Source organism: Gymnoscopelus braueri (assembly GCF_963280865.1).
Source record: "Gymnoscopelus braueri genome assembly, chromosome: 6".
NCBI classification, from domain to species: Eukaryota; Metazoa; Chordata; class Actinopteri; order Myctophiformes; family Myctophidae; genus Gymnoscopelus; species Gymnoscopelus braueri.
In genome coordinates, this window is record NC_137607.1 from 13083662 (window position 1) to 13145276 (window position 61615).

Below are 61615 nucleotides of genomic sequence, written 5' to 3' on the forward strand. Positions count from 1 at the left end.
ATTTGCATCTGCGATGTAGTGGAGTAGAAGTAAAAGTATAGACAATTGGAAATACTCCAGTAAAGTAAAAGTACCAAAACTTGACTTAAGTACAGTACTTGAGTAAATGTACTTAGTTACTTTACAACATTGGTTTCACTCAATGTCCTGCACATGTGCAATTTCCAAACTATTGATAGCCTGCTCTATTCCGTCCAACACGGCTTGTCAACCCTGACCCTTGACGTGTGAGGCAATCGGCTGCTAAGTACAGGCACTCGCTCGCCTACAGTAGCTCCATTCTTTATTAGTAGTAGACATTTCAGTCTCTCCTATGTACCTCATAGTATTGTCCGTTGGTGTGTTTACATCCACACTCAGTGGTCCTCACACACTTTCCAGCGCTGAGGATGTAGCCGGGGTCACACACACACGACTCCACACAGGGACCACCGCAGCCCGTGGGGGGCTGCGGTGGGGGGCGGCCTAAAAATTCTGGCACGTCGTATTCTGACACAATACTACGTGGTCCACGTAGTATTCTGACACGTATTCCAGTGCACGTATTCTGACAGGGGTCTGCACACGGCTCATAGTGGCTGTTAGCAGGACAGTCCAGAGCTGCAGGAAGGAGAGAGAGGAACAGGTATAAACACACACACCCATGAAACTGGAACAGGTACTTAATGTCAACTTCCCTGTATCTTTAGTTAAATTCTTTCTAATTCTGCTTAGATTATTAGTACTATCGTTCATCTAACATCCATCCATCTTCCCATCTTTTCTGGCATCCACTGGCAGATAAGATCATTAATGGCCATCATTGCATTCCTCTCTCTGTTCCCTGTAACTGATCTATCGTTCCCTCCATCTGTCACTCCATCCGTCCATTCCTCACTCTCTCCATTCATCCCCTCATCCATCCATATTTCCATCCCTCCATCCTCCACTGGTCAGTTGACTCACGGCAGAATGCTTGGTTCCTCCAGGGGGGGATGTTGACTCCACGGTCCTGGCACTCATTGACGTAGGCTTCAATGGCCTCACACAGGATGGGCTTGGCCCCGTCCAGCTCACACAGGTCAAACAGACAGTCCTTGAAGTAGTCCTGGAGAATGAACAAACACATACAGTATTGAGAAAGGAGTTGAACAGTGTATGTGTTTGAGTGCATTATGTATTTGTGTCTGTGCGTGTGATATTTGTGTGTGTAAAAACACTCACATTGGGGTTGACCTTGCGGTGACAGACAGCAAAGGGTCCCCTCTTGTCCAACAGGATGCCACAGTATCCAGAGCTCTCATACAGATCCTGTTCCTCATCCGTACATTCCGGGACCGTGACGTTGGGCTTCTTATTACAGCTATGGAGACGTGTTTGTGGATGAATGTTTGTATTTTAGTTTTTGTCACGTTACTTAGCCACACATTTGATGACCGGCCGAGTCTCCGGTAGAAGACTCAATGATTCATTGAGAAAATAAATAATGATAAGTGCTTTATATGAAACATTAAGAAAAAACATATAAAGACAGAGCAAAATAAGCACAGATGATGTTGTTACTCACTTAGGGTCGGTCACCCAGCTGTGTCCGAACACATAGGGGTCATTGGTCACGATGCCGTCTGGCTTTCGCATGTCATCCTTGGCATTGTCATTGTAGTCTCCACACAGACCACACAATGTGTCCTTGTAACTGCAGGTCACCAGGTGGAGGCAAAGGAAAGGGTGGAGAGGAATTCATTCACAGGCAGTGTTGCATTTGTCATTGCACGCAGTAACACGCCGTCCCACCAGTCTTTTGAGCAGGGGCACGCGCACACACTTGCATCGATTAAAAACAACCACCTCAACACCTCAACAAAGTTTACAAAGGTTGCCGACTGCCGGGTGTGACACCAGGGGAATTAACATAGGAATGAGCCTAGATGCATATCAATTGTCCATTGTGTGACCTGTAGTGAAGGTGTTATATTAAGCGACGTGCGTGTGACGTCCCACCAGAGATAGATTCACCAATGCAACAATGTGCACGGGACTACTGCTCTGGTACTGTACGTATCTTTAAATTAGATCAGTCAAAAGATTAAAATAACAGACTGTGATGGGTGTCACTCACTCTTTGATCACTTTGATGTCCATGAAGTGGTTTCCATCGTAGCGGACGGTCACACCAAAGTCCATGGCTACAGTGTAGTGTTTCCCAGACTTGAACATAAAGACACGGCTGGCTGGAGTGAGTGGCACGTTGACTGGCAGGTTGACATTGGCCCCATTCAGCTACGGAAGAGCAACACGAGAGAGACAAACATGATGACAAACATGATGGACAAACATGATGGATTCCTACGATGTCACCATATACAGTTTTGGAATTATAATAATCAGTTTGGCACTTGCACTAGTCTCGCGTAGCCAGACAACTATTCCACAATCTCTGAATGCTATATAGAGTCTGGAACTACAACTCCCGAAATCCGAGAGAGGAAACTGGCACTTCCGTTCACGAAAATATATTTTAAAAATATCTTTACATTTTACTTGGTACTCAACAAGGAAACGTGTGCTTGTTTGTGTCAGAGAGACATCAAAATGCTTGCTTCTCTTTCTCTGTCTCTCTCTGTTTGTGAGGGCCCTGAAGCCCTTGATAAAAAGCCAATCTTATAAGAACTCTGATCATATTTGGACTCACTAATTCCACCCATCTCACCTGTACTGTGCCTCCCTTCAGGATGGAAATCTTCAGCATGCGCAGCACGTACACGTGCACAGCCTTCACATAGGAAACGGTAGGTTTGTTGTAGCGGTTTTCGTTGTCGACATGGACCTCGAAGTTGGGCATGGAGGTGTGGTTGCAGGGTTTAGACATCACATAGCTGCAGTTGCCCATGAAGTTGTACTTGCGACGGTCAAAGGTGGTGTAGTGTGGGTCTCCAGAGGCTATGCAGGTGGAGGTAGCTGTATGACAGATGGTGGAGGAAGGTATGTGTTACTGTGTGCTCGGGTTACAAATAATGTTTCATCATCAATCATCACAAAGCCAATCACATTGTCAAAGTGATAGGATAGCAACTGTTTCCTCTATGGAAACGTCAAGAATATTATCAACCACCCTTTAAACTAGGCTTTGTCCATGTGAAATTAATCAAGATTAAGAAACTGCATGAACTATTGCTCTCTTAAAATGTAATCAGAAACCGTATATGCAAAATAGAGATTGCTCCCAGACAAGGTGCGTTTGTCATTATAAACGTCCTCAATCCCATAGCCTGGAGGGATGATTCCACTGCGATTGGCTAGTTTGTTGCATGGCCAACCGACAGACTACACCCCATAGCCCGGAAGGATGTTTTGTCTAACAATGAACTAGCCAATCGGCTGACAATTGGAGCAATCAGCTGGCCAAAGTTGTAACTTCATCCCTTTGTGTTAAAAGTATGACATGTTTTCCTTGACATTATCACCTTTGGGATAGCATCCTGCTACTCCGCTGACCTCACGACACTCCTCTGTGGGGTCACAGGAATTATCCACACACTGCAAGGTGTAGTTCCCTGCACAGCGACACAGCTTGGAGCAGCCGTCACCAAAGATGATCTCTCCAGGCTGACAAACATAAGACATGGCATGAAGTCAGTCTTAAGGCTGCACATTGTAACTTTCCTGTTCTACTTGGGATTTGAACTCACATCAGGTAGATCATTTACATATGGCGTCTAACCTCGTAGTAGTTGTTGTGTTCATCCAGACAGCCACAGGTCTCCGGTTTGACACAACGGCGTCCGTTTAAGACGTAGCCCGGCTTACAGAAGCAGCCACTAATGCAGGGGCCTGTACAGTTGGTGGAGGGTTCCTTACAGCTGGGACTACAAGCTGGACCACACTCATTGTACTCAGCATTAGGAGGACATGTTGCTGTGGGTCACAAGACAACGCAGAGATGAGAACATTAAATAAATGGTTCATAAATGAGGTATGAAGGACACTTGATGTGCTTGTCGTGCTTGGTTTGGGTTTAGTTGGTCCTGGTGTTGGAGGTTTGGGTGTTGTTGGAGCTGGAGTTGAAGGTCATATATTTTAGTACTTTTTTCACAAGTTTCTATTTGTAATTTTGGAACCAACCTTTCCTGATAGCTTTTGTCTCTGCATAAAAACATGTTATTTGACTGTATCTACATGCATTGAGTGTGAGGTCTCTTTTATTTACACCTGTAAATCTATGATGTCAGCACACATCTCTCAAGTGAAGTGAACTTACTGTTGGGGTAGCAGCCCAGATCTCCTCCTTGTAGTTTACACTCATGCAGTGGAGGGCAGTCTGCTGCCGAACAGTTGACGAAGGGAGCATTACACCTACACTTCAACAAACAGTTCTCCACATAAAACTCCTCTCCAGGCTGAGAGAGAGAGAGACACAGAGAGAGAGAGAGAGAGAGAGAGAGAGAGAGAGAGAGAGAGAGAGAGAGAGAGAGATGAATTCATAAGTCAAAATAAATATGTTAAAGGTGCTGTAAGTGAAAACAAAAATATGTTTGTTAAAAAGTTAAAGCTCTATATACTCTGATCACAAAATGCATTTTCAGGTAGGACACCAATTTTATCCGATCAGGATATTAAACCCATGTAGGCCTATCAGCTTCAATGTCATAGTGTTCCAGTTCCAATTCGGTCTACATTTCCCTGGAAATGTACAAATTTCCCAACAGCCTGGTAAATTACTATATTTCCAGGGAAATGTAGACAATCCCTGCAGACTGGGATAATTGTTTGTGTTACAAAAATGTTACAAAAATGTTTGAAAATAGCAGATCTACAAGCTCACAACGTGCCGCGATGCGGCGCATTGTGAGCTTGTAGATCGGCTATTTTCAAATAGCCTAGGTATAAAATAGGGCTAAAGTGGTTAATGTATGTATTATAATGTAATAATTGATATCTGCAAAGTAACTAGTAACTAAAGTTTTCAAATAATTGTAGTGGAGTAAAAGTACAATATTTGCATCTGCGATGTAGTGGAGTAGAAGTAAAAGTATAGACAATTGGAAATACTCCAGTAAAGTAAAAGTACCAAAACTTGACTTAAGTACAGTACTTGAGTAAATGTACTTAGTTACTTTACAACATTGGTTTCACTCAATGTCCTGCACATGTGCAATTTCCAAACTATTGATAGCCTGCTCTATTCCGTCCAACACGGCTTGTCAACCCTGACCCTTGACGTGTGAGGCAATCGGCTGCTAAGTACAGGCACTCGCTCGCCTACAGTAGCTCCATTCTTTATTAGTAGAAGACATTTCAGTCTCTCCTATGTACCTCATAGTATTGTCCGTTGGTGTGTTTGCATCCACACTCAGTGGTCCTCACACACTTTCCAGCGCTGAGGATGTAGCCGGGGTCACACACACACAACTCCACACAGGGACCACCGCAGCCCGTGGGGGGCTTCCCAGCGCACGTATTCTGACAGGGGTCTGCACACGGCTCATAGTGGCTGTTAGCAGGACAGTCCAGAGCTGCAGGAAGGAGAGAGAGGTACATGTATAAATAATACACACACCCATGAAACTGGAACTTAATGTCAACTTCCCTGTATCTTTAGTTAAATTCTTTCTAATTCTGCTTAGATTATTAGTACTATCGTTCATCTAACATCCATCCATCTTCCCATCTTTTCTGGCATCCACTGGCAGATAAGATCATTAATGGCCATCATTGCATTCCTCTCTCTGTTCCCTGTAACTGATCTATCGTTCCCTCCATCTGTCACTCCATCCGTCCATTCCTCACTCTCTCCATTCATCCCCTCATCCATCCATCTTTCCATCCCTCCATCCTCCACTGGTCAGTTGACTCACGGCAGAATGCTTGGTTCCTCCAGGGGGGGATGTTGACTCCACGGTCCTGGCACTCATTGACGTAGGCTTCAATGGCCTCACACAGGATGGGCTTGGCCCCGTCCAGCTCACACAGGTCAAACAGACAGTCCTTGAAGTAGTCCTGAATGCACAAATGAATTCATTTTAAGAAAAGAGTTGACAAAGTGTTTGAGTGTATATGCACGTGCAATGTGTTTACATGATATTTGTGTGTGTATTAGCACTCACATTGGGGTTGACCTTGCGGTGACAGACAGCAAAGGGTCCCCTCTTGTCCAACAGGATGCCACAGTATCCAGAGCTCTCATACAGATCCTGTTCCTGTTCGCATGTCATCGTTGTCATTGTCATTGTAGTCTCCACACAGACCACACAATGTGTCCTTGTAACTGCAGGTCACCAGGTGGAGGCAAAGGAACGAGTGGAGAGGAATTAATTCATGGGACACCTGTTCAGTTACTGTCTGTATCTTTAAATTAGATCAGTGAAATGATTAAAATAACAGACTGTGATGGGTGTCACTCACTCTTTGATCACTTTGATGTCCATGAAGTGGTTTCCATCGTAGCGGACGGTCACACCAAAGTCCATGGCTACAGTGAATAGTTGCCCAGTAAATGTACTTAGTTACTTTACAACATTGGTTTCACTCAATGTCCTGCACATGTGCAATTTCCAAACTATTGATAGCCTGCTCTATTCCGTCCAACACGGCTTGTCAACCCTGACCCTTGACGTGTGAGGCAATCGGCTGCTAAGTACAGGCACTCGCTCGCCTACAGTAGCTCCATTCTTTATTAGTAGAAGACATTTCAGTCTCTCCTATGTACCTCATAGTATTGTCCGTTGGTGTGTTTGCATCCACACTCAGTGGTCCTCACACACTTTCCAGCGCTGAGGATGTAGCCGGGGTCACACACACACAACTCCACACAGGGACCACCGCAGCCCGTGGGGGGCTTCCCAGCGCACGTATTCTGACAGGGGTCTGCACACGGCTCATAGTGGCTGTTAGCAGGACAGTCCAGAGCTGCAGGAAGGAGAGAGAGGTACATGTATAAATAATACACACACCCATGAAACTGGAACTTAATGTCAACTTCCCTGTATCTTTAGTTAAATTCTTTCTAATTCTGCTTAGATTATTAGTACTATCGTTCATCTAACATCCATCCATCTTCCCATCTTTTCTGGCATCCACTGGCAGATAAGATCATTAATGGCCATCATTGCATTCCTCTCTCTGTTCCCTGTAACTGATCTATCGTTCCCTCCATCTGTCACTCCATCCGTCCATTCCTCACTCTCTCCATTCATCCCCTCATCCATCCATCTTTCCATCCCTCCATCCTCCACTGGTCAGTTGACTCACGGCAGAATGCTTGGTTCCTCCAGGGGGGGATGTTGACTCCACGGTCCTGGCACTCATTGACGTAGGCTTCAATGGCCTCACACAGGATGGGCTTGGCCCCGTCCAGCTCACACAGGTCAAACAGACAGTCCTTGAAGTAGTCCTGAATGCACAAATGAATTCATTTTAAGAAAAGAGTTGACAAAGTGTTTGAGTGTATATGCACGTGCAATGTGTTTACATGATATTTGTGTGTGTATTAGCACTCACATTGGGGTTGACCTTGCGGTGACAGACAGCAAAGGGTCCCCTCTTGTCCAACAGGATGCCACAGTATCCAGAGCTCTCATACAGATCCTGTTCCTCACCCATACATCCTCCTGGGACCGTGACGTTGGGCTTCTTATTACAGCTATGGAGACACATGTTTGTGGATGAATGTATCTGTATCAATGTGTGTGTTTGTGCGTGTTCATAATATAGTAGGCGGCGTTCATGTTAACGTTACTCACTTGGGGTCAGTCACCCAGCTGTGTCCGAACACATTGGGGTCATTGGTCACGATGCCGTCTGGCTTTCGCATGTCATCGTTGTCATTGTCATTGTAGTCTCCACACAGACCACACAATGTGTCCTTGTAACTGCAGGTCACCAGGTGGAGGCAAAGGAACGAGTGGAGAGGAATTAATTCATGGGACACCTGTTCAGTTACTGTCTGTATCTTTAAATTAGATCAGTGAAATGATTAAAATAACAGACTGTGATGGGTGTCACTCACTCTTTGATCACTTTGATGTCCATGAAGTGGTTTCCATCGTAGCGGACGGTCACACCAAAGTCCATGGCTACAGTGAATAGTTGCCCAGACTTGAACACAGAGACACCGCTGGCTGGAGTGACTAGGTTGACATTGGCCCCATTCAGCTACGCAAGAGCAACACAAGAGCATTTTATCAGCACTCCAACATTTCCCTTTCCGTTAAGCATCACTAGGAAGAAATATGAAATTGCAGGTATGACAGCAGACCAGGGTGCTGCAAGTGCATCGCTGCTCAGCAGCAGTGTTATAGCATTGTTTAACACTTCAAATGGCCATACTGCGGTGACCATTGCTCTTATCAGCGCAACATAGGACTAGGTTTGAAGGCCGCGTGACGGCCTGAAAATCTAGTTTTATAAATGATTGTTTATTGTTGTTGTTATGGTTGATTAGTTACTGACTGCAGGGTGAAGTGGGATTTTTTAAACGCCTAGAAGATGAGCTCCCTGTCGCTCTTGCTTAACAGCCAAGCTGTTAAGCTCTTCATCAAATATGCCACTGTCAACATCTGCAGGCACTAATTGATCACTAATGTGGGTATTACACCCATCTTACCTGTACTGTGCCTCCCCTCAGGATGGAAATCTTCATGCTGCGCACGTACACGTGCACAGCCTTCACATAGGAAACGGTAGGGTTGTTGTAGCGGTTTTCGTTGTCGACATGGACCTCAAAGTACTGCATGGAGGTGTGGTTGCAGGGTTTAGACATCACATAGCTGCAGTTGCCCATGAAGTCGTACTTGCGACGGTCAAAGGTGGTGTAGTGTGGGTCTCCAGAGGCTCTGCAGGTGGATGTAGCTGTATGACAGATGGTGGAGGAAGGTATGTGTTACTGTGTGCTCGGGTTACAAATAATGTTTCATCATCAATCATCACAAAGCCAATCACATTGTCAAAGTGACAGGATAGCAACTGTTTCCTCTATGGAAACGTCAAGAATATTATTAACCACCTTTTAAACTAGGCTTTGTCCATGTGAAATTAATCAAGATTAAGCAACTGCATGAACTATTGCTCTCTTAAAATGTAATCAGAAACCGTATATGCAAAATAAAGATTACTCCCAGACAAGGTGCGTTTGTCATTATAAACGTCATCAATCCCATAGCCTGGAGTGATGATTCCACTGCGATTGGCTAGTTTGTTGCATGGCCAACCGACAGACTACACCCCATAGCCCGGAAGGATGTTTGGTCTAACAATGAACTAGCCAATCGGCTGGACAATTGGAGCAATCAGCTGGCCAAAGTTGTAACTTCATCCCTTTGTGTTAAAAGTATGACATGTTTTCCTTGACATTATCACCTTTGGGATAGCATCCTGCTACTCCGCTGACCTCACGACACTCCTCTGTGGGGTCACAGGAATTATCCACACACTGCAAGGTGTAGTTCCCTGCACAGCGACACAGCTTGGAGCAGCCGTCACCAAAGATGATCTCTCCAGGCTGACAAACATAAGACAGGGCATGAAGTCAGTCTTAAGGCTGCACATTGTAACTTTCCTGTTCTACTTGGGATTTGAACTCACATCAGGTAGATCATTTACATATGGCGTCTAACCTCGTAGTAGTTGTTGTGTTCATCCAGACAGCCACAGGTCTCCGGTTTGACACAACGGCGTCCGTTTAAGACGTAGCCCGGCTTACAGAAGCAGCCACTAATGCAGGGGCCTGTACAGTTGGTGGAGGGTTCCTTACAGCTGGGACTACAAGCTGGACCACACTCATTGTACTCAGCATTAGGAGGACATGTTACTGTGGGTCACAAGACAACGCAGAGATGAGAACATTAAATAAATGGTTCATATATGAGGTATGAAGGACACTTGGTGTGCTTGTCGTGGTTGGTTTGGGTTTATTTGGTCCTGGTGTTGGAGGTTTGGGTGTTGTTGGAGCTGGAGTTGAAGGTCATATATTTTAGTACTTTTTTCACAAGTTTCTATTTGTAATTTTGGAACCAACCTTTCCTGATAGCTTTTGTCTCTGCATAAAACATGTTATTTTACTGTACTATCTACATGCATTGAGTGTGAGGTCTCTTTTATTTACACCTGTAAATCTATGATGTCAGCACACATCTCTCAAGTGAAGTGAACTTACTGTTGGGGTAGCAGCCCAGATCTCCTCCTTGTAGTTTACACTCATGCAGTGGAGGGCAGTCTGCTGCCGAACAGTTGACGAAGGGAGCATTACACCTACACTTCAACAAACAGTTCTCCACATAAAACTCCTCTCCAGGCTGAGAGAGAGAGAGAGAGAGAGAGAGAGAGAGAGAGAGAGAGAGAGAGAGAGAGAGAGAGAGAGAGAGAGAATTCATAAGTCAAAATAAATATGTTAAAGGTGCTGTCAGTGAAAACAAGAATAAGTTTGTTAAAAAGTTAAAGCTCTATAATACTCTGATCACAAAATGCATTTTCAGGTAGGACACCAATTTTATCCGATCAGGATATTAAACCCATGTAGGCCTATCAGCTTCAATGTCATAGTGTTCCAGTTCCAATTCGGTCTACATTTCCCTGGAAATGTACACATTTTCCAACAGCCTGGTAAATTACTATATTTCCAGGGAAATGTAGACATTCCCAGCAGACTGGGATAATTGGATAAAAAGCAATTAAGCACACAGACACACACTGACACCCTCCACAGAGCAGTCTGTCAGAATGCTCTTAAGTGGTTAGTGCTATAGATAGGATGAGATGGAGGGAGAGGAACCAAAAGTAAAAGTATTAAAATGTTTGAAAATAGCAGATCTACAGGCTGACAACGTGCCGCGATGCGACGCATTGTGAGCTTGTAGATCGGCTATTTTCAAATAGCCTAGGTATAAAATAGGGCTAAAGTGGTTAATGTATGTTTTATAATGTAATAATTGATATCTGCAAAGTAACTAGTAACTAAAGTTTTCAAATAATTGTAGTGGAGTAAAAGTACAATATTTGCATCTGCGATGTAGTGGAGTAGAAGTAAAAGTATAGACAATTGGAAATACTCCAGTAAAGTAAAAGTACCAAAACTTGACTTAAGTACAGTACTTGAGTAAATGTACTTAGTTACTTTACAACATTGGTTTCACTCAATGTCCTGCACATGTGCAATTTCCAAACTATTGATAGCCTGCTCTATTCCGTCCAACACGGCTTGTCAACCCTGACCCTTGACGTGTGAGGCAATCGGCTGCTAAGTACAGGCACTCGCTCGCCTACAGTAGCTCCATTCTTTATTAGTAGTAGACATTTCAGTCTCTCCTATGTACCTCATAGTATTGTCCGTTGGTGTGTTTACATCCACACTCAGTGGTCCTCACACACTTTCCAGCGCTGAGGATGTAGCCGGGGTCACACACACACGACTCCACACAGGGACCACCGCAGCCCGTGGGGGGCTGCGGTGGGGGGCGGCCTAAAAATTCTGGCACGTCGTATTCTGACACAATACTACGTGGTCCACGTAGTATTCTGACACGTATTCCAGTGCACGTATTCTGACAGGGGTCTGCACACGGCTCATAGTGGCTGTTAGCAGGACAGTCCAGAGCTGCAGGAAGGAGAGAGAGGAACAGGTATAAACACACACACCCATGAAACTGGAACAGGTACTTAATGTCAACTTCCCTGTATCTTTAGTTAAATTCTTTCTAATTCTGCTTAGATTATTAGTACTATCGTTCATCTAACATCCATCCATCTTCCCATCTTTTCTGGCATCCACTGGCAGATAAGATCATTAATGGCCATCATTGCATTCCTCTCTCTGTTCCCTGTAACTGATCTATCGTTCCCTCCATCTGTCACTCCATCCGTCCATTCCTCACTCTCTCCATTCATCCCCTCATCCATCCATATTTCCATCCCTCCATCCTCCACTGGTCAGTTGACTCACGGCAGAATGCTTGGTTCCTCCAGGGGGGGATGTTGACTCCACGGTCCTGGCACTCATTGACGTAGGCTTCAATGGCCTCACACAGGATGGGCTTGGCCCCGTCCAGCTCACACAGGTCAAACAGACAGTCCTTGAAGTAGTCCTGGAGAATGAACAAACACATACAGTATTGAGAAAGGAGTTGAACAGTGTATGTGTTTGAGTGCATTATGTATTTGTGTCTGTGCGTGTGATATTTGTGTGTGTAAAAACACTCACATTGGGGTTGACCTTGCGGTGACAGACAGCAAAGGGTCCCCTCTTGTCCAACAGGATGCCACAGTATCCAGAGCTCTCATACAGATCCTGTTCCTCATCCGTACATTCCGGGACCGTGACGTTGGGCTTCTTATTACAGCTATGGAGACGTGTTTGTGGATGAATGTTTGTATTTTAGTTTTTGTCACGTTACTTAGCCACACATTTGATGACCGGCCGAGTCTCCGGTAGAAGACTCAATGATTCATTGAGAAAATAAATAATGATAAGTGCTTTATATGAAACATTAAGAAAAAACATATAAAGACAGAGCAAAATAAGCACAGATGATGTTGTTACTCACTTAGGGTCGGTCACCCAGCTGTGTCCGAACACATTGGGGTCATTGGTCACGATGCCGTCTGGCTTTCGCATGTCATCGTTGTCATTGTCATTGTAGTCTCCACACAGACCACACAATGTGTCCTTGTAACTGCAGGTCACCAGGTGGAGGCAAAGGAAAGGGTGGAGAGGAATTCATTCACAGGCAGTGTTGCATTTGTCATTGCACGCAGTAACACGCCGTCCCACCAGTCTTTTGAGCAGGGGCACGCGCACACACTTGCATCGATTAAAAACAACCACCTCAACACCTCAACAAAGTTTACAAAGGTTGCCGACTGCCGGGTGTGACACCAGGGGAATTAACATAGGAATGAGCCTAGATGCATATCAATTGTCCATTGTGTGACCTGTAGTGTAGGTGTTATATTAAGCGACGTGCGTGTGACGTCCCACCAGAGATAGAATCACCAATGCAACAATGTGCACGGGACTACTGCTCTGGTACTGTACGTATCTTTAAATTAGATCAGTCAAAAGATTAAAATAACAGACTGTGATGGGTGTCACTCACTCTTTGATCACTTTGATGTCCATGAAGTGGTTTCCATCGTAGCGGACGGTCACACCAAAGTCCATGGCTACAGTGTAGTGTTTCCCAGACTTGAACATAAAGACACGGCTGGCTGGAGTGAGTGGCACGTTGACTGGCAGGTTGACATTGGCCCCATTCAGCTACGGAAGAGCAACACGAGAGAGACAAACATGATGACAAACATGATGGACAAACATGATGGATTCCCAAGATGTCACCATATACAGTTTTGGAATTATAATAATCAGTTTGGCACTTGCACTAGTCTCGCGTAGCCAGACAACTATTCCACAATCTCTGAATGCTATATAGAGTCTGGAACTACAACTCCCGAAATCCGAGAGAGGAAACTGGCACTTCCGTTCACGAAAATATATTTTAAAAATATCTTTACATTTTACTTGGTACTCAACAAGGAAACGTGTGCTTGTTTGTGTCAGAGAGACATCAAAATGCTTGCTTCTCTTTCTCTGTCTCTCTCTGTTTGTGAGGGCCCTGAAGCCCTTGATAAACAGCCAATCTTATAAGAACTCTCATCATATTTGGACTCACTAATTCCACCCATCTCACCTGTACTGTGCCTCCCTTCAGGATGGAAATCTTCAGCATGCGCAGCACGTACACGTGCACAGCCTTCACATAGGAAACGGTAGGGTTGTTGTAGCGGTTTTCGTTGTCGACATGGACCTCGAAGTTGGGCATGGAGGTGTGGTTGCAGGGTTTAGACATCACATAGCTGCAGTTGCCCATGAAGTTGTACTTGCGACGGTCAAAGGTGGTGTAGTGTGGGTCTCCAGAGGCTATGCAGGTGGATGTAGCTGTATGACAGATGGTGGAGGAAGGTATGTGTTACTGTGTGCTCGGGTTACAAATAATGTTTCATCATCAATCATCACAAAGCCAATCACATTGTCAAAGTGATAGGATAGCAACTGTTTCCTCTATGGAAACGTCAAGAATATTATCAACCACCCTTTAAACTAGGCTTTGTCCATGTGAAATTAATCAAGATTAAGCAACTGCATGAACTATTGCTCTCTTAAAATGTAATCAGAAACCGTATATGCAAAATAGAGATTGCTCCCAGACAAGGTGCGTTTGTCATTATAAACGTCCTCAATCCCATAGCCTGGAGGGATGATTCCACTGCGATTGGCTAGTTTGTTGCATGGCCAACCGACAGACTACACCCCATAGCCCGGAAGGATGTTTGGTCTAACAATGAACTAGCCAATCGGCTGGACAATTGGAGCAATCAGCTGGCCAAAGTTGTAACTTCATCCCTTTGTGTTAAAAGTATGACATGTTTTCCTTGACATTATCACCTTTGGGATAGCATCCTGCTACTCCGCTGACCTCACGACACTCCTCTGTGGGGTCACAGGAATTATCCACACACTGCAAGGTGTTGTTCCCTGCACAGCGACACAGCTTGGAGCAGCCGTCACCAAAGATGATCTCTCCAGGCTGACAAACATAAGACAGGGCATGAAGTCAGTCTTAAGGCTGCACATTGTAACTTTCCTGTTCTACTTGGGATTTGAACTCACATCAGGTAGATCATTTTCATATGGCGTCTAACCTCGTAGTAGTTGTTGTGTTCATCCAGACAGCCACAGGTCTCCGGTTTGACACAACGGCGTCCGTTTAAGACGTAGCCCGGCTTACAGAAGCAGCCACTAATGCAGGGGCCTGTACAGTTGGTGGAGGGTTCCTTACAGCTGGGACTACAAGCTGGACCACACTCATTGTACTCAGCATTAGGAGGACATGTTACTGTGGGTCACAAGACAACGCAGAGATGAGAACATTAAATAAATGGTTCATATATGAGGTATGAAGGACACTTGGTGTGCTTGTCGTGGTTGGTTTGGGTTTATTTGGTCCTGGTGTTGGAGGTTTGGGTGTTGTTGGAGCTGGAGTTGAAGGTCATATATTTTAGTACTTTTTTCACAAGTTTCTATTTGTAATTTTGGAACCAACCTTTCCTGATAGCTTTTGTCTCTGCATAAAACATGTTATTTTACTGTACTATCTACATGCATTGAGTGTGAGGTCTCTTTTATTTACACCTGTAAATCTATGATGTCAGCACACATCTCTCAAGTGAAGTGAACTTACTGTTGGGGTAGCAGCCCAGATCTCCTCCTTGTAGTTTACACTCATGCAGTGGAGGGCAGTCTGCTGCCGAACAGTTGACGAAGGGAGCATTACACCTACACTTCAACAAACAGTTCTCCACATAAAACTCCTCTCCAGGCTGAGAGAGAGAGAGAGAGAGAGAGAGAGAGAGAGAGAGAGAGAGAGAGAGAGAGAGAGAGAGAGAGAGAGAGAGAGAGAGAGAGAGAGAGAGAATTCATAAGTCAAAATAAATATGTTAAAGGTGCTGTCAGTGAAAACAAGAATAAGTTTGTTAAAAAGTTAAAGCTCTATAATACTCTGATCACAAAATGCATTTTCAGGTAGGACACCAATTTTATCCGATCAGGATATTAAACCCATGTAGGCCTATCAGCTTCAATGTCATAGTGTTCCAGTTCCAATTCGGTCTACATTTCCCTGGAAATGTACACATTTTCCAACAGCCTGGTAAATTACTATATTTCCAGGGAAATGTAGACATTCCCAGCAGACTGGGATAATTGGATAAAAAGCAATTAAGCACACAGACACACACTGACACCCTCCACAGAGCAGTCTGTCAGAATGCTCTTAAGTGGTTAGTGCTATAGATAGGATGAGATGGAGGGAGAGGAACCAAAAGTAAAAGTATTAAAATGTTTGAAAATAGCAGATCTACAGGCTGACAACGTGCCGCGATGCGACGCATTGTGAGCTTGTAGATCGGCTATTTTCAAATAGCCTAGGTATAAAATAGGGCTAAAGTGGTTAATGTATGTTTTATAATGTAATAATTGATATCTGCAAAGTAACTAGTAACTAAAGTTTTCAAATAATTGTAGTGGAGTAAAAGTACAATATTTGCATCTGCGATGTAGTGGAGTAGAAGTAAAAGTATAGACAATTGGAAATACTCCAGTAAAGTAAAAGTACCAAAACTTGACTTAAGTACAGTACTTGAGTAAATGTACTTAGTTACTTTACAACATTGGTTTCACTCAATGTCCTGCACATGTGCAATTTCCAAACTATTGATAGCCTGCTCTATTCCGTCCAACACGGCTTGTCAACCCTGACCCTTGACGTGTGAGGCAATCGGCTGCTAAGTACAGGCACTCGCTCGCCTACAGTAGCTCCATTCTTTATTAGTAGTAGACATTTCAGTCTCTCCTATGTACCTCATAGTATTGTCCGTTGGTGTGTTTACATCCACACTCAGTGGTCCTCACACACTTTCCAGCGCTGAGGATGTAGCCGGGGTCACACACACACGACTCCACACAGGGACCACCGCAGCCCGTGGGGGGCTGCGGTGGGGGGCGGCCTAAAAATTCTGGCACGTCGTATTCTGACACAATACTACGTGGTCCACGTAGTATTCTGACACGTATTCCAGTGCACGTATTCTGACAGGGGTCTGCACACGGCTCATAGTGGCTGTTAGCAGGACAGTCCAGAGCTGCAGGAAGGAGAGAGAGGAACAGGTATAAACACACACACCCATGAAACTGGAACAGGTACTTAATGTCAACTTCCCTGTATCTTTAGTTAAATTCTTTCTAATTCTGCTTAGATTATTAGTACTATCGTTCATCTAACATCCATCCATCTTCCCATCTTTTCTGGCATCCACTGGCAGATAAGATCATTAATGGCCATCATTGCATTCCTCTCTCTGTTCCCTGTAACTGATCTATCGTTCCCTCCATCTGTCACTCCATCCGTCCATTCCTCACTCTCTCCATTCATCCCCTCATCCATCCATATTTCCATCCCTCCATCCTCCACTGGTCAGTTGACTCACGGCAGAATGCTTGGTTCCTCCAGGGGGGGATGTTGACTCCACGGTCCTGGCACTCATTGACGTAGGCTTCAATGGCCTCACACAGGATGGGCTTGGCCCCGTCCAGCTCACACAGGTCAAACAGACAGTCCTTGAAGTAGTCCTGGAGAATGAACAAACACATACAGTATTGAGAAAGGAGTTGAACAGTGTATGTGTTTGAGTGCATTATGTATTTGTGTCTGTGCGTGTGATATTTGTGTGTGTAAAAACACTCACATTGGGGTTGACCTTGCGGTGACAGACAGCAAAGGGTCCCCTCTTGTCCAACAGGATGCCACAGTATCCAGAGCTCTCATACAGATCCTGTTCCTCATCCGTACATTCCGGGACCGTGACGTTGGGCTTCTTATTACAGCTATGGAGACGTGTTTGTGGATGAATGTTTGTATTTTAGTTTTTGTCACGTTACTTAGCCACACATTTGATGACCGGCCGAGTCTCCGGTAGAAGACTCAATGATTCATTGAGAAAATAAATAATGATAAGTGCTTTATATGAAACATTAAGAAAAAACATATAAAGACAGAGCAAAATAAGCACAGATGATGTTGTTACTCACTTAGGGTCGGTCACCCAGCTGTGTCCGAACACATAGGGGTCATTGGTCACGATGCCGTCTGGCTTTCGCATGTCATCCTTGGCATTGTCATTGTAGTCTCCACACAGACCACACAATGTGTCCTTGTAACTGCAGGTCACCAGGTGGAGGCAAAGGAAAGGGTGGAGAGGAATTCATTCACAGGCAGTGTTGCATTTGTCATTGCACGCAGTAACACGCCGTCCCACCAGTCTTTTGAGCAGGGGCACGCGCACACACTTGCATCGATTAAAAACAACCACCTCAACACCTCAACAAAGTTTACAAAGGTTGCCGACTGCCGGGTGTGACACCAGGGGAATTAACATAGGAATGAGCCTAGATGCATATCAATTGTCCATTGTGTGACCTGTAGTGAAGGTGTTATATTAAGCGACGTGCGTGTGACGTCCCACCAGAGATAGATTCACCAATGCAACAATGTGCACGGGACTACTGCTCTGGTACTGTACGTATCTTTAAATTAGATCAGTCAAAAGATTAAAATAACAGACTGTGATGGGTGTCACTCACTCTTTGATCACTTTGATGTCCATGAAGTGGTTTCCATCGTAGCGGACGGTCACACCAAAGTCCATGGCTACAGTGTAGTGTTTCCCAGACTTGAACATAAAGACACGGCTGGCTGGAGTGAGTGGCACGTTGACTGGCAGGTTGACATTGGCCCCATTCAGCTACGGAAGAGCAACACGAGAGAGACAAACATGATGACAAACATGATGGACAAACATGATGGACAAACATGATGGATTCCTACGATGTCACCATATACAGTTTTGGAATTATAATAATCAGTTTGGCACTTGCACTAGTCTCGCGTAGCCAGACAACTATTCCACAATCTCTGAATGCTATATAGAGTCTGGAACTACAACTCCCGAAATCCGAGAGAGGAAACTGGCACTTCCGTTCACGAAAATATATTTTAAAAATATCTTTACATTTTACTTGGTACTCAACAAGGAAACGTGTGCTTGTTTGTGTCAGAGAGACATCAAAATGCTTGCTTCTCTTTCTCTGTCTCTCTCTGTTTGTGAGGGCCCTGAAGCCCTTGATAAACAGCCAATCTTATAAGAACTCTCATCATATTTGGACTCACTAATTCCACCCATCTCACCTGTACTGTGCCTCCCTTCAGGATGGAAATCTTCAGCATGCGCAGCACGTACACGTGCACAGCCTTCACATAGGAAACGGTAGGGTTGTTGTAGCGGTTTTCGTTGTCGACATGGACCTCGAAGTTGGGCATGGAGGTGTGGTTGCAGGGTTTAGACATCACATAGCTGCAGTTGCCCATGAAGTTGTACTTGCGACGGTCAAAGGTGGTGTAGTGTGGGTCTCCAGAGGCTATGCAGGTGGATGTAGCTGTATGACAGATGGTGGAGGAAGGTATGTGTTACTGTGTGCTCGGGTTACAAATAATGTTTCATCATCAATCATCACAAAGCCAATCACATTGTCAAAGTGATAGGATAGCAACTGTTTCCTCTATGGAAACGTCAAGAATATTATCAACCACCCTTTAAACTAGGCTTTGTCCATGTGAAATTAATCAAGATTAAGCAACTGCATGAACTATTGCTCTCTTAAAATGTAATCAGAAACCGTATATGCAAAATAGAGATTGCTCCCAGACAAGGTGCGTTTGTCATTATAAACGTCCTCAATCCCATAGCCTGGAGGGATGATTCCACTGCGATTGGCTAGTTTGTTGCATGGCCAACCGACAGACTACACCCCATAGCCCGGAAGGATGTTTGGTCTAACAATGAACTAGCCAATCGGCTGGACAATTGGAGCAATCAGCTGGCCAAAGTTGTAACTTCATCCCTTTGTGTTAAAAGTATGACATGTTTTCCTTGACATTATCACCTTTGGGATAGCATCCTGCTACTCCGCTGACCTCACGACACTCCTCTGTGGGGTCACAGGAATTATCCACACACTGCAAGGTGTTGTTCCCTGCACAGCGACACAGCTTGGAGCAGCCGTCACCAAAGATGATCTCTCCAGGCTGACAAACATAAGACAGGGCATGAAGTCAGTCTTAAGGCTGCACATTGTAACTTTCCTGTTCTACTTGGGATTTGAACTCACATCAGGTAGATCATTTACATATGGCGTCTAACCTCGTAGTAGTTGTTGTGTTCATCCAGACAGCCACAGGTCTCCGGTTTGACACAACGGCGTCCGTTTAAGACGTAGCCCGGCTTACAGAAGCAGCCACTAATGCAGGGGCCTGTACAGTTGGTGGAGGGTTCCTTACAGCTGGGACTACAAGCTGGACCACACTCATTGTACTCAGCATTAGGAGGACATGTTACTGTGGGTCACAAGACAACGCAGAGATGAGAACATTAAATAAATGGTTCATATATGAGGTATGAAGGACACTTGGTGTGCTTGTCGTGGTTGGTTTGGGTTTATTTGGTCCTGGTGTTGGAGGTTTGGGTGTTGTTGGAGCTGGAGTTGAAGGTCATATATTTTAGTACTTTTTTCACAAGTTTCTATTTGTAATTTTGGAACCAACCTTTCCTGATAGCTTTTGTCTCTGCATAAAACATGTTATTTTACTGTACTATCTACATGCATTGAGTGTGAGGTCTCTTTTATTTACACCTGTAAATCTATGATGTCAGCACACATCTCTCAAGTGAAGTGAACTTACTGTTGGGGTAGCAGCCCAGATCTCCTCCTTGTAGTTTACACTCATGCAGTGGAGGGCAGTCTGCTGCCGAACAGTTGACGAAGGGAGCATTACACCTACACTTCAACAAACAGTTCTCCACATAAAACTCCTCTCCAGGCTGAGAGAGAGAGAGAGAGAGAGAGAGAGAGAGAGAGAGAGAGAGAGAGAATTCATAAGTCAAAATAAATATGTTAAAGGTGCTGTCAGTGAAAACAAGAATAAGTTTGTTAAAAAGTTAAAGCTCTATAATACTCTGATCACAAAATGCATTTTCAGGTAGGACACCAATTTTATCCGATCAGGATATTAAACCCATGTAGGCCTATCAGCTTCAATGTCATAGTGTTCCAGTTCCAATTCGGTCTACATTTCCCTGGAAATGTACACATTTTCCAACAGCCTGGTAAATTACTATATTTCCAGGGAAATGTAGACATTCCCAGCAGACTGGGATAATTGGATAAAAAGCAATTAAGCACACAGACACACACTGACACCCTCCACAGAGCAGTCTGTCAGAATGCTCTTAAGTGGTTAGTGCTATAGATAGGATGAGATGGAGGGAGAGGAACCAAAAGTAAAAGTATTAAAATGTTTGAAAATAGCAGATCTACAGGCTGACAACGTGCCGCGATGCGACGCATTGTGAGCTTGTAGATCGGCTATTTTCAAATAGCCTAGGTATAAAATAGGGCTAAAGTGGTTAATGTATGTTTTATAATGTAATAATTGATATCTGCAAAGTAACTAGTAACTAAAGTTTTCAAATAATTGTAGTGGAGTAAAAGTACAATATTTGCATCTGCGATGTAGTGGAGTAGAAGTAAAAGTATAGACAATTGGAAATACTCCAGTAAAGTAAAAGTACCAAAACTTGACTTAAGTACAGTACTTGAGTAAATGTACTTAGTTACTTTACAACATTGGTTTCACTCAATGTCCTGCACATGTGCAATTTCCAAACTATTGATAGCCTGCTCTATTCCGTCCAACACGGCTTGTCAACCCTGACCCTTGACGTGTGAGGCAATCGGCTGCTAAGTACAGGCACTCGCTCGCCTACAGTAGCTCCATTCTTTATTAGTAGTAGACATTTCAGTCTCTCCTATGTACCTCATAGTATTGTCCGTTGGTGTGTTTACATCCACACTCAGTGGTCCTCACACACTTTCCAGCGCTGAGGATGTAGCCGGGGTCACACACACACGACTCCACACAGGGACCACCGCAGCCCGTGGGGGGCTGCGGTGGGGGGCGGTCTAAAAATTCTGGCACGTCGTATTCTGACACAATACTACGTGGTCCACGTAGTATTCTGACACGTATTCCAGTGCACGTATTCTGACAGGGGTCTGCACACGGCTCATAGTGGCTGTTAGCAGGACAGTCCAGAGCTGCAGGAAGGAGAGAGAGGAACAGGTATAAACACACACACCCATGAAACTGGAACAGGTACTTAATGTCAACTTCCCTGTATCTTTAGTTAAATTCTTTCTAATTCTGCTTAGATTATTAGTACTATCGTTCATCTAACATCCATCCATCTTCCCATCTTTTCTGGCATCCACTGGCAGATAAGATCATTAATGGCCATCATTGCATTCCTCTCTCTGTTCCCTGTAACTGATCTATCGTTCCCTCCATCTGTCACTCCATCCGTCCATTCCTCACTCTCTCCATTCATCCCCTCATCCATCCATATTTCCATCCCTCCATCCTCCACTGGTCAGTTGACTCACGGCAGAATGCTTGGTTCCTCCAGGGGGGGATGTTGACTCCACGGTCCTGGCACTCATTGACGTAGGCTTCAATGGCCTCACACAGGATGGGCTTGGCCCCGTCCAGCTCACACAGGTCAAACAGACAGTCCTTGAAGTAGTCCTGGAGAATAAACAAACACATACAGTATTGAGAAAGGAGTTGAACAGTGTATGTGTTTGAGTGCATTATGTATTTGTGTCTGTGCGTGTGATATTTGTGTGTGTAAAAACACTCACATTGGGGTTGACCTTGCGGTGACAGACAGCAAAGGGTCCCCTCTTGTCCAACAGGATGCCACAGTATCCAGAGCTCTCATACAGATCCTGTTCCTCATCCGTACATTCCGGGACCGTGACGTTGGGCTTCTTATTACAGCTATGGAGACGTGTTTGTGGATGAATGTTTGTATTTTAGTTTTTGTCACGTTACTTAGCCACACATTTGATGACCGGCCGAGTCTCCGGTAGAAGACTCAATGATTCATTGAGAAAATAAATAATGATAAGTGCTTTATATGAAACATTAAGAAAAAACATAAAGACAGAGCAAAATAAGCACAGATTATGTTGTTACTCACTTAGGGTCGGTCACCCAGCTGTGTCCGAACACATTGGGGTCATTGGTCACGATGCCGTCTGGCTTTCGCATGTCATCCTTGGCATTGTCATTGTAGTCTCCACACAGACCACACAATGTGTCCTTGTAACTGCAGGTCACCAGGTGGAGGCAAAGGAAAGGGTGGAGAGGAATTCATTCACAGGCAGTGTTGCATTTGTCATTGCACGCTGTAACACGCCGTCCCACCAGTCTTTTGAGCAGGGGCACGCGCACACACTTGCATCGATTAAAAACAACCACCTCAACACCTCAACAAAGTTTACAAAGGTTGCCGACTGCCGGGTGTGACACCAGGGGAATTAACATAGGAATGAGCCTAGATGCATATCAATTGTCCATTGTGTGACCTGTAGTGAAGGTGTTATATTAAGCGACGTGCGTGTGACGTCCCACCAGAGATAGATTCACCAATGCAACAATGTGCACGGGACTACTGCTCTGGTACTGTACGTATCTTTAAATTAGATCAGTCAAAAGATTAAAATAACAGACTGTGATGGGTGTCACTCACTCTTTGATCACTTTGATGTCCATGAAGTGGTTTCCATCGTAGCGGACGGTCACACCAAAGTCCATGGCTACAGTGTAGTGTTTCCCAGACTTGAACATAAAGACACGGCTGGCTGGAGTGAGTGGCACGTTGACTGGCAGGTTGACATTGGCCCCATTCAGCTACGGAAGAGCAACACGAGAGAGACAAACATGATGACAAACATGATGGACAAACATGATGGATTCCTACGATGTCACCATATACAGTTTTGGAATTATAATAATCAGTTTGGCACTTGCACTAGTCTCGCGTAGCCAGACAACTATTCCACAATCTCTGAATGCTATATAGAGTCTGGAACTACAACTCCCGAAATCCGAGAGAGGAAACTGGCACTTCCGTTCACGAAAATATATTTTAAAAATATCTTTACATTTTACTTGGTACTCAACAAGGAAACGTGTGCTTGTTTGTGTCAGAGAGACATCAAAATGCTTGCTTCTCTTTCTCTGTCTCTCTCTGTTTGTGAGGGCCCTGAAGCCCTTGATAAACAGCCAATCTTATAAGAACTCTCATCATATTTGGACTCACTAATTCCACCCATCTCACCTGTACTGTGCCTCCCTTCAGGATGGAAATCTTCAGCATGCGCAGCACGTACACGTGCACAGCCTTCACATAGGAAACGGTAGGTTTGTTGTAGCGGTTTTCGTTGTCGACATGGACCTCGAAGTTGGGCATGGAGGTGTGGTTGCAGGGTTTAGACATCACATAGCTGCAGTTGCCCATGAAGTTGTACTTGCGACGGTCAAAGGTGGTGTAGTGTGGGTCTCCAGAGGCTATGCAGGTGGAGGTAGCTGTATGACAGATGGTGGAGGAAGGTATGTGTTACTGTGTGCTCGGGTTACAAATAATGTTTCATCATCAATCATCACAAAGCCAATCACATTGTCAAAGTGATAGGATAGCAACTGTTTCCTCTATGGAAACGTCAAGAATATTATCAACCACCCTTTAAACTAGGCTTTGTCCATGTGAAATTAATCAAGATTAAGCAACTGCATGAACTATTGCTCTCTTAAAATGTAATCAGAAACCGTATATGCAAAATAGAGATTGCTCCCAGACAAGGTGCGTTTGTCATTATAAACGTCCTCAATCCCATAGCCTGGAGGGATGATTCCACTGCGATTGGCTAGTTTGTTGCATGGCCAACCGACAGACTACACCCCATAGCCCGGAAGGATGTTTTGTCTAACAATGAACTAGCCAATCGGCTGACAATTGGAGCAATCAGCTGGCCAAAGTTGTAACTTCATCCCTTTGTGTTAAAAGTATGACATGTTTTCCTTGACATTATCACCTTTGGGATAGCATCCTGCTACTCCGCTGACCTCACGACACTCCTCTGTGGGGTCACAGGAATTATCCACACACTGCAAGGTGTAGTTCCCTGCACAGCGACACAGCTTGGAGCAGCCGTCACCAAAGATGATCTCTCCAGGCTGACAAACATAAGACAGGGCATGAAGTCAGTCTTAAGGCTGCACATTGTAACTTTCCTGTTCTACTTGGGATTTGAACTCACATCAGGTAGATCATTTACATATGGCGTCTAACCTCGTAGTAGTTGTTGTGTTCATCCAGACAGCCACAGGTCTCCGGTTTGACACAACGGCGTCCGTTTAAGACGTAGCCCGGCTTACAGAAGCAGCCACTAATGCAGGGGCCTGTACAGTTGGTGGAGGGTTCCTTACAGCTGGGACTACAAGCTGGACCACACTCATTGTACTCAGCATTAGGAGGACATGTTGCTGTGGGTCACAAGACAACGCAGAGATGAGAACATTAAATAAATGGTTCATAAATGAGGTATGAAGGACACTTGATGTGCTTGTCGTGCTTGGTTTGGGTTTAGTTGGTCCTGGTGTTGGAGGTTTGGGTGTTGTTGGAGCTGGAGTTGAAGGTCATATATTTTAGTACTTTTTTCACAAGTTTCTATTTGTAATTTTGGAACCAACCTTTCCTGATAGCTTTTGTCTCTGCATAAAAACATGTTATTTGACTGTATCTACATGCATTGAGTGTGAGGTCTCTTTTATTTACACCTGTAAATCTATGATGTCAGCACACATCTCTCAAGTGAAGTGAACTTACTGTTGGGGTAGCAGCCCAGATCTCCTCCTTGTAGTTTACACTCATGCAGTGGAGGGCAGTCTGCTGCCGAACAGTTGACGAAGGGAGCATTACACCTACACTTCAACAAACAGTTCTCCACATAAAACTCCTCTCCAGGCTGAGAGAGAGAGAGACACAGAGAGAGAGAGAGAGAGAGAGAGAGAGAGAGAGAGAGAGAGAGAGAGATGAATTCATAAGTCAAAATAAATATGTTAAAGGTGCTGTAAGTGAAAACAAAAATATGTTTGTTAAAAAGTTAAAGCTCTATATACTCTGATCACAAAATGCATTTTCAGGTAGGACACCAATTTTATCCGATCAGGATATTAAACCCATGTAGGCCTATCAGCTTCAATGTCATAGTGTTCCAGTTCCAATTCGGTCTACATTTCCCTGGAAATGTACAAATTTCCCAACAGCCTGGTAAATTACTATATTTCCAGGGAAATGTAGACAATCCCTGCAGACTGGGATAATTGTTTGTGTTACAAAAATGTTACAAAAATGTTTGAAAATAGCAGATCTACAAGCTCACAACGTGCCGCGATGCGGCGCATTGTGAGCTTGTAGATCGGCTATTTTCAAATAGCCTAGGTATAAAATAGGGCTAAAGTGGTTAATGTATGTATTATAATGTAATAATTGATATCTGCAAAGTAACTAGTAACTAAAGTTTTCAAATAATTGTAGTGGAGTAAAAGTACAATATTTGCATCTGCGATGTAGTGGAGTAGAAGTAAAAGTATAGACAATTGGAAATACTCCAGTAAAGTAAAAGTACCAAAACTTGACTTAAGTACAGTACTTGAGTAAATGTACTTAGTTACTTTACAACATTGGTTTCACTCAATGTCCTGCACATGTGCAATTTCCAAACTATTGATAGCCTGCTCTATTCCGTCCAACACGGCTTGTCAACCCTGACCCTTGACGTGTGAGGCAATCGGCTGCTAAGTACAGGCACTCGCTCGCCTACAGTAGCTCCATTCTTTATTAGTAGAAGACATTTCAGTCTCTCCTATGTACCTCATAGTATTGTCCGTTGGTGTGTTTGCATCCACACTCAGTGGTCCTCACACACTTTCCAGCGCTGAGGATGTAGCCGGGGTCACACACACACAACTCCACACAGGGACCACCACAGCCCGTGGGGGGCTTCCCAGCGCACGTATTCTGACAGGGGTCTGCACACGGCTCATAGTGGCTGTTAGCAGGACAGTCCAGAGCTGCAGGAAGGAGAGAGAGGTACATGTATAAATAATACACACACCCATGAAACTGGAACTTAATGTCAACTTCCCTGTATCTTTAGTTAAATTCTTTCTAATTCTGCTTAGATTATTAGTACTATCGTTCATCTAACATCCATCCATCTTCCCATCTTTTCTGGCATCCACTGGCAGATAAGATCATTAATGGCCATCATTGCATTCCTCTCTCTGTTCCCTGTAACTGATCTATCGTTCCCTCCATCTGTCACTCCATCCGTCCATTCCTCACTCTCTCCATTCATCCCCTCATCCATCCATCTTTCCATCCCTCCATCCTCCACTGGTCAGTTGACTCACGGCAGAATGCTTGGTTCCTCCAGGGGGGGATGTTGACTCCACGGTCCTGGCACTCATTGACGTAGGCTTCAATGGCCTCACACAGGATGGGCTTGGCCCCGTCCAGCTCACACAGGTCAAACAGACAGTCCTTGAAGTAGTCCTGAATGCACAAATGAATTCATTTTAAGAAAAGAGTTGACAAAGTGTTTGAGTGCATATGCACGTGCAATGTGTTTACATGATATTTGTGTGTGTATTAGCACTCACATTGGGGTTGACCTTGCGGTGACAGACAGCAAAGGGTCCCCTCTTGTCCAACAGGATGCCACAGTATCCAGAGCTCTCATACAGATCCTGTTCCTCACCCATACATCCTCCTGGGACCGTGACGTTGGGCTTCTTATTACAGCTATGGAGACACATGTTTGTGGATGAATGTATCTGTATCAATGTGTGTGTTTGTGCGTGTTCATAATATAGTAGGCGGCGTTCATGTTAACGTTACTCACTTGGGGTCAGTCACCCAGCTGTGTCCGAACACATTGGGGTCATTGGTCACGATGCCGTCTGGCTTTCGCATGTCATCGTTGTCATTGTCATTGTAGTCTCCACACAGACCACACAATGTGTCCTTGTAACTGCAGGTCACCAGGTGGAGGCAAAGGAACGAGTGGAGAGGAATTAATTCATGGGACACCTGTTCAGTTACTGTCTGTATCTTTAAATTAGATCAGTGAAATGATTCAAATAACAGACTGTGATGGGTGTCACTCACTCTTTGATCACTTTGATGTCCATGAAGTGGTTTCCATCGTAGCGGACGGTCACACCAAAGTCCATGGCTACAGTGAATAGTTGCCCAGACTTGAACACAGAGACACCGCTGGCTGGAGTGACTAGGTTGACATTGGCCCCATTCAGCTACGCAAGAGCAACACAAGAGCATTTTATCAGCACTCCAACATTTCCCTTTCCGTTAAGCATCACTAGGAAGAAATATGAAATTGCAGGTATGACAGCAGACCAGGGTGCTGCAAGTGCATCGCTGCTCAGCAGCAGTGTTATAGCATTGTTTAACACTTCAAATGGCCATACTGCGGTGACCATTGCTCTTATCAGCGCAACATAGGACTAGGTTTGAAGGCCGCGTGACGGCCTGAAAATCTAGTTTTATAAATGATTGTTTATTGTTGTTGTTATGGTTGATTAGTTACTGACTGCAGGGTGAAGTGGGATTTTTTAAACGCCTAGAAGATGAGCTCCCTGTCGCTCTTGCTTAACAGCCAAGCTGTTAAGCTCTTCATCAAATATGCCACTGTCAACATCTGCAGGCACTAATTGATCACTAATGTGGGTATTACACCCATCTTACCTGTACTGTGCCTCCCCTCAGGATGGAAATCTTCATGCTGCGCACGTACACGTGCACAGCCTTCACATAGGAAACGGTAGGGTTGTTGTAGCGGTTTTCGTTGTCGACATGGACCTCAAAGTACTGCATGGAGGTGTGGTTGCAGGGTTTAGACATCACATAGCTGCAGTTGCCCATGAAGTCGTACTTGCGACGGTCAAAGGTGGTGTAGTGTGGGTCTCCAGAGGCTCTGCAGGTGGATGTAGCTGTATGACAGATGGTGGAGGAAGGTATGTGTTACTGTGTGCTCGGGTTACAAATAATGTTTCATCATCAATCATCACAAAGCCAATCACATTGTCAAAGTGACAGGATAGCAACTGTTTCCTCTATGGAAACGTCAAGAATATTATTAACCACCTTTTAAACTAGGCTTTGTCCATGTGAAATTAATCAAGATTAAGCAACTGCATGAACTATTGCTCTCTTAAAATGTAATCAGAAACCGTATATGCAAAATAAAGATTACTCCCAGACAAGGTGCGTTTGTCATTATAAACGTCCTCAATCCCATAGCCTGGAGTGATGATTCCACTGCGATTGGCTAGTTTGTTGCATGGCCAACCGACAGACTACACCCCATAGCCCGGAAGGATGTTTGGTCTAACAATGAACTAGCCAATCGGCTGGACAATTGGAGCAATCAGCTGGCCAAAGTTGTAACTTCATCCCTTTGTGTTAAAAGTATGACATGTTTTCCTTGACATTATCACCTTTGGGATAGCATCCTGCTACTCCGCTGACCTCACGACACTCCTCTGTGGGGTCACAGGAATTATCCACACACTGCAAGGTGTTGTTCCCTGCACAGCGACACAGCTTGGAGCAGCCGTCACCAAAGATGATCTCTCCAGGCTGACAAACATAAGACAGGGCATGAAGTCAGTCTTAAGGCTGCACATTGTAACTTTCCTGTTCTACTTGGGATTTGAACTCACATCAGGTAGATCATTTACATATGGCGTCTAACCTCGTAGTAGTTGTTGTGTTCATCCAGACAGCCACAGGTCTCCGGTTTGACACAACGGCGTCCGTTTAAGACGTAGCCCGGCTTACAGAAGCAGCCACTAATGCAGGGGCCTGTACAGTTGGTGGAGGGTTCCTTACAGCTGGGACTACAAGCTGGACCACACTCATTGTACTCAGCATTAGGAGGACATGTTGCTGTGGGTCACAAGACAACGCAGAGATGAGAACATTAAATAAATGGTTCATAAATGAGGTATGAAGGACACTTGATGTGCTTGTCGTGCTTGGTTTGGGTTTAGTTGGTCCTGGTGTTGGAGGTTTGGGTGTTGTTGGAGCTGGAGTTGAAGGTCATATATTTTAGTACTTTTTTCACAAGTTTCTATTTGTAATTTTGGAACCAACCTTTCCTGATAGCTTTTGTCTCTGCATAAAAACATGTTATTTGACTGTATCTACATGCATTGAGTGTGAGGTCTCTTTTATTTACACCTGTAAATCTATGATGTCAGCACACATCTCTCAAGTGAAGTGAACTTACTGTTGGGGTAGCAGCCCAGATCTCCTCCTTGTAGTTTACACTCATGCAGTGGAGGGCAGTCTGCTGCCGAACAGTTGACGAAGGGAGCATTACACCTACACTTCAACAAACAGTTCTCCACGTAAAACTCCTCTCCAGGCTGAGAGAGAGAGAGACACAGAGAGAGAGAGAGAGAGAGAGAGAGAGAGAGAGAGAGAGAGAGAGAGAGAGAGAGAGAGAGAGATGAATTCATAAGTCAAAATAAATATGTTAAAGGTGCTGTAAGTGAAAACAAAAATATGTTTGTTAAAAAGTTAAAGCTCTATATACTCTGATCACAAAATGCATTTTCAGGTAGGACACCAATTTTATCCGATCAGGATATTAAACCCATGTAGGCCTATCAGCTTCAATGTCATAGTGTTCCAGTTCCAATTCGGTCTACATTTCCCTGGAAATGTACACATTTCCCAACAGCCTGGTAAATTACTATATTTCCAGGGAAATGTAGACAATCCCTGCAGACTGGGATAATTGGATAAAAAGCAATTAAGCACACAGACACACACTGACACCCTCCACAGAGCAGTCTGTCAGAATGCTCTTAAGTGGTTAGTGCTATAGATAGGATGAGATGGAGTGAGAGGAACCAAAAGTAAAAGTACAAAAATGTTTGAAAATAGCAGATCTACAAGCTCACAACGTGCCGCGATGCGGCGCATTGTGAGCTTGTAGATCGGCTATTTTCAAATAGCCTAGGTATAAAATAGGGCTAAAGTGGTTAATGTATGTTTTATAATGTAATAATTGATATCTGCAAAGTAACTAGTAACTAAAGTTTTCAAATAATTGTAGTGGAGTAAAAGTACAATATTTGCATCTGCGATGTAGTGGAGTAGAAGTAAAAGTATAGACAATTGGAAATACTCCAGTAAAGTAAAAGTACCAAAACTTGACTTAAGTACAGTACTTGAGTAAATGTACGTAGTTACTTTACAACATTGGTTTCACTCAATGTCCTGCACATGTGCAATTTCCAAACTATTGATAGCCTGCTCTATTCCGTCCAACACGGCTTGTCAACCCTGACCCTTGACGTGTGAGGCAATCGGCTGCTAAGTACAGGCACTCGCTCGCCTACAGTAGCTCCATTCTTTATTAGTAGAAGACATTTCAGTCTCTCCTATGTACCTCATAGTATTGTCCGTTGGTGTGTTTGCATCCACACTCAGTGGTCCTCACACACTTTCCAGCGCTGAGGATGTAGCCGGGGTCACACACACACAACTCCACACAGGGACCACCGCAGCCCGTGGGGGGCTTCCCAGTGCACGTATTCTGACAGGGGTCTGCACACGGCTCATAGTGGCTGTTAGCAGGACAGTCCAGAGCTGCAGGAAGGAGAGAGAGGTACATGTATAAACACACACACACCCATGAAACTGGAACAGGTACTTAATGTCAACTTCCCTGTATCTTTAGTTAAATTCTTTCTAATTCTGCTTAGATTATTAGTACTATCGTTCATCTAACATCCATCCATCTTCCCATCTTTTCTGGCATCCACTGGCAGATAAGATCATTAATGGCCATCATTGCATTCCTCTCTCTGTTCCCTGTAACTGATCTATCGTTCCCTCCATCTGTCACTCCATCCGTCCATTCCTCACTCTCTCCATTCATCCCCTCATCCATCCATCTTTCCATCCCTCCATCCTCCACTGGTCAGTTGACTCACGGCAGAATGCTTGGTTCCTCCAGGGGGGGATGTTGACTCCACGGTCCTGGCACTCATTGACGTAGGCTTCAATGGCCTCACACAGGATGGGCTTGGCCCCGTCCAGCTCACACAGGTCAAACAGACAGTCCTTGAAGTAGTCCTGAATGCACAAATGAATTCATTTTAAGAAAAGAGTTGACAAAGTGTTTGAGTGCATATGCACGTGCAATGTGTTTACATGATATTTGTGTGTGTATTAGCACTCACATTGGGGTTGACCTTGCGGTGACAGACAGCAAAGGGTCCCCTCTTGTCCAACAGGATGCCACAGTATCCAGAGCTCTCATACAGATCCTGTTCCTCACCCATACATCCTCCTGGGACCGCGACGTTGGGCTTCTTATTACAGCTATGGAGACACATGTTTGTGGATGAATGTATCTGTATCAATGTGTGTGTTTGTGCGTGTTCATAATATAGTAGGCGGCGTTCATGTTAACGTTACTCACTTGGGGTCAGTCACCCAGCTGTGTCCGAACACATTGGGGTCATTGGTCACGATGCCGTCTGGCTTTCGCATGTCATCGTTGTCATTGTCATTGTAGTCTCCACACAGACCACACAATGTGTCCTTGTAACTGCAGGTCACCAGGTGGAGGCAAAGGAACGAGTGGAGAGGAATTAATTCATGGGACACCTGTTCAGTTACTGTCTGTATCTTTAAATTAGATCAGTGAAATGATTCAAATAACAGACTGTGATGGGTGTCACTCACTCTTTGATCACTTTGATGTCCATGAAGTGGTTTCCATCGTAGCGGACGGTCACACCAAAGTCCATGGCTACAGTGAATAGTTGCCCAGACTTGAACACAGAGACACCGCTGGCTGGAGTGACTAGGTTGACATTGGCCCCATTCAGCTACGCAAGAGCAACACAAGAGCATTTTATCAGCACTCCAACATTTCCCTTTCCGTTAAGCATCACTAGGAAGAAATATGAAATTGCAGGTATGACAGCAGACCAGGGTGCTGCAAGTGCATCGCTGCTCAGCAGCAGTGTTATAGCATTGTTTAACACTTCAAATGGCCATACTGCGGTGACCATTGCTCTTATCAGCGCAACATAGGACTAGGTTTGAAGGCCGCGTGACGGCCTGAAAATCTAGTTTTATAAATGATTGTTTATTGTTGTTGTTATGGTTGATTAGTTACTGACTGCAGGGTGAAGTGGGATTTTTTAAACGCCTAGAAGATGAGCTCCCTGTCGCTCTTGCTTAACAGCCAAGCTGTTAAGCTCTTCATCAAATATGCCACTGTCAACATCTGCAGGCACTAATTGATCACTAATGTGGGTATTACACCCATCTTACCTGTACTGTGCCTCCCCTCAGGATGGAAATCTTCATGCTGCGCACGTACACGTGCACAGCCTTCACATAGGAAACGGTAGGGTTGTTGTAGCGGTTTTCGTTGTCGACATGGACCTCAAAGTACTGCATGGAGGTGTGGTTGCAGGGTTTAGACATCACATAGCTGCAGTTGCCCATGAAGTCGTACTTGCGACGGTCAAAGGTGGTGTAGTGTGGGTCTCCAGAGGCTCTGCAGGTGGATGTAGCTGTATGACAGATGGTGGAGGAAGGTATGTGTTACTGTGTGCTCGGGTTACAAATAATGTTTCATCATCAATCATCACAAAGCCAATCACATTGTCAAAGTGACAGGATAGCAACTGTTTCCTCTATGGAAACGTCAAGAATATTATTAACCACCTTTTAAACTAGGCTTTGTCCATGTGAAATTAATCAAGATTAAGCAACTGCATGAACTATTGCTCTCTTAAAATGTAATCAGAAACCGTATATGCAAAATAAAGATTACTCCCAGACAAGGTGCGTTTGTCATTATAAACGTCCTCAATCCCATAGCCTGGAGTGATGATTCCACTGCGATTGGCTAGTTTGTTGCATGGCCAACCGACAGACTACACCCCATAGCCCGGAAGGATGTTTGGTCTAACAATGAACTAGCCAATCGGCTGGACAATTGGAGCAATCAGCTGGCCAAAGTTGTAACTTCATCCCTTTGTGTTAAAAGTATGACATGTTTTCCTTGACATTATCACCTTTGGGATAGCATCCTGCTACTCCGCTGACCTCACGACACTCCTCTGTGGGGTCACAGGAATTATCCACACACTGCAAGGTGTTGTTCCCTGCACAGCGACACAGCTTGGAGCAGCCGTCACCAAAGATGATCTCTCCAGGCTGACAAACATAAGACAGGGCATGAAGTCAGTCTTAAGGCTGCACATTGTAACTTTCCTGTTCTACTTGGGATTTGAACTCACATCAGGTAGATCATTTACATATGGCGTCTAACCTCGTAGTAGTTGTTGTGTTCATCCAGACAGCCACAGGTCTCCGGTTTGACACAACGGCGTCCGTTTAAGACGTAGCCCGGCTTACAGAAGCAGCCACTAATGCAGGGGCCTGTACAGTTGGTGGAGGGTTCCTTACAGCTGGGACTACAAGCTGGACCACACTCATTGTACTCAGCATTAGGAGGACATGTTGCTGTGGGTCACAAGACAACGCAGAGATGAGAACATTAAATAAATGGTTCATAAATGAGGTATGAAGGACACTTGATGTGCTTGTCGTGCTTGGTTTGGGTTTAGTTGGTCCTGGTGTTGGAGGTTTGGGTGTTGTTGGAGCTGGAGTTGAAGGTCATATATTTTAGTACTTTTTTCACAAGTTTCTATTTGTAATTTTGGAACCAACCTTTCCTGATAGCTTTTGTCTCTGCATAAAAACATGTTATTTGACTGTATCTACATGCATTGAGTGTGAGGTCTCTTTTATTTACACCTGTAAATCTATGATGTCAGCACACATCTCTCAAGTGAAGTGAACTTACTGTTGGGGTAGCAGCCCAGATCTCCTCCTTGTAGTTTACACTCATGCAGTGGAGGGCAGTCTGCTGCCGAACAGTTGACGAAGGGAGCATTACACCTACACTTCAACAAACAGTTCTCCACGTAAAACTCCTCTCCAGGCTGAGAGAGAGAGAGACACAGAGAGAGAGAGAGAGAGAGAGAGAGAGAGAGAGAGAGAGAGAGAGAGATGAATTCATAAGTCAAAATAAATATGTTAAAGGTGCTGTAAGTGAAAACAAAAATATGTTTGTTAAAAAGTTAAAGCTCTATATACTCTGATCACAAAATGCATTTTCAGGTAGGACACCAATTTTATCCGATCAGGATATTAAACCCATGTAGGCCTATCAGCTTCAATGTCATAGTGTTCCAGTTCCAATTCGGTCTACATTTCCCTGGAAATGTACAAATTTCCCAACAGCCTGGTAAATTACTATATTTCCAGGGAAATGTAGACAATCCCTGCAGACTGGGATAATTGGATAAAAAGCAATTAAGCACACAGACACACACTGACACCCTCCACAGAGCAGTCTGTCAGAATGCTCTTAAGTGGTTAGTGCTATGATAGGATGAGATGGAGTGAGAGGAACCAAAAGTAAAAGTACAAAAATGTTTGAAAATAGCAGATCTACAAGCTCACAACGTGCCGCGATGCGGCGCATTGTGAGCTTGTAGATCGGCTATTTTCAAATAGCCTAGGTATAAAATAGGGCTAAAGTGGTTAATGTATGTTTTATAATGTAATAATTGATATCTGCAAAGTAACTAGTAACTAAAGTTTTCAAATAATTGTAGTGGAGTAAAAGTACAATATTTGCATCTGCGATGTAGTGGAGTAGAAGTAAAAGTATAGACAATTGGAAATACTCCAGTAAAGTAAAAGTACCAAAACTTGACTTAAGTACAGTACTTGAGTAAATGTACTTAGTTACTTTACAACATTGGTTTCACTCAATGTCCTGCACATGTGCAATTTCCAAACTATTGATAGCCTGCTCTATTCCGTCCAACACGGCTTGTCAACCCTGACCCTTGACGTGTGAGGCAATCGGCTGCTAAGTACAGGCACTCGCTCGCCTACAGTAGCTCCATTCTTTATTAGTAGAAGACATTTCAGTCTCTCCTATGTACCTCATAGTATTGTCCGTTGGTGTGTTTGCATCCACACTCAGTGGTCCTCACACACTTTCCAGCGCTGAGGATGTAGCCGGGGTCACACACACACAACTCCACACAGGGACCACCGCAGCCCGTGGGGGGCTTCCCAGCGCACGTATTCTGACAGGGGTCTGCACACGGCTCATAGTGGCTGTTAGCAGGACAGTCCAGAGCTGCAGGAAGGAGAGAGAGGTACATGTATAAACACACACACACCCATGAAACTGGAACAGGTACTTAAAGGAGAATTCCGGACAAATTAAGTGTTATCTTTGATGTCTCGTTACTCACCTACCGATGTGAAAAGTAGCGTTCTTTTTTTTCATATATTCCCCTGTCGTCATTTTTTAAACCCCCTCCGTTGTCATAATGGGAGCGCGTGGCTAAGGGAAATTCGTCTATTATAACCGACGCAAAGTTGTTTTTTTCACTACTAGTATTCATAGTAGAGTCTCATGATAGTCAAACATGCGTTGAAACTATCTGCGAGGCTGCCGTCAATGGCGAACGATTTAATACTGGTTGCTTGTTTCTTCCAGAACCTGGCAACTCGTGTTGCCAGAATCTGGAAACAAGCAACCAGTGTTAAATCGTTCGCCATTGACGGCAGCCTCGCAGATAGTTTCAACGCATGTTTGACTATCATGAGACTCTACTATGAATACTAGTAGTGAAAAAAACAACTTTGCGTCGGTTATAATAGACGAATTTCCCTTAGCCACGCGCTCCCATTATGACAACGGAGGGGGTTTAAAAAATGACGACAGGGGAATATATGAAAAAAAAGAACGCTACTTTTCACATCGGTAGGTGAGTAACGAGACATCAAAGATAACACTTAATTTGTCCGGAATTCTCCTTTAATGTCAACTTCCCTGTATCTTTAGTTAAATTCTTTCTAATTCTGCTTAGATTATTAGTACTATCGTTCATCTAACATCCATCCATCTTCCCATCTTTTCTGGCATCCACTGGCAGATAAGATCATTAATGGCCATCATTGCATTCCACTCTCTGTTCCCTGTAACTGATCTATCGTTCCCTCCATCTGTCACTCCATCCGTCCATTCCTCACTCTCTCCATTCATCCCCTCATCCATCCATCTTTCCATCCCTCCATCCTCCACTGGTCAGTTGACTCACGGCAGAATGCTTGGTTCCTCCAGGGGGGGATGTTGACTCCACGGTCCTGGCACTCATTGACGTAGGCTTCAATGGCCTCACACAGGATGGGCTTGGCCCCGTCCAGCTCACACAGGTCAAACAGACAGTCCTTGAAGTAGTCCTGAATGCACAAATGAATTCATTTTAAGAAAAGAGTTGACAAAGTGTTTGAGTGTATATGCACGTGCAATGTGTTTACATGATATTTGTGTGTGTATTAGCACTCACATTGGGGTTGACCTTGCGGTGACAGACAGCAAAGGGTCCCCTCTTGTCCAACAGGATGCCACAGTATCCAGAGCTCTCATACAGATCCTGTTCCTCACCCATACATCCTCCTGGGACCGTGACGTTGGGCTTCTTATTACAGCTATGGAGACACATGTTTGTGGATGAATGTATCTGTATCAATGTGTGTGTTTGTGCGTGTTCATAATATAGTAGGCGGCGTTCATGTTAACGTTACTCACTTGGGGTCAGTCACCCAGCTGTGTCCGAACACATTGGGGTCATTGGTCACGATGCCGTCTGGCTTTCGCATGTCATCGTTGTCATTGTCATTGTAGTCTCCACACAGACCACACAATGTGTCCTTGTAACTGCAGGTCACCAGGTGGAGGCAAAGGAACGAGTGGAGAGGAATTAATTCATGGGACACCTGTTCAGTTACTGTCTGTATCTTTAAATTAGATCAGTGAAATGATTCAAATAACAGACTGTGATGGGTGTCACTCACTCTTTGATCACTTTGATGTCCATGAAGTGGTTTCCATCGTAGCGGACGGTCACACCAAAGTCCATGGCTACAGTGAATAGTTGCCCAGACTTGAACACAGAGACACCGCTGGCTGGAGTGACTAGGTTGACATTGGCCCCATTCAGCTACGCAAGAGCAACACAAGAGCATTTTATCAGCACTCCAACATTTCCCTTTCCGTTAAGCATCACTAGGAAGAAATATGAAATTGCAGGTATGACAGCGGACCAGGGTGCTGCAAGTGCATCGCTGCTCAGCAGCAGTGTTATAGCATTGTTTAACACTTCAAATGGCCATACTGCGGTGACCATTGCTCTTATCAGCGCAACAAAGGACTAGGTTTGAATTGTTGTTGTTATGGTTGATTAGTTACTGACTGCAGGGTGAAGTGGGATTTTTTAAACGCCTAGAAGATGAGCTCCCTGTCGCTCTTGCTTAACAGCCAAGCTGTTAAGCTATTTCATCAAATATGCCACTGTCAACATCTGCAGGCACTAATTGATCACTAATGTGGGTGCTACACCCATCTCACCTGTACTGTGCCTCCCCTCAGGATGGAAATCTTCATGCTGCGCACGTACACGTGCACAGCCTTCACATAGGAAACGGTAGGGTTGTTGTAGCGGTTTTCGTTGTCAACATGGACCTCAAAGTACTGCATGGAGGTGTGGTTGCAGGGTTTAGACATCACATAGCTGCAGTTGCCCATGAAGTCGTACTTGCGACGGTCAAAGGTGGTGTAGTGTGGGTCTCCAGAGGCTATGCAGGTGGATGTAGCTGTATGAAAGATAGTGGAGGAAGGCATATGTTACTGAGAGCTTAGACTACATCCCATAGCTTGGAGGGATGTTTGTTCTGCGATTGGCTTCTTTATTATTAGACCAACCGGCTGACCAATGCTGTAACTTCATCACTTCAGTCAGTCAGTCAGTCAGTCAGTCAAGGGTTTCTCTTGACATTATCACCTTTGGGATAGCATCCTGCTACTCCGCTGACCTCACGACACTCCTCTGTGGGGTCACAGGAATTATCCACACACTGCAAGGTGTAGTTCCCTGCACAGCGACACAGCTTGGAGCAGCCGTCACCAAAGATGATCTCTCCAGGCTGACAGACATTAGACAGGGCATGAAGTCAGTCTTAAGTCTAATTTATATGGAATCGTTCTCTCATCATGTCTTGTAACATTTATGCTCCTCTCAGTTAATGACATCCTCATTGACTCATTTCTTCCATGGATCATTTACATGAGCGATGTAATGTAGGGCGTCTAACCCAAGGGCCCAGCATTCGCCTTTGAAATTGAGTCTATATAGGAAGTGACAGTTCATATGAATGGCCTGTAGTTTCGCTGTTTTAATCCTGCTTGTGTCAGAAGAAATAACTCTTTAGACTTGATTTTCTTACCTTAATACACATGGTTATAAATACTACATCCTTCCAGTCCCTAGTTTAAAGTCTTCTTTAAATCATCATGACATGCGTTTTGGTAAATTATGGTCCCAATTATTTTAAAATTGATGATAAAGTAGGCTATGTTCTAGGAGGGGTGGGATGATTTGATTGACAAGCTACACAACCAATAGCATCAATTCCCCACCCCCGCTCTTGATTGACAAGCTACCCAACCAATAGCATTCATTTCCGGCTGCATAGGATATGACGCGATTTAGGAAGATGGCGGATTTGAAATTGCTGAAACATAGGCTTCATTTACGGTCTGTAGAGTCTATGGGCGTAACACCGTCCATTCTTTTTTACAGTCTATGGTCTAACCTCGTAGTAGTTGTTGTGTTCATCCAGGCAGCCACAGGTCTCCAGTTTGACACAACGGCGTCCCTTAAAGACGTAGCCCGGCTTACAGAAGCAGCCACTAATACAGGAGCCTGTACAGTTGGTGGAGGGTTCCATACAGCTGGGAATACAAGCTGGACCACACTCTATGTACTCAGCATTAGGAGGACATGTTTCTGTGGGCCACAAGACAACGCAGAGAAAAACAACACAGTGAGAAGATGGATTAAAAGTCTTATGATGGCATATGACATAAAATACATAGCATATGGTTTGAAAATAATCTAAGCTACTGGTGAAAGAAGAGATTCTAATATTTGTTTCGAGATATTCCATGTGTTCATAGTCATAGCACAAAATATTCTGTGGGTCCTAAAAGATGAGAGAATGTCAGAATGGTCATAATGCCAGCCACTGGCTGCAGCCTGTTCTAGAAAACCTCTGGCAGTGAATGTGTTAAGGGGTACATAAGGATTTTAGGGTACATACCACATCTCTGTGTTGAGCAGCAGTCCAGGGTCTGGGTGACCTCCACCTGACCTTCCTCACAGCTGATTGGACATGACTTCCTGTTGCAGGTGATCTCCAACGTCTCCTCACATTGACACTCGTCACAACCCTCCTCCCACCTGTCATTGACCTGATGATGATAATAATCATCATAATCATCACATCTACACTCCTCAAAACATGTATATATGACATTGTTGTGCTGTTATCAAACTTAAACTTGAACTTGAAATATCGGGAGCTTGCATACAGAAGCATTTCACCCACTCTTTTACGCCTGTAAAGTTGTGATGTGACAATAAAGTTGAAGTTTAGTTGAACCGATAACAGATACAAATTGCTATGTAGACTACTGTATAGCCCATTTAGACCTGTTACACCGACCTATACATTGTTATATCTTTATAGCCGGGAACACCTCTGTGTCATTTTAGTTGTTGCTATATAGCAACATAAGAAAATATAACAAAACTGCCATTAACTAATGTGAGAGTCCATCACATTGCAAAACAGGTTGTTGAGTGATTTTACCTGCTTCCATTTTCCATTCGGCAGCCGGCAAATGTCTGTTGGAAAAGAGACGAGAATATAGTGTCTAAAAATGTTCTTAGCCTACGTGTATCTTTGGATACAGGAGCAATTGGAAATAAGATCAATTACAGCGTACAAAACACACACGCAATGGAAACATGCTAGAATGGTAAAACAAGGTTGTTCCTTACTTGTTTATTTGTTTATTTAGAGTAGACAATTTTTATTAACTTTTTCTGTTTGTTTTAATGATAAATCAATCAATTGTCCTCCAGTGTTTTCTTTTTCTTTCTTTTTTTTAAATTCATGTTTTATCGTCATTACAATCTCAGTGTTTTGCCAATTATTTGGGGGTCCACTCCACTTGCTATATCCTCACGTCCCCTTTTGGGCCCTGGCCCACAAGTTGGAAATCACTGCTCTAATCCAGTGGTTCTCAACATGTGGGTGGGGACCCAGGGGGGGTGGGGGGGGCCCAGATGACAGTGGTTTGACAATTTAAGGACTTTTAAGACCTTTTTAATACCTCAAAAAGAATTTTAAAAAAAGAAAGAAAAGAAAAAAGACCATTACTGCAACAACAAACTATACTATAAAAACTGATCAAACATGTTTGTCAGATAATGATAAATGGAAATGTTTTTGAAAATAGCCGATCTACAAATTCATAACTATTGCATCTATCTGTGGAACCGAGTCAAACTGCCTCAGCTCCTATACAATTCCAAGTGCTAGTCAGGGTCGGGGCGTCTCCAATTCAAATGATTATTTTGGAAAGGTTGAGAACCACTGCTATAATCAATCAAATCAATAAATGACACCCTCAGTTGATAACCGTGTATGTGTGAGGTGGTCAGTGGTGTAAAGTAACTAAGTGTATTTACTCAAGTACTGCACTTAAGTACAATTTTGAGGTAATTTTACTTAACTGGAGTATCTCCAATTGTCTAAACCTTTACTTCTACTCCACTACATCTCAGAGGCAAATATTGTACTTTTACTCCACTTCAATTATTTGAAATCTTTAGTCACTATTTACTTTGCAGATATAAATTATTACATTATAAAACATACATTAACCACTTTAGCCCTATTTTATACATAGGCTATTTGAAAATAGCCGATCTACAAGCTCACGACGCGTTGCATCGTGACGCGTTGTGAGCTTGTAGATCTGCTATTTTCAAACATTTTAGTACTTTTACTTTTGGTACTTTAAGTACATTTTCTTGCCAAAACTCTTGTACTTTTACTCAAGTAAATTTTGAATTCCGGACTTTTACTTGTAACAGAGTACTTCTACATTGCAGTATTGATACATTTACTTAAAGGAGGAGTTCACCCAAAAAATGACTTATTTTCTATCAATTACACACCCCATGAAGCCTTGATTTCATGGATTTATTTTTGTTTTTGTGGCATTCCTAAAACAATAATTTGATGACCGTGTGTATTTCCGGTAGGAGACACAAATAATCTACTTTGTGTTACCGGCTAGGTAGGAGACGGGAATCAAATTATTAGCTTAAAGGGATTGTTGGCAACATTAAGCCTAAATTTGAAAAATACCTCTATATATATATTTTGCGTTTTTTCCCCTCTATCAGCCACTATATAATGATGCTGGGGTGTTTTCCTGCATTGAAAAACACTCCTCTTTCTGAAATCCGTATTTCCCCTACTATTTATGTTACACATCCGGGTATCCGGTCCGTAAATTCACGCACGCATGTGCGCATCCGTGCGCGTCCGTGTCCGTGTGAACTTTTTACTTTCGGTTTTAAAATGCTCTCAAACTTCGTTTTTGAGGCACATAATTTACTTTTCAGATAGCGTTTGGATAGAATTTAGTTGTTTAACTTCATATATGTGGTCAATTTGTCATGAAAGAGCCTATTTTTAAAAAAAAATCAGAGAACCGGCAGGGGCGGGCATTTCCGCGAATTGTATCCGAATAAAGTAACCTATATTCGGCATGGCCCGTTTAGAAGTCTCCTTAACTCTATGGAAGTCCTCCGTGCGTCACCCCCTGGTGGTCGGGGAAACGAACTGCTGGATTTTTTTCCTTTGTTTATCTCTGAATCGCCTACAATCCCTTTAAGAATGCGACAAAAACGAAAAAGAATCCATGGATTCAAGGCTTCATAGGGTGTGCAATTGATAGAAAATAAGTTTTTTGGGTGAACTCCTCCTTTAAGTAAAACATTTGAGTACTTTTTCCACCACTGGAGGTGGTCTCTGTGAGGTGGTCTGTGTGTGAGGTGGTCTTACCGCAGGTGGGCAGGCATTGGTTGGAGTTTGGACCGTACAGGACGGTTCCGTTGGGACAGTAACATCCCTCAGGCTGCACCTTCGTCAAGGTGGTGAAGTCTGACTTACAGTTATGGATGAAATCATGGTTGTACCTGAGTACACAACAACACACTGGGTCAGAAGCACTGAGTACACAACAACCCACTGGGTCAGAAGCACTGAGTACACAACAACACACTGGGTCAGAAGCACTGAGTACACAACAACACACTGGGTCAGAAGCACTGAGTACACAACAACCCACTGGGTCAGAACCATTATAAAGGTTCAATCATTATAAAATGTTGTTGTACTAGCATGCTAGTACAACTAGCATGCTAGTACAACCACCAACCACCAACACAAAAGTGTAAACAGCAGCAGACACAAAATAGAAAAACAAATGAAAACTAGAAAAAGTGCTCCTCGGAGCACAGGTCTCCGCCAGGTCAGGTAGGTTATTGTGGCCTCCTGGTGGCGCTATAATAAGCCAATGTGAAAAGGGCCATTTCTTCTTAGGCCTATATAACAGCTATAACAGGCCAATCTGAAATCGGGGCAGAGGTTAAGCTTTGGCATCCAGGGAGTGTGTGTGCACAGTTTCGCAGCGGCCGGGCCAACAGCGCCTGAGATTAGCTGTTCACAGACAGACACACACAATTTGACTCCTCCTAAACATGAACAAAATCCAATACAAATTAGCGTCTCTATGTACACATAAGTATCCGTACATAAGAATGTACGCACGCACGCACGCACGCACGCACGCACGCACACACACACACACACACACACACACACACACACACACACACACACACACACACACACACACACACACACACACACACACACACACACACACACACACACACACACACACACACACACACAGTACACATTATGATCACCACAATGCCATGGTGAAAACCTACAGTACCTGAAATCACATGTGAGCTCCACAGCGGGACCACAGGCCTGGTACACTTTCGGACTGGTACATTCATAATCTGTACAGAGAAGCAGTAAACATGTCAACATTGAGGCTATCGAACGCCAAATACTGACCACTCAGCCACTCTCAGCTTGTTGAAGATATTTATTTGTAGATCTGTCCCCCCTGTAGTAACTCTGAGGACCCCTAGGGGTCCCGGACGCATGCTGTATGATCAATGCTGATACCCGTGTAGGCTCGCATAGCCAAACAACTATTCCACAATCTCAGAATGCCATATAGAGTCAGGAACTACACCTCCCAAAAGCCGAGAACGGAAGTTGTCATCTGTTAATCATTTCCGTTCACGAAAATATATTAAAAAATATCTTCACATTTTATTTTAGAATTTCAATTTCTGATAAGCAGCTAGCTATATTCTGTATGCTTTGATTATTTTGATTTATATTAGGACAAATCTGAGCGACTGTAAAGACGAAACAGAAGCGGGGAGGAGGCGTCCAGACTGTATGACGGAAGCATTTGAAAATTGTGGGAGGCTACAGTCTGGCTCGCGAGACTAATACGGGTTGTTTACACCTACAAGACAATGGCGGACTTGGCCACACCCCCAAATACCCATAAGGGTGTCTCAATGAATAAAGATAATCTTGGAACCTTGAATAAATCACATGATCAAAGCTTACCACAATGACTGTGGGTGAATAACCCGTTAAAACCGGGAAAGCATCTGTGTCATTTTAGATTTTTGGGAATACCAGGCTTTTCCTCCGAGGTGGAAAGTCTGGTGAGGCGAGGGTACCTCAGATCACAATTTCAAACTTAAACCATGAACAAAGTCACTACATACAGTAGAACGCTACCGTGGACAGTCGCTTACTCACTTTGTTTACTTTACATAATAAACAGTTTCACGATTTTTTTTAAATAGCAGATCTACAAGCTCTGTGAGCCAAAGAAATCTAAAATGATACAGATGCGTCCCTGTCTGTGACTGTACCCCCTGCTGTTTACATTTCTGACTGATAAAGTGTTCAATCAATCAATCAATCAATAAACCACATGATCAAAGCTCACCACATTGGCCGTGGGTGTCCCTCCTCCAGTCCAGACACACTCCGGCCTTGGCGCAGGCGTCAGCGTACGCCTGCAGGCTGTCGCAGCCGGCGGCGCTGGTGTTCATATGACACACGTCAAATTGACACGCCGCCAGGAAGTTCTCGTAGGGGAGCACCTTGTGACACGCCTCGAACACACTGCCAGGACCAGACAACACGCAGTGGTGTAAAGTAACTAAGTACATTTACTCATGTACTGTACTTAAGTACAATTTTGAGGTATTTCTTTCTTTAGGCAAATGTTGTACTTTTACTCCACTACAATTATTTGAAAACTTTAGTTACTAGTTACTTTGTAGATTTTTATTATTATTATAAAACATACATTAACCACTTCAGCCCCAAAAATAAGAAGAATTTCACGATAAATTTCAATTCAGGAGCCGAGTGTTGGCAGGTATGACATAGGCTACATACTGTAAACACACACACGCACGCACACGCACACACACACACACACACACACACACACACACACACACACACACACACACACACACACACACACACACACACAAACACACATACCTGCTATTGAAGACATCACAGATGTCCGGATGGCAGGGGGTTGGGGGAGGGGGGGTGGGGGGTGCGTCACAGTTATCGTTCAGGCGCCACTCGTTTGCCATGCTGGGACAAGACGGGTCGATTCTGCCACTGGGCAGCCTGCAGTCGTTAGCTTGGTTGTTGTCACATGTACCTGTATTTTTATGACATACATAACGAGACATGTACTGTAATAGTAATAATGTGCTGTACGTGCCACAGCAGAGTCTATTCCAACGGTTCTCAGCATTTCTTACGGGTCTGTAACTCTGAGAGCTAAATCAACACTTATCTACAAGCTCACAGCGTTGTGAGCTTGTAGGTAAAATCAGCACTTTTTGGCACACAGCCAAAAGTATAAATCATGCATTACGACGCCATTAAGGCCTGCCTAAATTTATGCATTTTACAGATTCCATAGTCGGTGGCGTAAATGCAAATAAAAAGTGGGAAAAGTGAAGAATCATTCCCTGCAATTTGAGATCAACTGGTCAATCAAATAAGGAGCTGATGGATGGATGAGGACAGACAGACAGACAGGCAGACAGACAGACAGACAGACAGACAGACAGACAGACAGACAGGCAGACAGACAGACAGACAGACAGACAGACAGACAGACAGACAGACAGACAGACAGACAGACAGACAGACAGACAGACAGACAGACAGACAGACAGACAGACAGTTATTTTCCTTTTACAGAAGGATAGTGAAAAGGGCCACTGACCACACTGTCCCTGGGTGTTGTCATGGAACTTGTCGTAGGCCAGCGTGACTACGAAGGACGCCCTGCGATTCCACGGCCTGCCGAGGATGACGGTGGCACCGATGGCAGGGACGAGCAGCTGCGTGTCGACACCCCTGGTGGTGATCACAAAGTCTTCGTTCTTGCTCTTATAGGCGGCGGCACTCACAAGCTTGTCGTTCACGTAAACCTATAAGAGAATGTGATTTGCGCTGTTTCGTAAACAATTTCAGACATTTCAAAAACATTTCAGAACAAAAACAAACGGAAAAATAATGTGTACTTTCTGAGTTCTGAGCTCCCAGAACTCAGGGTTAGTAGGCCTACCACCTCCTGAGCAGGGCCCACATTCAGTTCTGAGAACCTTATTTGAAACCAAGCCATAACGTATGGAAACAAATCCAGAACATTTGAAACCAAGCCATAGCGTATTGTGACGGCCCTGCCCCCTCTGCCTTCACTGTTGGCTAGCCGGCAGCCTGAGTGAGTAGGGCGGAGTGGAGCAGGCCGTCAGACCAACTGGGTACAGCTGGGTGGGGTGGTTTGGGAGAGTATATAGGGACCTCTCCCACCAGCATCTAACTTTCTCTCTCTCCTCCCTGGAAGCAGGATCTCTGCTTGGGTTGCCAGACTTGCCACCTGGCCTGTGGGGCCTAACCCTTTTGTTTCAGTTCCTTTTACACACCTTTTATACAACACTCACACAGCACATCCCACACATCCATACTGCCCTGCCAAGGTAAAGTGCAGTAACTACGAAAAAAAAATCACTGAAAAATGGGTTTAAAGGTGATTCAACTGGTCAGCCAAATGAGATATCGGCATATAAGTGATATTACACTAATTTTCCATCTGTTCTTGAGGTAGCCTAATTGTTTATCCCCCAAAATCACTAAGGCTAATTTGACCTTTGGGATACACAAATAAGTCGGTGTGTCCAAAAACGTAGTTACTGCACTTTACCTTGGCAGGGCAGCATACACTGCAGACATTACTGATTACTGACTTGCTCACATCTCATACCTGATTGTTTTTGATTATTTACATCCTTTAATTCATTTAGATCAATAAATATATCTTTAAAAGTTTGACTTGTGTGTGGACTCCCTCTTTTGCCATGTGTTCCCTAGTACATGACAGTATGGACACAAATTCATAACATTATTTGAAACTGAGCCATAGGGTTTGGATCCTTTAGGATTTTAACGATTGCGGTTCCTTAACGGTTCCCTTTAACGATTCCTATACGATTCCAAAGTTATGGTCCTTGATATAAAAAAGTTTGAGAACCACCGGAATTGTAATTGTATAGCAGACATGAAGTCCACATACCATACCATACCAGCTACCACCCTATCCGGAACCCATTACATACATCACACGGCCCGACACGGTTCGTTTAGTTTTTGTAGTTGAAAAGAGACATTTCGTTACCAAGCTGGTGGGAACCTTCTTGATAAGGATCTTGTAGCTCCCATAGAAGACCACGATGGACCCGGGACAGGACGTGCCCCCTCCGCAGTCGTAGTTGTCGACCAGGATACTGAAGTTGTACCTGGGGACGATCTCCTTCACCAGCCAGTAGGAGCACTCGCCTTGGAAGCTGTAGGAGGTTCCATCGAAGGTGACATAGTGGGGGTCACCCCAGCCGTGGCAGACACCTTTATAGAGGAAAAGAGGTTGGTGTCATTTACAAACTAATATTTAAGTTCACAAACCGGGGCCTACATTTTTTATGAATAAAAGGTGAGTTTAACCAAGCTGTATGCCAGAGTATATTAATACCACATAACTAATTGATCCGTATGGTAGAGTATGTTAATACAATATAAAGATCATTATCTGCAGTAGTGGCGTAGCCAGGATTTACATTTTGGGTAGGCAAAACACCGGCTGATAAAAAAAATAATGCACATACTCCTACTGTAGCCTAGTAAACCATACAGGTCACATGAATTCACATTCTGCAGAAGACACATGAAAATGTGAATTCACGTGACCGGGATGGTTTACCAGGCGAGCTCCTACTGGCTGCGGCGGCACCTGTCAGCGGAGAGTGTTGGGTGGGAGGAGTAGCCTACGTCCTCCCTGTGGGGGTTCCTTACTGGCAGGTGAGCCAGTAGGATACAACAGCAGTGACAACACATTTAAAGTGTGTGTGGGGATGAATCAATTGGCATGACGACTAAATTGGGGAGAAAAAGGGGTAAAAAGGAAAAAAAAAAAAAAAAAAAACACCTGCCCTGTTTAGAGATCATCCCTGGTAACAGGTAGGACTTACATTGACATTGTTTCTGACCACAGCACCCAGACGCATTGACAGGAACAGAACTGTATCCGTTTGCACACACCACATCTTCATCATGGCAGACCTCACGCTCATAACGGATCTCTCCGTTGAAACACTCCGCTCTGAGACACTCGTTTTCCATCCAACTTTCACCGTTCTGTAATTGGGAACAAATCACAATGATATACAATAAAATATTTTATATTGAGACCCTATGGTATTTTCAATGAAAATAAATTACTCGGTGACCCAGGGGGATAGCAGGGGACCGTACCTATGTTCCCCGGGTCCTATCCCCGCTTTCCTAGGGAGAGCGGGGAATATAGGACCTAACCTAAACCTAACCCTAACCCTAACCTTAGTGGGGAACATAGAATCCGGGGAACATAGACATGACCCCGATAGGAGCCTCGAGTGGCAGTGATGTCAGACTTTGGTTCTCAATTGCTGCTATGTACCTTTCGGTGAGGATGAGTGTTCGTACAGCTCGTGGTGGGGGATGTGGGTGTAGGTGTAGGTGTAGGTGTAGGCGTAGGCGGACAGGTGAAGTTGAGGGTCTGTACTTGACAGCTGTCGTTGCAGTAAAACGTTTCAGTGCAGCCGTTGTCGTCAGACACGTTGTAGACGACCGAACCTAAAGACGGTATTGGGAGAGACAATCAATTAAATAGATCAGTGGCACCGAACGCTTATTAGATGAGAATAGAGCCGTGGTATTAATGCTGTATGACACACACAGTGGGATACATTCCCCAATACAACTACAAATTTCTTTTAAAGGCCACTTATGCATTGTATTTGAATTAAGACAGAATACATTTTTGATGTTAAGTAATATAATCATTTCAACTCTTCCGCAGGAGTGTGTATTCCACCACAAGTCCTACTGTACAGTAGCGGGGTGAAGGAATCATATTAAGGAACATGTTTAGTTAAAAGGGACCTTATGAGCTTGTGTCTAGCACCTACATTCTTATTCTTATGGGACTCCACTAAAATAGCTTTGTATGGTTCACATTAGCGATGTCCGATATTGGCTTTTTTTTTATATTGTGCAACTCTTAATTTCCGATACCGATATCAACCGATACCGATATATGCAGTCTTTTTCACCATAAGTCAACTAATGGTCAGGTATCAACATCACATATCTAATAAAATCAAATGGCTATATGATATCAATATAATATCTAATAAATATCTAATAAATCTAATATAATACAGTGATGTTGTTAGGTTTTCAATTAAGTGAGTCCCGGGACACATTTGAATGAGTCCCACTAGTAATCTTAGATTAGATGTTGGCCTATTTCAGTGGTTCTCAACCTTTTCAGGCTGTGACCCCCCGAAAAAATCATATTTGAACAGGGGACCCCCCCAAAAATAATCATATTTGAACTGGGGACCCCCCAAAATAATCATATTTGAACTGGGGACCTCCCACCCTGACAAGCACTTGGAATTGTAGGAGTTTAGGCATTACATTTAGTTTCACTCGCTTCCACAGATAAATATTGTGAACATGTATGACTCTTTATGCAGCCCTTCAGTTCAGCCTCTATCTGAAAAAAGCCAAGTTAAGTCTTGTCTTTTTAAGGCCCCCCTCCCTAACAACACACTTTCTTCTGATTGGCCAAATGCAATGTAGGCAAAGAAGATGACCAAAGAGTTCTGTCACGAGTAGAAAAAACAGGTAGAAAAAACCTGGCGTTCAGAAAAATCTGAATTATTTGAAACTTTGGCCAAGTGTACTTTTAACATTCAACATTGTAACATAATTTATATGACAGGAAAAAAACAAAAAGCATAACTGAACTTACCAACAGTAAAGTGTGCTCCTTCATGATGGCAGACACATTCAAGTTTGTCGGTAGGCCTACTAGGTGTTGTAGGTGATTCACCTGTCACTATGACTGGTAGACAGTTATTAAAATTATTATTATTATTATTATTAAAATACAAATTATACAAAGATAAGGTTGAAAATTGGTGAAGCTCCTTTAATAGTAGTAAAATGTCTCATACTTGGTGGAGTTGGTGATGGAGTTGGTGATGGAGTTGGTGATGGAGCTGATGGAGTTGGTGATGGAGTTGGTGATGGAGCTGATGGAGTTGGTGATGGAGTTGGTGATGGAGTTGGTGATGGAGTTGATGATGGAGTTGATGATGGAGTTGATGATGGAGTTGGTGATGGAGTTGGTGATGGAGTTGTTGGACACTGGGAGACCATCCTCAGAATGGTACCATTGGCCCCACAGACAGCTGTGATGCAGTTACCATGTCCATCTGTTGTGTTGTAAATGGATCGGCCAGGGGGATATTCCACTTGATTGTATGTACAATAACATTCTGTAATGTGGAACACATACAGATACGGTATATTATCAGCAGCATGTTAACCACTTTCAACCTGCCCCCCCCCCCCAAAACATTGTTGTTTTCTATGAGTAGTGATGCGTCCATACCTTGGGCAACATAATGAATGGTACCATTGGCCCCACAGACAGCTGTGATGCAGTTACCAAGTTCATCTGTTGTGTTGTAAATGGATCGTCCAGGGGGATATTCCGTTTGATTGTATGTACAATAACATCCTGTAATGTGGAACACATAATGTATATTTTCAGCAGAATGTTAACCACTTTCAACCCCCCCCCCCCCCCCCCCCCCATTTTTTTGTTTTTTGTTTTCTATGAGTAGTAATGCGTCCATACCTTTGGTATAATAATGGCATTCGATGGCCGAGGAATTACAAATGCTTCAGGAGAGGGAAAAACGACAACAACAACAAAACATAAAAGTGGCATTTTCAGATTTCATTTTTGGATGTGTCTAACAGAGATGTGTAAGTGACAGTGGTAGTGGGTGTTTAGGCCTACCAGGTCTGGCAGTTCTCTGTCGTTGGTACGGTGTCACCGTCATTGTAGTGTTTCCTGTCCTGGTCGTAGCAGCCGCATTGTCCCTTTGTTACACATTTCATGGAATCCTCATCAAAGTAGGGTTGAGCGGGAGGACATTTTGGATAGCAACCTATTAGGAAAACAAGACACAGTGGCCCTCATTTATCAACGTGATGTAGACCAAATAATGGGCGTACGGCGAGATCACCGCAGCTTTCGGCATTTATCAATATATCATGACTTTGACTTGAGCGTATGGCCCGATCAGATCTCACGTCAGGTCGGAGGCAGTTGTCGACTTTGGCTACACCTGTTTGTTCCATCCTAGATCTGTGGAGCAGCATTGTCTCACTGTCTGACAGGCATCTGGACACAACACATCACATCACCACATGTTGTGAGCATTAATGTTCTCTCCAGGCTATCTCTCATTAACACAGGACTGAATGCAGCCCGCCCGAGTCTCACAGGGAATAGCCTACATGACTGCTTTATTTTAGTGTAACTCGAACGCACACTGCTTGGTATGGGTTAAATAAATTCATATTAAACGTATTCCATTCATGGCGATGTGATTGGTGTCACAATCTGTCATTCATGTAGACTACTAGCCTACTTGACAACGATTTATCGTTACGCAGTTGGGTGTGCAAGGTGTGTGTGTGTGTGTGTGTGTGTGTGTGTGTGTGTGTGTGTGTGTGTGTGTGTGTGTGCGTGTGTGTGTGACTTGACAGGCGAGCGGCGGAAACGCTTTCTTATTGACTTTCCATGCTTTGTTTGGTGGTATTCTGGTTCTTCATGTCGGAAAATCGGGCCGTTTCGAGAATATTTAAAGGTGTGTTATTTAAATGACGCTCGTTTTCAGCCGTGAGATTTATCAAAGCTCCGACCATGTACGCTAGCATTGGCTGTATAGGATCGCTTGATAAATGCCACTTAGACATTGGCCTAAGACCAGAATTAAGGCAAAAAATTAACCCGTTTTTACGCTCCATTGATAAATGAGGGCCAGTGAATGCCTTGGATTCAATCCCTGTGCATTCATACAGTTTTATATTATTAATTATTCAGTTATCTGGCTAACTGGCTTAAATCCACCTTGTGGCGTAGGGGACGGTACGCAGGGGACACACTGCAGTATTTACTTTCAGGATAGCTTCATGTCAAACATAGAAATTAGAAAGGCTTTACATTTCTTTTCAATCTCTACAATGATTGTAGACGATCAAACAAATCACATAAGGACCCATATACATTTGGGTACGGATAACTTAGAACTCCGGTCTTTATGGTTACTACTGTAAGTCAGTCAGATAGGCGTTGTCCAGAACCGCCGATCTGACCGATACGCCCATATATAGGTCATGGAGAGCCGGTTGTCCAGAGCCACAGATCTACAGCTATGGCTGTATTTGTTCATGCACATATATGGGAACGACCGACTTCAAACTCGGCGCGCGACCATCGCCAAGGACACGAGGGAGTGCGGTGCCTGCCGCCGAGTCGTTCGGATATGCGGTTGCCAAGAACCGCCGATCCGACCGATATGCCCATATATAGGCATGTATGGATCAGAGGTCGCGTTAGTCCGATAATTGTTTCTGACAAAGACTGGAAAAAATGAATCTCTCCGGACATCCTGACCGGTTGTCAATGACACGGCAGTTCATTAATTATCACCGCAAATCAGGCACATTTCAAATCCTCTGCTTTGCAAGCTCTCTCTCTCTCTCTCTCTCTCTCTCTCTCTCTCTCTCTCTCTCTCTCTCTCTTTCTTTCTTTCTCTCTCTCTCTCTCTCTCTCTCTCTCTCTCTTTCTTTCTTTCTCTCTCTCTTGTGTGTTTCTGGGTGAGAGAGAGAGAGAGAGAAAGAAAGAAAGAGTGTGTCACACGCTGTTAAGTTACACCTATTTCCTGTTAATAATAACCAGCGTAAAATGTTCTGCATTGGGAAGTAAATGGGAGATCACTTTATAGTGAAGGTAAGACCGGAAGAAGAGAGTTGTTGCTGCTGCTGCGTAGTTGTCGCAATATATTATAACTCCGTTGTCGGCACGGCCGCTCGGCAGTCAGACAGAGACCGCGGTCCGTTATATAGGTCGGATTGGCGTGTGATGTACAGTAAGGGTGAGGGCCACGTAGCGGCACAAACTCTAGATGTGATGGCCGCGTAGCAGCCCAAACCTCTAGTTCTATAAAGTACCTTCTAGAGCAGTGGTTCTCAAAGTCAGGTTCAGGGACTCTCAGTGTTCCTTGAGGGAGTTCTGAATTGACCCTTAAAAGTCTGTAACTCTGACGGTATACAACTGTCAAAGTTAAGGGGGTCCTTGAAATGTAAAAGATTGAGAAACACTGTTCTAGAGGAGGTATATATTGCACAAAGTACCTTCTAGAGGAGGTATCTGTGAGGAGCAGGTTCCTGAGGGGTTTCTGCACGTCTTCAGGCAAGGAGATCCACATGGTTTGTAATGCCACTCGCATCCACCAGGGGGGTTGTAGTAGTCACAGAAGAGAGCTGAAAAACACAAATAGTATTGCTAGTATTAATCTGCTGGACTTTTACAAGCCCATGGTGTTCCAATACAAAATGTGAGGCTCTTGAAATGCTCTTGAAATAGTTCACTTTCTTTTGGGGTCATTTGAACGCCTACTCAAGCTTTTGTGAGCACCCACACACCAGATTTTTTTTTTTAAGTTGCTGCATTCAGCATTTAGATATTTGATATTCATCTTATCAGACACGCCACCTTTCCTATATAAACCCATTGTAACTTCAAACTCCATTTTAACCATGATAGATTCATTGGAAACACATGCCCCCTGGTTCTAGTGACTGATATTCCTCGTGAGGGGGCCGTGTTTTTACTACTTTTTTCATGTATTAATTCTTTAGGGAAAATGTAATTATAAATAGAACAAATAGAATACATAAAAAAATTATGAGTTTGAAGTTATAATGGGTATATATATACTGTAGGAAGGGGGCGTGTCTGATCAAATGAATATCAAATATCGAAATACTGAATCAAGCAACTTAAAAACTGGAGTCTGGGGTGCACACAAAATGATGATGTTCAAATGACCCCAAACATGTTTGAAAGTGAAATGCTATCCCTTTTACTCACTCTCAGGTTTTTACTGTGTGTAGCTTTGGTTAAATACCAGCGGTTAAATCAGTATGGTGGTAGTATACTCACGGCAGATGCTGGGAGTTCGCCATGCGACGCATACACCAGCTGCATTGCATGCTGCAGCGTATGCTGTCACAGCCGTGCAGAAACACTCACAGTCTCCACCATTGTCGCAGGCGCACGAGTCAAACACGCATGCATTGTGGTACGGAGTGGGATCCACCTACAGAGAAATCATAATTTAGTCCCGTTAGATATAATTCTAGTGAGATATAGCATGTCTGGGGATGACAGGAACCACCCGATAGCCGAGTGGTTAGGGCGTGTAGGCCTACCACATGGGCTTTGCTCTGAGATATCACAGAACCAACCGACAAATCTAATAATGACAACTGCTGGTAAAAATGCCGTTCTACCAGTACAGTATACTGTACGTGCCAGTTATAGACTACTCCATAAGGCACACATGCAGCCCCCACCTTCACTTAATGCGGCCCGCAGGTTAATATCGGAATACTGATATATTATTGATTTCAGCTGTTCCAATTCCAAACATGCAAACATGACCCGCTTTAATTACTTCAGTCTATATTAGTAGCTTAATGACTAGTATAAAAATTCTATTGTCTTTTTTATGTCCAATGTATTTGTGTTTAAGTTCACAAAGTTAACATAAGTATAACTAAATGCATTTGAAATGAAATAAAAATGTAACTTTTCAGGATTCTAATTCAAAAATGGAAAAAAATAATAATCTGGATTCCAATTAAAAAATAGTAGATCTACAAGCTCAAAACACGTCCCAGTGCGATGCGTTTTGAGCTTGTAGATCTGCTATTTTTGCTACTTTTGGGTGACACAGAATGGCGAAGTATGGCATTAATTTACGGAAAAAGTTAAAATACGGAGATAAGACGTGTCTGCCCGACGGTATAAGCAATGTGGCCCCCTGGAGTGAGTGTAGAAATATAGTGGCCCTCTCCATCATCAAAGTTGCCCCCCCCCTGCCATAAGGGAATCTACAGTAGCTGCTAGCAGCCTACAATAAGAGACGATAAATCATCACACGAGTTACACAGCACCTCATTCTTTTCTCTCCCGATCAGCCCTGAGTATGGGTCTTCTCGGATCCACTCCACACGATACATACACATAGTGACAAATAAACCCGGGACCTCTAGGTAATAGAATCTGAACCAGCCCGGACGGCTGATCGGCTACGTACTACGGCGTGGCAGTCGGAGAAGACCTCGCCCCGGAGGAGGCTGCATTGTTTCTGGGCCCAGGACAACCGGTGCGGGTTGTTGCATCCGTCTGGCCCGTCTGCCGTGGCGTCCGGACAGCTGTCGGACCGCTTCCAGCTGTTTCCGAACACCACGGGGCTCACCACCACCGCCTGACTCCTGGTGGCAAAGTCGTTGTTGCCGTTGCCATCGTAGTTCCCACACAGACCGCACAAATGACCCTGTGCATATGGGGGAAGAAACGGAACAAATGTAATGTCATTTGGACTGAATGATCAGAACCCTAACCTGGCTTTAAAAAAATGACATCATTTGTCGTTGTTGGGCGGAAATCTTGGATTTATAAAACTTTCAGGAAGTACAAAAAGGGGTTCTAACTTCTGCCCATTATGGTTCGAGAGCCCATTTTTCAGCCCAACAGTCCGTAAAAGTGTTAAAGGGATATTTCAAATTTTCAACCATGTTTGGGATCATTTTAACGTCTAACCAGGCTTTTGTTAGCACCCCAGGTTGTTTTTACGTTGCTTGCTTCAATATCTAGATATTTGATTTCAGACACACCCCCTTCCTATATGAACTCGTTGTAACTCCATTTCAACCATGATAAATTCATTGAAAACACCTTGTCCTTGGTTCTGGTGAGTGATATTGTCCTTCTAATGCATGAGGGGGCCGTGTTTTTTTGAATTAATTTTTTTATCCTGCGATTTTTGTAACCCTTTTTTTTCACCCGGTGCCAATTTTCTAAGTGATCCTGGGCGCTACACCAGCCCTACACCAGCGCTACACCAGCCTCCCACAGACCAGCCAGGGCCGAGCTCATGCCTCCTTCAACGCATGAGAGCCAACTGACCTTCTTGTCACCTGACAGGGGGGAGTTTCCCCGGTAGGACGTAGCGCGTGGAAGGAACACGTTATTCCAACCAGTTCCCTTCCCCTCCATCAGGCGCCCCGGCTGTCGTGGGCGAGGCGGTAGGGGGCTGTGTTTTTTCAATTACTTTTTATTTTTTTCTGAATCATTTAAAAAATATATATGAATCAAATAAATGAAAATAGTAATTGAAAAAATACGGCCCCCTCATGCATTAGATTAGAAGGACAATATTAGTCACCAGAACCAAAGACGGGTGTTGTCGATGAATCCATCACGGTTAAAATAGAGTTTGAAGTTACAATGGGTTTGTATAAGAAGGGGGCGTGTCAGATAAAATGAATACCAAATATCTAAATACTGAATCAAGCAACTTAAAAACTGTCTGGGGTGCTCACAAAAGCCTGAGTAGACGATAAAATGAACCCAAACATGTTTGAAAGTGAAATATCACTTTAAGTTAGTTTAGACTTAGATTGGCCTGCAGAATTCTAACCCGGTTTACAGTTCTCTAATTCAGTGGTTCTCAAAGTGAGGTCAAAGTAGGCGGTTACTGTACTGATAGGCGGTTACTGTACCGCATATTTTGGAGTGATCTTGATGAAGATGCTTGTCTTCTTGTCCCAAATGAGGATGAGTCCGTTGTCGGCCTCCACCACCAGGTAGATTCCTACAGAACTGATGTGGAACGGGACTGCCTGGTTCCCGTCGCTGTGGACCAGCTGGTAGCTGCCGTCGCTTAGCTGCAACTCTGAGTCCTAAGGACACAAATACATGCAATGGGTGACTCTGTTTCTGCTGTTTTATTTTTTTTATTTTTAGTGTTACATTTAATTTATTTTCACACAGCCTTATGGCAGCACGTTTTTCACACAGCGGTATATGATACTAATGTTTCTAAAAGAACATGTACACAGGACATTTCCCATTCATATCCCAGTCATATTCATATTTAATTTTATACATGACAATTGCACATGTTATTATATTGATTATCTTTTTATATATATATATATATATATATATATAAAGGTGTAATTTTACCCAGAGGAAGATCTTGATGGCCCTGGAGCAGGTGGTTCCTGTGGTTCCACAGGGAACGTCCTCAGTGATCACTCTGAAGCTGCCATTGGCTTGTTGAGTGCCACAGTAGTCCTGAAGAACATCAGAGGACAATAGAGAACATTAGGGAACATTAGAGAACATTAGAGAACATTAGAGAACATTAGGGAACATTAGAGAACATTAGAGAACAATAAAGAACAATAGAGGACATTAGAGGACCTTAGAGAACAATAGAGAACATTAGAGGACCTTAGAGAACAATAGAGAACATTAGAGAACAATAAAGAACAATAGAGAACATTAGAGAACATTAGATGACATAAGCGGACATTAGAGGATATGAGAGGAGATTAGGGAACATTAGATGACAATAGAGAACATTAGAGGAGATGGGGGGGGGGGGGGTGAGGTGGTCATGGGGCATGGCTTTCATATAGGATTGTGGCAAACGCCCGAAGCCAATATCTCACACTGGCAGCTACAAAAGATAAGTGTTAATCAACACGCTCGTTGGCGTCAGCAATATAAAGCAAATATAAAGCCTGGGGTTAAAAAGAACAGGGAATTGTCTGACAGAAATGATTAATGCCCCCCCGCTGTCTTGTGAAGAGAGAAGTTGAGTGGAAACGGTTAAACAACACTTGGGTGAATGTTTAGCTGCCAGTGTGAATGCAGCGTAAGAGTATATTCCCACCTGTGTTAGAGTATATTCCCACCTGTGTTAGAGTATATTCCCACCTGTGTTAGAGTATATTCCCACCTGTGTTAGAGTATATTCCCACCTGTGTTAGAGTATATTCCCACCTGTGTTAGAGTATATTCCAACCTGTGTTGGAGTATATTCCCACCTGTGTTGGAGTATATTCCCACCTGTGTTAGAGTATATTCCCACCTGTGTTAGAGTATATTCCCACCTGTGTTAGAGTATATTCCCACCTGTGTTAGAGTATATTCCCACCTGTGTTAGAGTATATTCCCACCTGTGTTAGAGTATATTCCCACCTGTGTTAGAGTATATTCCCACTTGTGTTAGAGTATATTCCCACCTGTGTTAGAGTATATTCCCACCTGTGTTGGAGTATATTCCCACCTGTGTTGGAGTATATTCCTAGCCTGGTAAACCCTCCCTCCGGAAATCTCAATTCTATTTGATTCCAGGAGTGAGTCTGGCCTGATAGCCCATTGTGGGGGTTTCTAGTGGAATTACCAGCTAACCGAGCCTATCAGCGTCGTCGCACATCGTTCTGTGATTGACAGCGACAGTTGGCCAATCAGGTGGCGAGTTCGAGTGAGCCCAAAACACGAACGGCAGCCATCTTTTTCTGTCCGCTATAATCTCCGCGATTTTTTGACTTCAAAAAGCTCTCTAACTTCTATTTTGAGGCACGGAATTTACTTATAAGATATCGTTTGGATAGAATTTAGTTGTTTAACTTCATATATGTGGTCAATTAATCATGACAAAGCCTATTTAAAAATAAAAATTTAGAGAACCGGTAGGGGTGGGCAGTGACACCCATGTACCCGAATAAGGCAACCCATTTTGGGCTTGGCTGTCTCAAAAGTCCCGTTGACGTCACATTAGACTGGTGAACTGCTGATTGGCTGAAGGGGAAAAAATATCATTGGCTGAAGGGGTTGTCAGTCAACGGTATTACTTCCGCCCAACTCAGCCTGCAGCCAATATTGCAGAATGGGCGATCAGCCCAGACTCACTCCTGGAATCAAATAGAATTGAGATTTCCGGAGGGAGGGTTTACCAGGCTAGTATATTCCCACCTGTGTTAGGGCGCGCTCCCACCAAGAGTTGGCTGGCCGCTGATAAACGCAGGTTGTGCGCGGCCACAGTTTTTTGCAGCCAGCAGATTCTAAAAAACGGGAGTGTCGCGCCTGTCACTCACTTTCAGGAGCCCGCACCGCCTGTGCCTGCTGCCTTGAGCACCATGTTGCTTCCTGAGTCTTGAGACGGTCCGCCTTCGACTCACCCGATTGGACAGAGGGGGAAAATCAGCGCCTGCCTCCAGCAGTTTTATGCTTAGTCGCGGAGAGCAGATAAACGCAAGGTCTGCGCGACTAGCGGAAAAATCTGCTCTTGCGTGAATCAACGCATTTGCATTGACAATGCATTGGCAGATTCTGCAAACAGCGGCCAGCCAACTCTTGGTGGGAGCGCGCCCTTAGAGTATATTCCCACCTGTGTTAGAGTATATTCCCACCTGTGTTAGAGTATATTCCCACCTGTGTTAGAGTATATTCCCACCTGTGTTAGAGTATATTCCCACCTGTGTTAGAGTATATTCCCACCTGTGTTAGAGTATATTCCCACCTGTGTTAGAGTATATTCCCACCTGTGTTAGAGTATATTCCCACTTGTGTTAGAGTATATTCCCACCTGTGTTAGAGTATATTCCCACCTGTGTTAGAGAGTATTCACAGCTGCCTGCAAAGTTGAAGCGTTTCCTGTCAAACGTGATGTAGTGTCCGTCGCCGTAGACCGAGCACGTTCCATAACACCGGTCGCTGGAACACTGCCAACTGCGGTCCTTACAGGTACTATGCATGGAGGAAGAAGATAATAATAAAAATAATAATAATAATAATAATAAGGGTAATAATAATAATAATAATAATAATAATAATAATAATAATAAGGGTAATAATAATAATAATAATAATTGCAAAGTAATGAGAAATGATTGCTAGCTTCCCAATAAAGGGTATGACATTCTTGATTGCATGTTTAAACTATTAAACATGTTGCCACAGGTCTAGTTAAAGGGGTTGTAAGTGATTGTTGTTGTTAAATTAAGTGTTAAATACTGTAGCTCCATATTCCCATATTAATGATTGCTACAGTATAGTGTGTTTGTTCAGTAACAGGGATCTCCCTTTCTCTTCATCTCTTTAGTATGCAGAAAACACATTTTCAGGTCAGGATACCAATTTCACCCAAGCATGAGAGAAAACTCATGCAGGATGCAGGATTTCTACCATGCTTTTCTTTGGTAAGATTATTTACAATTAAGAGTAAATAAAAAACCTTGGAAAATGTGAAAAATGTGTAATAATTTTGACAAATCTTGAATGGGATGCCTGGCACAACATATCTTCAGTTGGGAGTCTGTGGCCAAATTCATTTGGGGGTCCTTGACATGAAAAGGTTTGAGAACCCCTGCTGTATCTGTATCTTACCAGGTGTTACAGTCCACCTTGATACTGGCTCCAGGCTGATAGAGGGCGCCGTTGTGAATGCATGGACACACGTCTGGCTTGACGCAACCTCCTTTACCGTCCGACACCAATCCAGATGGACAAACACACCCAGACACACACTCTGTGCTGACCTGAGGGTTAAAATAGAACCCTGAGCGCAATACAACCTCTGAATGAATAGATCTGTATAATAAGTAATAGTTATCAACTTGTATGGTTTGTCAAAGCAATGGTCAAATATATTTTGGTGACACTTTCTATGAAGCCCATGTCTAGATAATGCATTATAAACATACTTATAAGGTAATATAATCTGCCTAGAACTCTATAGTTATAGTTATAGTAATAAGCACTCATACATACTCACAATGCTTTAAAACCATAGGATGCATAGCAAGTGCTACCATAATAACACATTGCGGGCCCTATTTTGACAGCGGAACTTTATGGCATGGCGCATGGTTTTCAGTTGCCACACCAATTTTACTATCAGACGCATTATGGTGGGTGCAATTTGTTAGTGTCTGGCACAACACGCCTGAATTAGTCATGGGTGTGTTTTCAGCATTACATTAATTAACCAATTAGATTGTCAGCTGCCATCACCTATGCATAATTATGCACATTCCTATTTAGGTGGTAGTGTTATTATTATGTGATATAATGATGTCAAGAGACGCGGCGGAAACAAAATCTCTCTTCTCACCCAAGCGTCACATTGAAACGAGAGGTGTCCAAACACAGTGCATGGCCGTTACTGTGGTCAGAATCACTGTGGCCAGACAAATCAACTTTATATTCACATGCTCGTTCTCCGTTAGGTTATTATATTAA

At 43.8% G+C, this 61615-nt stretch overlaps 2 protein-coding genes and 1 long non-coding RNA gene across 3 annotated transcripts; all 3 read right to left on the minus strand.

Moving 5' to 3' along the window:
• Positions 1-27710: 27710 nt before the first annotated feature.
• LOC308086811 (zonadhesin-like) lies at positions 27711-31379 on the minus strand (the record flags this gene model as incomplete). Its single annotated transcript, XM_080430456.1, has 7 exons — positions 27711-27860; positions 28312-28556; positions 29064-29205; positions 29321-29514; positions 29858-29996; positions 31028-31227; positions 31370-31379. 7 exons carry the CDS (start codon positions 31377-31379, stop codon positions 27711-27713), a joined length of 1080 nt encoding a protein of 359 aa, XP_080286582.1.
• Positions 31380-31515: 136 nt separating this feature from the next.
• Positions 31516-40244, minus strand: LOC308086813 (zonadhesin-like; the record flags this gene model as incomplete). The annotated part of the gene is made up of 18 exons (XM_080430458.1): positions 31516-31716; positions 31824-31965; positions 32066-32194; positions 32332-32477; positions 32929-33173; positions 33681-33822; positions 33938-34131; positions 34475-34613; positions 35628-35827; positions 36798-36939; positions 37047-37188; positions 37289-37417; positions 37555-37700; positions 38108-38352; positions 38541-38682; positions 39352-39545; positions 39859-40009; positions 40233-40244. The coding sequence occupies 18 exons, from the start codon at positions 40242-40244 to the stop codon at positions 31516-31518; spliced, it is 2841 nt and encodes a 946-aa protein (XP_080286584.1).
• A 2464-nt stretch (positions 40245-42708) lies between these two features.
• Positions 42709-44838, minus strand: LOC308087346. The gene is made up of 3 exons (XR_013933322.1): positions 44735-44838; positions 43643-43712; positions 42709-42815 (listed from the first exon to the last, which is right to left on the minus strand). It is a non-coding gene; the product is annotated as an uncharacterized lncRNA (long non-coding RNA).
• Positions 44839-61615: the final 16777 nt, after the last annotated feature.